The following is a 72,089-nucleotide window of genomic DNA, read 5'->3' on the forward strand; positions in this document are numbered from 1 at the left end:
GGGTCTGAGAACACTCCCTGCCCCGGGTCCAGCTCTGAACAACAGGGTCTGAGAACACTCACTGCCCCATGTCCAGCTCTGGACAGCAGTGTCTGAGAACACTCACTGCCCCATGTCCAGCTCTGGACAGCAGGGTCTGAGAACACTCACTGCCCCATGTCCAGCTCTGGACAGCAGGGTCTGAGAACACTCACCGCCCCGGTCCTGCTCTGGACAGCAGGGTCTGAGAACGCTCACTGCCCCGGGTCCAGCTCTGGACAGCAGGGTCTGAGAACACTCACCACCCCGGGTCCAGCTCTGGACAGCAGGGTCTGAGAACACTCACTGCCCCATGTCCTGCTCTGGATAGCAGCGTCTGAGAACACTCACCGCCCCATGTCCAGCTCTGGAAAGCAGGGTCTGAGAACACTCACCGCCCCATGTCCAGCTCTGGAAAGCAGGGTCTGAGAACATTCACCGCCCCATGTCCAGCTCTGGACAGCAGGTTCTGAGAACACTCACTGCCCCGGGCCCTGCTCTGGACAGCAGGGTCAGCGAATAATCACCGCCCGATGTCCAGCTCTGGACAGCAGGGTCTGAGAACAATCAATGCCCCATGTCCAGCTCTGGACAGCAGGGTCTGAGAACAATCAGCGCCTCATGTGCAGCTCTGGACAGCAGGGTCTGAGAACACTCACTGCCCCATGTCCAGCTCTGGACAGCAGCGTCTGAGAACACTCACTGCCCCATGTCCAGCTCTGGACAGCAGAGTCTGAGAACACTCACTACCCCATGTCCAGCTCTGGACAGCAGGGTCTGAGAACACTCACTGCCCCATGTCCAGCTCTGGACAGCAGGGTCTGAGAACACTCACCGCCCCATGTCCAGCTCTGGACAGCAGGGTCTGAGAACACTCACTGCCCCATGTCCAGCTCTGGACAGCAGGGTCTGAGAACGCTCACCGCCCCATGTCCAGCTCTGGACAGCAGGGTCTGAGAACACTCACCGCCCCATGTCCAGCTCTGGACAGCAGGGTCTGAGAACACTCACTACCCCATGTCCAGCTCTGGACAGCAGGGTCTGAGAACACTCACTGCCCCGGGTCCTGCTCTGGACAGCAGGGTCTGAGAACACTCACCGCCGCTCCATGTCCAGCTCTGGACAGCTGGGTCCGAGAACACTCACTGCCCCATGTCCTGCTCTCGACAGAAGGGTCTGAGAACACTCACCGCCCCATGTCCTGCTCTGGACAGCAGGGTCTGAGAACACTCACTGCCCCATGTCAAGCTCTGGACAGCAGGGTCTGAGAACACTCACTGCCCCATGTCCAGCTCTGGACAGCAGGGTCTGAGAACACTCACCGCCCCATGTCCAGCTCTGGACAGCAGGGTCTGAGAACACTCACCGCAACATGTCCAGCTCTGGACAGCAGGGTCTGAGAACACTCACTGCCCCATGTCCTGCTCTGGGCAGCAGGATCTGAGAACACTCACTGCCCCATGTTCAGCTCTGGACAGCAGGGTCTGAGAATACTCACTGCCCCGGGTCCAGCTCTGGACAGCAGGGTCTGAGAACACTCACTGCCCCATGTCCAGCTCTGGACAGCAGGGTCTGAGAACACTCACTGCCCCATGTCCAGCTCTGGACAGCAGGGTCTGAGAACGCTCACTGCTCCATTTCCAGCTCTGGACAGCAGGGTCTGAGAACACTCACCGCCCCATGTCCAGCTCTGGACAGCAGGGTCTGAGAACACTCACCGCCCCATGTCCAGCTCTGGACAGCAGGGTCTGAGAACACTCACTGCCCCATGTCCAGCTCTGGACAGCAGGGTCTGAGAACACTCACTGCCCCATGTCCAGCTCCGAACAGCAGGGTCTGAGAACACTCACTGCCCCATGTCCAGCTCTGGACAGCAGGGTCTGAGAACACTCACAGCCCCATGTCCAGCTCTGGACAGCAGCGCCTGAGAACACTCACCGCCCCGGGTCCTGCTCTGCACAGCAGGGTCTGAGAACACTCACCGCCCCATGTCCAGCTCTGGACAGCAGGGTCTGAGAACTCTCACAGCCCCGGGTCCAGCTCTGGACAGCGGGGTCTGAGAACACTCACCACCCCGGGTCCAGCTCTGGACAGCAGGGTCTGAGAACACTCACTGCCCCATGTCCAGCTCTGGAAAGCAGGGTCTGAGAATACTCACTGCCACGGGTCCAGCTCTGGACAGCAGGGTCTGATAATGCTCACTGCCCCGGGTCCAGCTCTGGACAGCAGGATCTGAGAACTCTCACCGCCCCATTTCCAGCTCTGGACAGCAGGGTCTGAGGACACTCACCGCCCCATGTCCAGCTCTGGACAGCAGGGTCTGAGAACACTCACTGCCCCGGGTCCAGCTCTGGACAGCAGGGTCTGAGAACACTCAACGCCCCATGTCCAGCTCTGCACAGCAGGGTCTGAGAACACTCACCGCCCCATGTCCAGCTCTGGACAGCAGGGTCTGAGAACAGTCACTCCCCCATGTCCAGCTCTGGACAGCAGGGTCTGAGAACACTCAATGCCCCATGTCCAGCTCTGGACAGCTGGGTCTGAGAACACTCACTGCCCCGGGTCCAGCTCTGGACAGCAGGGTCTGAGAACACTCAATGCCCCGGGTCCAGCTCTGGACAGCAGGGTCTGAGAACACTCACCGCCCCATGTCCAGCTCTGGACAGCAGGGTCTGAGAACACTCACCGCCCCATGTCCAGCTCTGCACAGCAGGGTCTACAAACACTCACCGCCCCATGTCCAGCTCTGGACAGCAGGGTCTGAGAACACTCACTGCCCCATGTCCAGCTCTGGACAGCAGGGTCTGAGAACACTCACTGCCCCATGTCCAGCTCTGGACAGCAGGGTCTGAGAACACTCACCGCCCCGGTCCTGCTCTGGACAGCAGGGTCTGAGAACGCTCACTGCCCCGGGTCCAGCTCTGGACAGCAGGGTCTGAGAACACTCACCACCCCGGGTCCAGCTCTGGACAGCAGGGTCTGAGAACACTCACTGCCCCGGGTCCAGCTCTGGACAGCAGGGTCTGAGAACAATCAACGCCCCATGTCCAGCTCTGGACAGCAGGGTCTGAGAACACTCACTGCCCCATGTCCTGCTCTGGATAGCAGGGTCTGAGAACACTCACCGCCCCATGTCCAGCTCTGGACAGCAGGGTCTGAGAACACTCACTGCCCCATGTCCTGCTCTGGATAGCAGCGTCTGAGAACACTCACGGCCCCATGTCCAGCTCTGGAAAGCAGGGTCTGAGAACATTCACCGCCCCATGTCCAGCTCTGGACAGCAGGTTCTGAGAACACTCACTGCCCCGGGCCCTGCTCTGGACAGCAGGGTCAGCGAATACTCACCGCCCGATGTCCAGCTCTGGACAGCAGGGTCTGAGAACAATCAATGCCCCATGTCCAGCTCTGGACAGCAGGGTCTGAGAACAATCAGCGCCTCATGTCCAGCTCTGGACAGCAGGGTCTGAGAACACTCACTGCCCCATGTCCAGCTCTGGACAGCAGGTTCTGAGAACACTCACAGCCCCATGTCCAGCTCTGGGCAGCAGGGTCTGAGAACACTCACTGCCCCGGGTCCAGCTCTGGACAGCAGGGTCTGAGAACACTCACTGCCCCATGTCCAGCTCTGGACAGCAGTGTCTGAGAATACTCACTGCCCCATGTCCTGCTCTGGACAGCAGCGTCTACGAACACTCACTACCCCATGTCCAGCTCTGGACAGCAGAGTCTGAGAACACTCACTACCCCATGTCCAGCTCTGGACAGCAGGGTCTGAGAACACTCACTGCCCCATGTCCAGCTCTGGACAGCAGGGTCTGAGAACACTCACCGCCCCATGTCCAGCTCTGGACAGCAGGGTCTGAGAACACTCACTGCCCCATGTCCAGCTCTGGACAGCAGGGTCTGAGAACGCTCACCGCCCCATGTCCAGCTCTGGACAGCAGGGTCTGAGAACACTCACCGCCCGATGTCCAGCTCTGGACAGCAGGGTCTGAGAACACTCACTACCCCATGTCCAGCTCTGGACAGCAGGGTCTGAGAACACTCACTGCCCCGGGTCCTGCTCTGGACAGCAGGGTCTGAGAACACTCACCGCCGCTCCATGTCCAGCTCTGGACAGCTGGGTCCGAGAACACTCACTGCCCCATGTCAAGCTCTGGACAGCAGGGTCTGAGAACACTCACTGCCCCATGTCCAGCTCTGGACAGCAGGGTCTGAGAACACTCACCGCCCCATGTCCAGCTCTGGACAGCAGGGTCTGAGAACACTCACCGCAACATGTCCAGCTCTGGACAGCAGGGTCTGAGAACACTCACTGCCCCATGTCCTGCTCTGGGCAGCAGGATCTGAGAACACTCACTGCCCCATGTCCAGCTCTGGACAGCAGGGTCTGAGAATACTCACTGCCCCGGGTCCAGCTCTGGACAGCAGGGTCTGAGAACACTCACTGCCCCATGTCCAGCTCTGGACAGCAGGGTCTGAGAACACTCACTGCCCCATGTCCAGCTCTGGACAGCAGGGTCTGAGAACGCTCACTGCTCCATTTCCAGCTCTGGACAGCAGGGTCTGAGAACACTCACCGCCCCATGTCCAGCTCTGGACAGCAGGGTCTGAGAACACTCACCGCCCCATGTCCAGCTCTGGACAGCAGGGTCTGAGAACACTCACTGCCCCATGTCCAGCTCTGGACAGCAGGGTCTGAGAACACTCACTGCCCCATGTCCAGCTCCGAACAGCAGGGTCTGAGAACACTCACTGCCCCATGTCCAGCTCTGGACAGCAGGGTCTGAGAACAGTCACAGCCCCATGTCCAGCTCTGGACAGCAGCGCCTGAGAACACTCACCGCCCCGGGTCCTGCTCTGCACAGCAGGGTCTGAGAACACTCACCGCCCCATGTCCAGCTCTGGACAGCAGGGTCTGAGAACTCTCACAGCCCCGGGTCCAGCTCTGGACAGCGGGGTCTGAGAACACTCACCACCCCGGGTCCAGCTCTGGACAGCAGGGTCTGAGAACACTCACTGCCCCGGGTCCAGCTCTGGACAGCAGGATCTGAGAACACTCACCGCCCCATGTCCAGCTCTGTACAGCAGGGTCTGAGAACACTCACCACCCCATCTCCAGCTCTGGACAGCATGGTCTGAGAACACTCACTGCCCCGTCTCCAGCTCTGGACAGCAGGGTCTGAGAACACTCACCGCCCCATGTCCAGCTCTGGACAGCAGGGTCTGAGAACACTCACTGCCCCATGTCCAGCTCTGGACAGCAGGGTCTGAGAATACTCCCTGCCACGGGTCCAGCTCTGGACAGCAGGGTCTGATAATGCTCACTGCCCCGGGTCCAGCTCTGGACAGCAGGATCTGAGAACACTCACCGCCCCATTTCCAGCTCTGGACAGCAGGGTCTGAGGACACTCACCGCCCCATGTCCAGCTCTGGACAGCAGGGTCTGAGAACACTCACTGCCCCGGGTCCAGCTCTGGACAGCAGGGTCTGAGAACACTCAATGCCCCGGGTCCAGCTCTGGACAGCAGGGTCTGAGAACACTCACTGCCCCGGGTCCTGCTCTGGACAGCAGGGTCTGAGAACACTCACCGCACCATGTCCAGCTCTGGACAGCAGGGTCTGAGAAAGCTCACTGCCCCGGGTCCAGCTCTGGACAGCAGGGTCTGAGAACACTCACCGCCCCATGTCTAGCTCTGGACAGCAGGGTCTGAGAACACTCACCACCCCGGGTCCAGCTCTGGACAGCAGGGTCTGAGATCACTCACTGACCCGGGTCCAGCTCTGGACAGCAGGGTCGGAGAACAATCAACGCCCCATGTATAGCTCTGGACAGCAGCGTCTGAGAACACTCACTGCCCCATGTCCTGCTCTGGATAGCAGGGTCTGAGAACACTCACCGCCCCATGTCCAGCTCTGGACAGCAGGGTCTGAGAACACTCACTGCCCCATGTCCTGCTGTGGATAGCAGGGTCTGAGAACACTCACCGCCCCATGTCCAGCTCTGGACAGCAGGGTCTGAGAACACTCACTGCCCCATGTCCAGCTCTGGACAGCAGGGTCTGAGAACACTCACTGCCCCGGGTCCAGCTCTGGACAGCAGGGTCTGAGAACACTCACTGCCCCATGTCCAGCTCTGGACAGCAGTGTCTGAGAATACTCACTGCCCCATGTCCTGCTCTGGACAGCAGGGTCTACGAACACTCACCGCCCCATGTCCAGGTCTGGACAGCAGGGTCTGAGAACATTCACTGCCCCATGTCCAGCTCTGGACAGCAGAGTCTGAGAACACTCACTGCCCCATGTCCAGCTCTGGACAGCAGGATCTGAGAACACTCACCGCCCCATGTCCAGTCATGGACAGCAGGGTCTGAGAACACTCACTGCCCCATGTCCAGCTCTGGACAGCAGGGTCTGAGAACACTCACTGCCCCATGTCCAGCTCTGGACAGCAGGGTCTGAGAACGCTCACTGCTCCATTTCCAGCTCTGGACAGCAGGGTCTGAGAACACTCACCGCCCCATGTCCAGCTCTGGACAGCAGGGTCTGAGAACACTCACCGCCCCATGTCCAGCTCTGGACAGCAGGGTCTGAGAACACTCACTGCCCCATGTCCAGCTCTGGACAGCAGGGTCTGAGAACACTCACTGCCCCATGTCCAGCTCCGAACAGCAGGGTCTGAGAACACTCACTGCCCCATGTCCAGCTCTGGACAGCAGGGTCTGAGAACACTCACAGCCCCATGTCCAGCTCTGGACAGCAGCGCCTGAGAACACTCACCGCCCCGGGTCCTGCTCTGCACAGCAGGGTCTGAGAACACTCACCGCCCCATGTCCAGCTCTGGACAGCAGGGTCTGAGAACTCTCACAGCCCCGGGTCCAGCTCTGGACAGCGGGGTCTGAGAACACTCACCACCCCGGGTCCAGCTCTGGACAGCAGGGTCTGAGAACACTCACTGCCCCGGGTCCAGCTCTGGACAGCAGGATCTGAGAACACTCACCGCCCCATGTCCAGCTCTGTACAGCAGGGTCTGAGAACACTCACCACCCCATCTCCAGCTCTGGACAGCATGGTCTGAGAACACTCACTGCCCCGTCTCCAGCTCTGGACAGCAGGGTCTGAGAACACTCACCGCCCCATGTCCAGCTCTGGACAGCAGGGTCTGAGAACACTCACTGCCCCATGTCCAGCTCTGGAAAGCAGGGTCTGAGAATACTCACTGCCACGGGTCCAGCTCTGGACAGCAGGGTCTGATAATGCTCACTGCCCCGGGTCCAGCTCTGGACAGCAGGATCTGAGAACTCTCACCGCCCCATTTCCAGCTCTGGACAGCAGGGTCTGAGGACACTCACCGCCCCATGTCCAGCTCTGGACAGCAGGGTCTGAGAAAACTCACTGACTCGGGTCCAGCTCTGGACAGCAGGGTCTGAGAACTCTCACTGCCCCGGGTCCAGCTCTGGACAGCAGGGTCTGAGAACACTCAACGCCCCATGTCCAGCTCTGCACAGCAGGGTCTGAGAACACTCACCGCCCCATGTCCAGCTCTGGACAGCAGGGTCTGAGAACAGTCACTCCCCCATGTCCAGCTCTGGACAGCAGGGTCTGAGAACACTCACTGCCCCGAGTCCAGCTCTGGACAGCAGGGTCTGAGAACACTCAATGCCCCGGGTCCAGCTCTGGACAGCAGGGTCTGAGAACACTCACCGCCCCATGTCCAGCTCTGGACAGCAGGGTCTGAGAACACTCACCGCCCCATGTCCAGCTCTGCACAGCAGGGTCTACAAACACTCACCGCCCCATGTCCAGCTCTGGACAGCAGGGTCTGAGAACACTCACTGCCCCATGTCCAGCTCTGGACAGCAGGGTCTGAGAACACTCACTGCCCCATGTCCAGCTCTGGACAGCAGGGTCTGAGAACACTCACCGCCCCGGTCCTGCTCTGGACAGCAGGGTCTGAGAACGCTCGCTGCCCCGGGTCCAGCTCTGGACAGCAGGGTCTGAGAACACTCACCACCCCGGGTCCAGCTCTGGACAGCAGGGTCTGAGAACACTCACTGCCCCGGGTCCAGCTCTGGACAGCAGGGTCTGAGAACAATCAACGCCCCATGTCCAGCTCTGGACAGCAGGGTCTGAGAACACTCACTGCCCCATGTCCTGCTCTGGATAGCAGGGTCTGAGAACACTCACCGCCCCATGTCCAGCTCTGGACAGCAGGGTCTGAGAACACTCACTGCCCCATGTCCTGCTCTGGATAGCAGCGTCTGAGAACACTCACCGCCCCATGTCCAGCTCTGGAAAGCAGGGTCTGAGAACATTCACCGCCCCATGTCCAGCTCTGGACAGCAGGTTCTGAGAACACTCACTGCCCCGGGCCCTGCTCTGGACAGCAGGGTCAGCGAATACTCACCGCCCGATGTCCAGCTCTGGACAGCAGGGTCTGAGAACAATCAATGCCCCATGTCCAGCTCTGGACAGCAGGGTCTGAGAACAATCAGCGCCTCATGTCCAGCTCTGGACAGCAGGGTCTGAGAACACTCACTGCCCCATGTCCAGCTCTGGACAGCAGGTTCTGAGAACACTCACAGCCCCATGTCCAGCTCTGGGCAGCAGGGTCTGAGAACACTCACTGCCCCGGGTCCAGCTCTGGACAGCAGGGTCTGAGAACACTCACTGCCCCATGTCCAGCTCTGGACAGCAGTGTCTGAGAATACTCACTGCCCCATGTCCTGCTCTGGACAGCAGCGTCTACGAACACTCAACGCCCCATGTCCAGGGCTGGACAGCAGGGTCTGAGAACACTCACTGCCCCATGTCCAGCTCTGGACAGCAGCGTCTGAGAACACTCACTGCCCCATGTCCAGCTCTGGACAGCAGAGTCTGAGAACACTCACTACCCCATGTCCAGCTCTGGACAGCAGGGTCTGAGAACACTCACTGCCCCATGTCCAGCTCTGGACAGCAGGGTCTGAGAACACTCACCGCCCCATGTCCAGCTCTGGACAGCAGGGTCTGAGAACACTCACCGCCCCATGTCCAGCTCTGGACAGCAGGGTCTGAGAACACTCACTACCCCATGTCCAGCTCTGGACAGCAGGGTCAGAGAACACTCACTGCCCCGGGTCCTGCTCTGGACAGCAGGGTCTGAGAACACTCACCGCCGCTCCATGTCCAGCTCTGGACAGCTGGGTCCGAGAACACTCACTGCCCCATGTCAAGCTCTGGACAGCAGGGTCTGAGAACACTCACTGCCCCATGTCCAGCTCTGGACAGCAGGGTCTGAGAACACTCACCGCCCCATGTCCAGCTCTGGACAGCAGGGTCTGAGAACACTCACCGCAACATGTCCAGCTCTGGACAGCAGGGTCTGAGAACACTCACTGCCCCATGTCCTGCTCTGGGCAGCAGGATCTGAGAACACTCACTGCCCCATGTCCAGCTCTGGACAGCAGGGTCTGAGAATACTCACTGCCCCGGGTCCAGCTCTGGACAGCAGGGTCTGAGAACACTCACCGCCCCATGTCCAGCTCTGGACAGCAGGGTCTGAGAACACTCACCGCCCCATGTCCAGCTCTGGACAGCAGGGTCTGAGAACACTCACTGCCCCATGTCCAGCTCTGGACAGCAGGGTCTGAGAACACTCACTGCCCCATGTCCAGCTCCGAACAGCAGGGTCTGAGAACACTCACTGCCCCATGTCCAGCTCTGGACAGCAGGGTCTGAGAACACTCACAGCCCCATGTCCAGCTCTGGACAGCAGCGCCTGAGAACACTCACCGCCCCGGGTCCTGCTCTGCACAGCAGGGTCTGAGAACACTCACCGCCCCATGTCCAGCTCTGGACAGCAGGGTCTGAGAACTCTCACAGCCCCGGGTCCAGCTCTGGACAGCGGGGTCTGAGAACACTCACCACCCCGGGTCCAGCTCTGGACAGCAGGGTCTGAGAACACTCACTGCCCCGGGTCCAGCTCTGGACAGCAGGATCTGAGAACACTCACCGCCCCATGTCCAGCTCTGTACAGCAGGGTCTGAGAACACTCACCACCCCATCTCCAGCTCTGGACAGCATGGTCTGAGAACACTCACTGCCCCGTCTCCAGCTCTGGACAGCAGGGTCTGAGAACACTCACCGCCCCATGTCCAGCTCTGGACAGCAGGGTCTGAGAACACGCACTGCCCCATGTCCAGCTCTGGACAGCAGGGTCTGAGAATACTCACTGCCACGGGTCCAGCTCTGGACAGCAGGGTCTGATAATGCTCACTGCCCCGGGTCCAGCTCTGGACAGCAGGATCTGAGAACACTCACCGCCCCATTTCCAGCTCTGGACAGCAGGGTCTGAGGACACTCACCGCCCCATGTCCAGCTCTGGACAGCAGGGTCTGAGAAAACTCACTGACTCGGGTCCAGCTCTGGACAGCAGGGTCTGAGAACACTCACTGCCCCGGGTCCAGCTCTGGACAGCAGGGTCTGAGAACACTCAACGCCCCATGTCCAGCTCTGCACAGCAGGGTCTGAGAACACTCACCGCCCCATGTCCAACTCTGGACAGCAGGGTCTGAGAACAGTCACTCCCCCATGTCCAGCTCTGGACAGCATCGTCTGAGAACACTCAATGCCCCATGTCCAGCTCTGGACAGCAGGGTCTGAGAACACTCACTGCCCCGGGTCCAGCTCTGGACAGCAGGGTCTGAGAACACTCAATGCCCCGGGTCCAGCTCTGGACAGCAGGGTCTGAGAACACTCAACGCCCCATGTCCAGCTCTGCACAGCAGGGTCTGAGAACACTCACCGCCCCGGGTCCTGCTCTGGACAGCAGGGTCTGAGAACACTCACCGCACCATGTCCAGCTCTGGACAGCAGGGTCTGAGAAAGCTCACTGCCCCGGGTCCAGCTCTGGACAGCAGGGTCTGAGAACACTCACCGCCCCATGTCTAGCTCTGGACAGCAGGGTCTGAGAACACTCACCACCCCGGGTCCAGCTCTGGACAGCAGGGTCTGAGAACACTCACTGACCCGGGTCCAGCTCTGGACAGCAGGGTCGGAGAACAATCAACGCCCCATGTATAGCTCTGGACAGCAGCGTCTGAGAACACTCACTGCCCCATGTCCTGCTCTGGATAGCAGGGTCTGAGAACACTCACCGCCCCATGTCCAGCTCTGGACAGCAGGGTCTGAGAACACTCACTGCCCCATGTCCTGCTGTGGATAGCAGGGTCTGAGAACACTCACCGCCCCATGTCCAGCTCTGGAAAGCAGGGTCTGAGAACATTCACCGCCCCATGTCCAGCTCTGGACAGCAGGGTCTGAGAACACTCACTGCCCCGGGCCCTGCTCTGGACAGCAGGGTCTGCGAATACTCACCGCCCGATGTCCAGCTCTGGACAGCAGGGTCTGAGAACAATCAACGCCCCATGTCCAGCTCAGGACAGCAGTGTCTGAGAACAATCAGCGCCCCATGTCCAGCTCTGAACAGCAGGGTCTGAGAACACTCACTGCCCCATGTCCAGCTCTGGACAGCAGGGTCTGAGAACACTCACTGCCCCATGTCCAGCTCTGGACAGCAGGGTCTGAGAACACTCACAGCCCCATGTCCAGCTCTGGACAGCAGGGTCTGAGAACACTCACTGCCCCGGGTCCAGCTCTGGACAGCAGGGTCTGAGAACACTCACTGCCCCATGTCCAGCTCTGGACAGCAGTGTCTGAGAATACTCACTGCCCCATGTCCTGCTCTGGACAGCAGGGTCTACGAACACTCACCACCCCATGTCCAGGTCTGGACAGCAGGGTCTGAGAACATTCACTGCCCCATGTCCAGCTCTGGACAGCAGAGTCTGAGAACACTCACTGCCCCATGTCCAGCTCTGGACAGCAGGATCTGAGAACACTCACCGCCCCATGTCCAGCTCTGGACAGCAGGGTCTGAGAACACTCACTGCCCCATGTCCAGCTCTGGACAGCAGGGTCTGAGAACACTCACCGCCCCATGTCCAGCTCTGGACAGCAGCGTCTGAGAACACTCACTGCCCCATGTCCAGCTCTGGACAGCAGAGTCTGAGAACACTCACTACCCCATGTCCAGCTCTGGACAGCAGGGTCTGAGAACACTCACTGCCCCATGTCCAGCTCTGGACAGCAGGGTCTGAGAACACTCACCGCCCCATGTCCAGCTCTGGACAGCAAGGTCTGAGAACACTCACTGCCCCATGTCCAGCTCTGGACAGCAGGGTCTGAGAACACTCACCGCCCCATGTCCAGCTCTGGACAGCAGGGTCTGAGAACACTCACCGCCCCATGTCCAGCTCTGGTCAGCAGGGTCTGAGAACACTCACAACCCCATGTCCAGCTCTGGACAGCAGGGTCTGAGAACACTCACTGCCCCGGGTCCTGCTCTGGACAGCAGGGTCTGAGAACACTCACCGCCGCTCCATGTCCAGCTCTGGACAGCTGGGTCTGAGAACACTCACTGCCCCATGTCCTGCTCTCGACAGAAGGGTCTGAGAACACTCACCGCCCCATGTCCTGCTCTGGACAGCAGGGTCTGAGAACACTCACTGCCCCATGTCAAGCTCTGGACAGCAGGGTCTGAGAACACTCACTGCCCCATGTCCAGCTCTGGACAGCAGGGTCTGAGAACACTCACCGCCCCATGTCCAGCTCTGGACAGCAGGGTCTGAGAACACTCACCGCAACATGTCCAGCTCTGGACAGCAGAGTCTGAGAACACTCACTGCCCCATGTCCTGCTCTGGACAGCAGGGTCTGAGAACACTCACTGCCCCATGTCCAGCTCTGGACAGCAGGGTCTGAGAAAACTCACTGCCCCGGGTCCAGCTCTGGACAGCAGGGTCTGAGAACACTCACTGCCCCATGTCCAGCTCTGGACAGCAGTGTCTGAGAACACTCACTTCCCCATGTCCAGCTCTGGACAGCAGGGTCTGAGAACGCTCACTGCTCCATTTCCAGCTCTGGACAGCAGGGTCTGAGAACGCTCACCGCCCCATGTCCAGCTCTGGACAGCAGGGTCTGAGAACACTCACTGCCCCATGTCCAGCTCTGGACAGCAGGGTCTGAGAACACTCACCACCCCGAGTCCTGCTCTGGACAGCAGGGTCTGACAACACTCACTTCCCCGGGTCCAGCTCTGGCCAGCAGGGTCTGAGAACACTCACCGCCCCATGTCCAGCTCTGGACAGCAGGGTCTGAGAACACTCACTGCCCCATGTCCAGCTCTGGACAGCAGGGTCTGAGAACACTCACTGCCCCATGTCCAGCTCTGGACAGCGGAGTCTGAGAACACTCACTACCACATGTCCAGCTCTGGACAGCAGGGTCTGAGAACACTCACTGCCCCATGTCCAACTCTGGACAGCAGGGTCTGAGAACACTCACCGCCGCATGTCCAGCTCTGGACATCAGGGTCTGAGAACACTCACTGCCCCGGGTCCTGCTCTGGACAGCAGGGTCTGAGAACACTCACCGCCGCTCCATGTCCAGCTCTGGACAGCTGGGTCTGAGAACACTCACTGCCCCATGTCCTGCTCTCAACAGTAGGGTCTGAGAACACTCACCGCCCCATGTCCAGCTCTGGACAGCAGGGTCTGAGAACACTCACTGCCCCATGTCAAGCTCTGGACAGCAGGGTCTGAGAACACTCACCGCCCCATGTCCAGCTCTGGACAGCAGGGTCCGAGAACACTCACCGCCCCATGTCCAGCTCTGGACAGCAGGGTCTACGAACACTCAATGCCCCATGTCCAGGTCTGGACAGCAGGGTCTGAGAACACTCACTGCCCCATGTCCAGCTCTGGACAGCAGCGTCTGAGAACACTCACTGCCCCATGTCCAGCTCTGGACAGCAGAGTCTGAGAACACTCACTACCTCATGTCCAGCTCTGGACAGCAGGGTCTGAGAACACTCACTGCCCCATGTCCAGCTCTGGACAGCAGGGTCTGAGAACACTCACCGCCCCATGTCCAGCTCTGGACAGCAGGGTCTGAGAACACTCACTGCCCCATGTCCAGCTCTGGACAGCAGGGTCTGAGAACACTCACCGCCCCATGTCCAGCTCTGGACAGCAGGGTCTGAGAATACTCACTGCCCCATGTCCTGCTCTGGACAGCAGGGTCTACGAACACTCACCGCCCCATGTCCAGGTCTGGACAGCAGGGTCTGAGAACATTCACTGCCCCATGTCCAGCTCTGGACAGCAGAGTCTGAGAACACTCACTGCCCCATGTCCAGCTCTGGACAGCAGAGTCTGAGAACACTCACTACCCCATGTCCAGCTCTGGACAGCAGGGTCTGAGAACACTCACTGCCCCATGTCCAGCTCTGGACAGCAGGATCTGAGAACACTCACCGCCCCATGTCCAGCTCTGGAAAGCAGGATCTGAGAACACTCACTGCCCCATGTCCAGCTCTGGACAGCAGGGTCTGAGAACGCTCACCGCCCCATGTCCAGCTCTGGACAGCAGGGTCTGAGAACACTCACTGCCCCATGTCCAGCTCTGGACAGCAGGGTCTGAGAACACTCACCACCCCGAGTCCTGCTCTGGACAGCAGGGTCTGAGAACACTCACTTCCCCGGGTCCAGCTCTGGACAGCAGGGTCGGAGAACACTCACCGTCCCATGTCCAGCTCTGGACAGCAGGGTCTGAGAACACTCACTGACCCATGTCCAGCTCTGGACAGCAGGGTCTGAGAACACTCACCGCTGCATGTCCAGCTCTGGACAGCAGGGTCTGAGAACACTCACTACCCCATGTCCAGCTCTGGACATCAGGGTCTGAGAACACTCACTGCCCCGGGTCCTGCTCTGGACAGCAGGGTCTGAGAACACTCACCGCCGCTCCATGTCCAGCTCTGGACAGCTGAGTCTGAGAACACTCACTGCCCCATGTCCTGCTCTCGACAGTAGGGTCTGAGAACACTCACCGCCCCATGTCCAGCTCTGGACAGCAGGGTCTGAGAACACTCACTGCCCCATGTCAAGCTCTGGACAGCAGGGTCTGAGAACACTCACCGCCCCATGTCCAGGTCTGGACAGCAGGGTCTGAGAACACTCACTGCCCCATGTCCAGCTCTGGACAGCAGCGTCTGAGAACACTCACTGCCCCATGTCCAGCTCTGGACAGCAGAGTCTGAGAACACTCACTACCCCATGTCCAGCTCTGGACAGCAGGGTCTGAGAACACTCACTGCCCCATGTCCAGCTCTGGACAGCAGTGTCTGAGAACACTCACCGCCCCATGTCCAGCTCTGGACAGCAGGGTCTGAGAACACTCACTGCCCCATGTCCAGCTCTGGACAGCAGGGTCTGAGAACACTCACCGCCCCATGTCCAGCTCTGGACAGCAGGGTCTGAGAACACTCACCGCCCCATGTCCAGCTCTGGACAGCAGGGTCTGAGAACACTCACAACCCCATGTCCAGCTCTGGACAGCAGGGTCTGAGAACACTCACTGCCCCGGGTCCTGCTCTGGACAGCAGGGTCTGAGAACACTCACCGCGGCTCCATGTCCAGCTCTGGACAGCTGGGTCTGAGAACACTCACTGCCCCATGTCCTGCTCTCGACAGAAGGGTCTGAGAACACTCACCGCCCCATGTCCTGCTCTGGACAGCAGGGTCTGAGAACACTCACTGCCCCATGTCAAGCTCTGGACAGCAGGGTCTGAGAACACTCACTGCCCCATGTCCAGCTCTGGACAGCAGGGTCTGAGAACACTCACCGCCCCATGTCCAGCTCTGGACAGCAGGGTCTGAGAACACTCACCGCAACATGTCCAGCTCTGGACAGCAGGGTCTGAGAACACTCACTGCCCCATGTCCTGCTCTGGACAGCAGGGTCTACGAACACTCACCGCCCCATGTCCAGGTCTGGACAGCAGGTTCTGAGAACATTCACTGCCCCATGTCCAGCTCTGGACAGCAGAGTCTGAGAACACTCACTGCCCCATGTCCAGCTCTGGACAGCAGGATCTGAGAACACTCACCGCCCCATGTCCAGCTCTGGACAGCAGGGTCTGAGAACACTCACTGCCCCATGTCCAGCTCTGGACAGCAGGGTCTGAGAACACTCACCGCCCCATGTCCAGCTCTGGACAGCAGCGTCTGAGAACACTCACTGCCCCATGTCCAGCTCTGGACAGCAGAGTCTGAGAACACTCACTACCCCATGTCCAGCTCTGGACAGCAGGGTCTGAGAACACTCACTGCCCCATGTCCAGCTCTGGACAGCAGGGTCTGAGAACACTCACCGCCCCATGTCCAGCTCTGGACAGCAGGGTCTGAGAACACTCACTGCCCCATGTCCAGCTCTGGACAGCAGGGTCTGAGAACACTCACCGCCCCATGTCCAGCTCTGGACAGCAGGGTCTGAGAACACTCACCGCCCCATGTCCAGCTCTGGACAGCAGGGTCTGAGAACACTCACAACCCCATGTCCAGCTCTGGACAGCAGGGTCTGAGAACACTCACTGCCCCGGGTCCTGCTCTGGACAGCAGGGTCTGAGAACACTCACCGCCGCTCCATGTCCAGCTCTGGACAGCTGGGTCTGAGAACACTCACTGCCCCATGTCCTGCTCTCAACAGAAGGGTCTGAGAACACTCACCGCCCCATGTCCTGCTCTGGACAGCAGGGTCTGAGAACACTCACTGCCCCATGTCAAGCTCTGGACAGCAGGGTCTGAGAACACTCACTGCCCCATGTCCAGCTCTGGACAGCAGGGTCTGAGAACACTCACCGCCACATGTCCAGCTCTGGACAGCAGGGTCTGAGAACACTCACCGCAACATGTCCAGCTCTGGACAGCAGAGTCTGAGAACACTCACTGCCCCATGTCCTGCTCTGGACAGCAGGGTCTGAGAACACTCACTGCCCCATGTCCAGCTCTGGACAGCAGGGTCTGAGAAAACTCACTGCCCCGGGTCCAGCTCTGGACAGCAGGGTCTGAGAACACTCACTGCCCCATGTCCAGCTCTGGACAGCAGTGTCTGAGAACACTCACTTCCCCATGTCCAGCTCTGGACAGCAGGGTCTGAGAACGCTCACTGCTCCATTTCCAGCTCTGGACAGCAGGGTCTGAGAACGCTCACCGCCCCATGTCCAGCTCTGGACAGCAGGGTCTGAGAACACTCACTGCCCCATGTCCAGCTCTGGACAGCAGGGTCTGAGAACACTCACCACCCCGAGTCCTGCTCTGGACAGCAGGGTCTGACAACACTCACTTCCCCGGGTCCAGCTCTGGCCAGCAGGGTCTGAGAACACTCACCGCCCCATGTCCAGCTCTGGACAGCAGGGTCTGAGAACACTCACTGCCCCATGTCCAGCTCTGGACAGCAGGGTCTGAGAACACTCACTGCCCCATGTCCAGCTCTGGACAGCGGAGTCTGAGAACACTCACTACCACATGTCCAGCTCTGGACAGCAGGGTCTGAGAACACTCACTGCCCCATGTCCAACTCTGGACAGCAGGGTCTGAGAACACTCACCGCCGCATGTCCAGCTCTGGACATCAGGGTCTGAGAACACTCACTGCCCCGGGTCCTGCTCTGGACAGCAGGGTCTGAGAACACTCACCGCCGCTCCATGTCCAGCTCTGGACAGCTGGGTCTGAGAACACTCACTGCCCCATGTCCTGCTCTCAACAGTAGGGTCTGAGAAAACTCACCGCCCCATGTCCAGCTCTGGACAGCAGGGTCTGAGAACACTCACTGCCCCATGTCAAGCTCTGGACAGCAGGGTCTGAGAACACTCACCGCCCCATGTCCAGCTCTGGACAGCAGGGTCCGAGAACACTCACCGCCCCATGTCCAGCTCTGGACAGCAGGGTCTACGAACACTCAACGCCCCATGTCCAGGTCTGGACAGCAGGGTCTGAGAACACTCACTGCCCCATGTCCAGCTCTGGACAGCAGCGTCTGAGAACACTCACTGCCCCATGTCCAGCTCTGGACAGCAGAGTCTGAGAACACTCACTACCTCATGTCCAGCTCTGGACAGCAGGGTCTGAGAACACTCACTGCCCCATGTCCAGCTCTGGACAGCAGGGTCTGAGAACACTCACCGCCCCATGTCCAGCTCTGGACAGCAGGGTCTGAGAACACTCACTGCCCCATGTCCAGCTCTGGACAGCAGGGTCTGAGAACACTCACCGCCCCATGTCCAGCTCTGGACAGCAGGGTCTGAGAATACTCACTGCCCCATGTCCTGCTCTGGACAGCAGGGTCTACGAACACTCACCGCCCCATGTCCAGGTCTGGACAGCAGGGTCTGAGAACATTCACTGCCCCATGTCCAGCTCTGGACAGCAGAGTCTGAGAACACTCACTGCCCCATGTCCAGCTCTGGACAGCAGAGTCTGAGAACACTCACTACCCCATGTCCAGCTCTGGACAGCAGGGTCTGAGAACACTCACTGCCCCATGTCCAGCTCTGGACAGCAGGATCTGAGAACACTCACCGCCCCATGTCCAGCTCTGGAAAGCAGGATCTGAGAACACTCACTGCCCCATGTCCAGCTCTGGACAGCAGGGTCTGAGAACGCTCACCGCCCCATGTCCAGCTCTGGACAGCAGGGTCTGAGAACACTCACTGCCCCATGTCCAGCTCTGGACAGCAGGGTCTGAGAACACTCACTGCCCCATGTCCAGCTCTGGACAGCAGGGTCTGAGAACACTCACCGCCCCATGTCCAGCTCTGGACAGCAGGGTCTGAGAACACTCACTGCCCCATGTCCAGCTCTGGACAGCAGGGTCTGAGAACACTCACCGCCCCATGTCCTGCTCTGGACAGCAGGGTCTGAGAACACTCACTGCCCCATGTCAAGCTCTGGACAGCAGGGTCTGAGAACACTCACTGCCCCATGTCCAGCTCTGGACAGCAGGGTCTGAGAACACTCACCGCCACATGTCCAGCTCTGGACAGCAGGGTCTGAGAACACTCACCGCAACATGTCCAGCTCTGGACAGCAGAGTCTGAGAACACTCACTGCCCCATGTCCTGCTCTGGACAGCAGGGTCTGAGAACACTCACTGCCCCATGTCCAGCTCTGGACAGCAGGGTCTGAGAAAACTCACTGCCCCGGGTCCAGCTCTGGACAGCAGGGTCTGAGAACACTCACTGCCCCATGTCCAGCTCTGGACAGCAGTGTCTGAGAACACTCACTTCCCCATGTCCAGCTCTGGACAGCAGGGTCTGAGAACGCTCACTGCTCCATTTCCAGCTCTGGACAGCAGGGTCTGAGAACGCTCACCGCCCCATGTCCAGCTCTGGACAGCAGGGTCTGAGAACACTCACTGCCCCATGTCCAGCTCTGGACAGCAGGGTCTGAGAACACTCACCACCCCGAGTCCTGCTCTGGACAGCAGGGTCTGACAACACTCACTTCCCCGGGTCCAGCTCTGGCCAGCAGGGTCTGAGAACACTCACCGCCCCATGTCCAGCTCTGGACAGCAGGGTCTGAGAACACTCACTGCCCCATGTCCAGCTCTGGACAGCAGGGTCTGAGAACACTCACTGCCCCATGTCCAGCTCTGGACAGCGGAGTCTGAGAACACTCACTACCACATGTCCAGCTCTGGACAGCAGGGTCTGAGAACACTCACTGCCCCATGTCCAACTCTGGACAGCAGGGTCTGAGAACACTCACCGCCGCATGTCCAGCTCTGGACATCAGGGTCTGAGAACACTCACTGCCCCGGGTCCTGCTCTGGACAGCAGGGTCTGAGAACACTCACCGCCGCTCCATGTCCAGCTCTGGACAGCTGGGTCTGAGAACACTCACTGCCCCATGTCCTGCTCTCAACAGTAGGGTCTGAGAACACTCACCGCCCCATGTCCAGCTCTGGACAGCAGGGTCTGAGAACACTCACTGCCCCATGTCAAGCTCTGGACAGCAGGGTCTGAGAACACTCACCGCCCCATGTCCAGCTCTGGACAGCAGGGTCCGAGAACACTCACCGCCCCATGTCCAGCTCTGGACAGCAGGGTCTACGAACACTCAACGCCCCATGTCCAGGTCTGGACAGCAGGGTCTGAGAACACTCACTGCCCCATGTCCAGCTCTGGACAGCAGCGTCTGAGAACACTCACTGCCCCATGTCCAGCTCTGGACAGCAGAGTCTGAGAACACTCACTACCTCATGTCCAGCTCTGGACAGCAGGGTCTGAGAACACTCACTGCCCCATGTCCAGCTCTGGACAGCAGGGTCTGAGAACACTCACCGCCCCATGTCCAGCTCTGGACAGCAGGGTCTGAGAACACTCACTGCCCCATGTCCAGCTCTGGACAGCAGTGTCTGAGAACACTCACCGCCCCATGTCCAGCTCTGGACAGCAGGGTCTGAGAATACTCACTGCCCCATGTCCTGCTCTGGACAGCAGGGTCTACGAACACTCACCGCCCCATGTCCAGGTCTGGACAGCAGGGTCTGAGAACATTCACTGCCCCATGTCCAGCTCTGGACAGCAGAGTCTGAGAACACTCACTGCCCCATGTCCAGCTCTGGACAGCAGAGTCTGAGAACACTCACTACCCCATGTCCAGCTCTGGACAGCAGGGTCTGAGAACACTCACTGCCCCATGTCCAGCTCTGGACAGCAGGATCTGAGAACACTCACCGCCCCATGTCCAGCTCTGGAAAGCAGGATCTGAGAACACTCACTGCCCCATGTCCAGCTCTGGACAGCAGGGTCTGAGAACGCTCACCGCCCCATGTCCAGCTCTGGACAGCAGGGTCTGAGAACACTCACTGCCCCATGTCCAGCTCTGGACAGCAGGGTCTGAGAACACTCACCACCCCGAGTCCTGCTCTGGACAGCAGGGTCTGAGAACACTCACTTCCCCGGGTCCAGCTCTGGACAGCAGGGTCGGAGAACACTCACCGCCCCATGTCCAGCTCTGGACAGCAGGGTCTGAGAACACTCACTGCCCCATGTCCAGCTCTGGACAGCAGGGTCTGAGAACACTCACTGCCCCATGTCCAGCTCTGGACAGCGGAGTCTGAGAACACTCACTACCACATGTCCAGCTCTGGACAGCAGGGTCTGAGCACACTCACTGCCCCATGTCCAACTCTGGACAGCAGGGTCTGAGAACACTCACCGCTGCATGTCCAGCTCTGGACAGCAGGGTCTGAGAACACTCACTACCCCATGTCCAGCTCTGGACATCAGGGTCTGAGAACACTCACTGCCCCGGGTCCTGCTCTGGACAGCAGGGTCTGAGAACACTCACCGCCGCTCCATGTCCAGCTCTGGACAGCTGAGTCTGAGAACACTCACTGCCCCATGTCCTGCTCTCGACAGTAGGGTCTGAGAACACTCACCGCCCCATGTCCAGCTCTGGACAGCAGGGTCTGAGAACACTCACTGCCCCATGTCAAGCTCTGGACAGCAGGGTCTGAGAACACTCACCGCCCCATGTCCAGCTCTGGACAGCAGCGTCTGAGAACACTCACTGCCCCATGTCCAGCTCTGGACAGCAGAGTCTGAGAACACTCACTACCCCATGTCCAGCTCTGGACAGCAGGGTCTGAGAACACTCACTGCCCCATGTCCAGCTCTGGACAGCAGGGTCTGAGAACACTCACCGCCCCATGTCCAGCTCTGGACAGCAGGGTCTGAGAACACTCACTGCCCCATGTCCAGCTCTGGACAGCAGGGTCTGAGAACACTCACCGCCCCATGTCCAGCTCTGGACAGCAGGGTCTGAGAACACTCACCGCCCCATGTCCAGCTCTGGACAGCAGGGTCTGAGAACACTCACAACCCCATGTCCAGCTCTGGACAGCAGGGTCTGAGAACATTCACTGCCCCGGGTCCTGCTCTGGACAGCAGGGTCTGAGAACACTCACCGCCGCTCCATGTCCAGCTCTGGACAGCTGGGTCTGAGAACACTCACTGCCCCATGTCCTGCTCTCGACAGAAGGGTCTGAGAACACTCACCGCCCCATGTCCTGCTCTGGACAGCAGGGTCTGAGAACACTCACTGCCCCATGTCAAGCTCTGGACAGCAGGGTCTGAGAACACTCACTGCCCCATGTCCAGCTCTGGACAGCAGGGTCTGAGAACACTCACCGCCACATGTCCAGCTCTGGACAGCAGGGTCTGAGAACACTCACCGCAACATGTCCAGCTCTGGACAGCAGAGTCTGAGAACACTCACTGCCCCATGTCCTGCTCTGGACAGCAGGGTCTGAGAACACTCACTGCCCCATGTCCAGCTCTGGACAGCAGGGTCTGAGAAAACTCACTGCCCCGGGTCCAGCTCTGGACAGCAGGGTCTGAGAACACTCACTGCCCCATGTCCAGCTCTGGACAGCAGTGTCTGAGAACACTCACTTCCCCATGTCCAGCTCTGGACAGCAGGGTCTGAGAACGCTCACTGCTCCATTTCTAGCTCTGGACAGCAGGGTCTGAGAACGCTCACCACCCCATGTCCAGCTCTGGACAGCAGGGTCTGAGAACACTCACTGCCCCATGTCCAGCTCTGGACAGCAGGGTCTGAGAACACTCACCACCCCGAGTCCTGCTCTGGACAGCAGGGTCTGACAACACTCACTTCCCCGGGTCCAGCTCTGGCCAGCAGGGTCTGAGAACACTCACCGCCCCATGTCCAGCTCTGGACAGCAGGGTCTGAGAACACTCACTGCCCCATGTCCAGCTCTGGACAGCAGGGTCTGAGAACACTCACTGCCCCATGTCCAGCTCTGGACAGCGGAGTCTGAGAACACTCACTACCACATGTCCAGCTCTGGACAGCAGGGTCTGAGAACACTCACTGCCCCATGTCCAACTCTGGACAGCAGGGTCTGAGAACACTCACCGCCGCATGTCCAGCTCTGGACATCAGGGTCTGAGAACACTCACTGCCCCGGGTCCTGCTCTGGACAGCAGGGTCTGAGAACACTCACCGCCGCTCCATGTCCAGCTCTGGACAGCTGGGTCTGAGAACACTCACTGCCCCATGTCCTGCTCTCAACAGTAGGGTCTGAGAACACTCACCGCCCCATGTCCAGCTCTGGACAGCAGGGTCTGAGAACACTCACTGCCCCATGTCAAGCTCTGGACAGCAGGGTCTGAGAACACTCACCGCCCCATGTCCAGCTCTGGACAGCAGGGTCCGAGAACACTCACCGCCCCATGTCCAGCTCTGGACAGCAGGGTCTACGAACACTCAACGCCCCATGTCCAGGTCTGGACAGCAGGGTCTGAGAACACTCACTGCCCCATGTCCAGCTCTGGACAGCAGCGTCTGAGAACACTCACTGCCCCATGTCCAGCTCTGGACAGCAGAGTCTGAGAACACTCACTACCTCATGTCCAGCTCTGGACAGCAGGGTCTGAGAACACTCACTGCCCCATGTCCAGCTCTGGACAGCAGGGTCTGAGAACACTCACCGCCCCATGTCCAGCTCTGGACAGCAGGGTCTGAGAACACTCACTGCCCCATGTCCAGCTCTGGACAGCAGGGTCTGAGAACACTCACCGCCCCATGTCCAGCTCTGGACAGCAGGGTCTGAGAATACTCACTGCCCCATGTCCTGCTCTGGACAGCAGGGTCTACGAACACTCACCGCCCCATGTCCAGGTCTGGACAGCAGGGTCTGAGAACATTCACTGCCCATGTCCAGCTCTGGACAGCAGAGTCTGAGAACACTCACTGCCCCATGTCCAGCTCTGGACAGCAGAGTCTGAGAACACTCACTACCCCATGTCCAGCTCTGGACAGCAGGGTCTGAGAACACTCACTGCCCCATGTCCAGCTCTGGACAGCAGGATCTGAGAACACTCACCGCCCCATGTCCAGCTCTGGAAAGCAGGATCTGAGAACACTCACTGCCCCATGTCCAGCTCTGGACAGCAGGGTCTGAGAACGCTCACCGCCCCATGTCCAGCTCTGGACAGCAGGGTCTGAGAACACTCACTGCCCCATGTCCAGCTCTGGACAGCAGGGTCTGAGAACACTCACCACCCCGAGTCCTGCTCTGGACAGCAGGGTCTGAGAACACTCACTTCCCCGGGTCCAGCTCTGGACAGCAGGGTCGGAGAACACTCACCGCCCCATGTCCAGCTCTGGACAGCAGGGTCTGAGAACACTCACTGCCCCATGTCCAGCTCTGGACAGCAGGGTCTGAGAACACTCACTGCCCCATGTCCAGCTCTGGACAGCGGAGTCTGAGAACACTCACTACCACATGTCCAGCTCTGGACAGCAGGGTCTGAGCACACTCACTGCGCCATGTCCAACTCTGGACAGCAGGGTCTGAGAACACTCACCGCTGCATGTCCAGCTCTGGACAGCAGGGTCTGAGAACACTCACTACCCCATGTCCAGCTCTGGACATCAGGGTCTGAGAACACTCACTGCCCCGGGTCCTGCTCTGGACAGCAGGGTCTGAGAACACTCACCGCCGCTCCATGTCCAGCTCTGGACAGCTGAGTCTGAGAACACTCACTGCCCCATGTCCTGCTCTCGACAGTAGGGTCTGAGAACACTCACCGCCCCATGTCCAGCTCTGGACAGCAGGGTCTGAGAACACTCACTGCCCCATGTCAAGCTCTGGACAGCAGGGTCTGAGAACACTCACCGCCCCATGTCCAGCTCTGGACAGCAGCGTCTGAGAACACTCACTGCCCCATGTCCAGCTCTGGACAGCAGAGTCTGAGAACACTCACTACCCCATGTCCAGCTCTGGACAGCAGGGTCTGAGAACACTCACTGCCCCATGTCCAGCTCTGGACAGCAGTGTCTGAGAACACTCACCGCCCCATGTCCAGCTCTGGACAGCAGGGTCTGAGAACACTCACTGCCCCATGTCCAGCTCTGGACAGCAGGGTCTGAGAACACTCACCGCCCCATGTCCAGCTCTGGACAGCAGGGTCTGAGAACACTCACCGCCCCATGTCCAGCTCTGGACAGCAGGTCTGAGAACACTCACAACCCCATGTCCAGCTCTGGACAGCAGGGTCTGAGACACTCACTGCCCCGGGTCCTGCTCTGGACAGCAGGGTCTGAGAACACTCACCGCGCTCCATGTCCAGCTCTGGACAGCTGGGTCTGAGACACTCACTGCCCCATGTCCTGCTCTCGACAGAAGGGTCTGAGAACACTCACCGCCCCATGTCCTGCTCTGGACAGCAGGGTCTGAGAACACTCACTGCCCATGTCAAGCTCTGGACAGCAGGGTCTGAGAACACTCACTGCCCATGTCCAGCTCTGGACAGCAGGGTCTGAGAACACTCACCGCCCCATGTCCAGCTCTGGACAGCAGGGTCTGAGAACACTCACCGCAACATGTCCAGCTCTGGACAGCAGGGTCTGAGAACACTCACTGCCCATGTCCTGCTCTGGACAGCAGGGTCTACGAACACTCACCGCCCCATGTCCAGGTCTGGACAGCAGGGTCTGAGAACATTCACTGCCCATGTCCAGCTCTGGACAGCAGAGTCTGAGAACACTCACTGCCCATGTCCTGCTCTGGACAGCAGGGTCTGAGAACACTCACTGCCCCATGTCCAGCTCTGGACAGCAGGGTCTGAGAAAACTCACTGCCCCGGGTCCAGCTCTGGACAGCAGGGTCTGAGAACACTCACTGCCCATGTCCAGCTCTGGACAGCAGTGTCTGAGAACACTCACTACCCCATGTCCAGCTCTGGACAGCAGGGTCTGAGAACGCTCACTGCTCCATTTCCAGCTCTGGACAGCAGGGTCTGAGAACGCTCACCGCCCATGTCCAGCTCTGGACAGCAGGGTCTGAGAACACTCACTGCCCCATGTCCAGCTCTGGACAGCAGGGTCTGAGAACACTCACCACCCCGAGTCCTGCTCTGGACAGCAGGTCTGACAACACTCACTTCCCCGGGTCCAGCTCTGGCCAGCAGGTCTGAGAACACTCACCGCCCCATGTCCAGCTCTGGACAGCAGGGTCTGAGAACACTCACTGCCCCATGTCCAGCTCTGGACAGCAGGGTCTGAGAACACTCACTGCCCCATGTCCAGCTCTGGACAGCGGAGTCTGAGAACACTCACTACCACATGTCCAGCTCTGGACAGCAGGGTCTGAGAACACTCACTGCCCCATGTCCAACTCTGGACAGCAGGGTCTGAGAACACTCACCGCCGCATGTCCAGCTCTGGACATCAGGGTCTGAGAACACTCACTGCCCCGGGTCCTGCTCTGGACAGCAGGGTCTGAGAACACTCACCGCCGCTCCATGTCCAGCTCTGGACAGCTGGGTCTGAGAACACTCACTGCCCCATGTCCTGCTCTCAACAGTAGGGTCTGAGAACACTCACCGCCCCATGTCCAGCTCTGGACAGCAGGGTCTGAGAACACTCACTGCCCCATGTCAAGCTCTGGGTCAAGCTCTGGACAGCAGGGTCTGAGAACACTCACCGCCCCATGTCCAGCTCTGGACAGCAGGGTCCGAGAACACTCACCGCCCCATGTCCAGCTCTGGACAGCAGGGTCTACGAACACTCAACGCCCCATGTCCAGGTCTGGACAGCAGGGTCTGAGAACACTCACTGCCCCATGTCCAGCTCTGGACAGCAGCGTCTGAGAACACTCACTGCCCCATGTCCAGCTCTGGACAGCAGAGTCTGAGAACACTCACTACCTCATGTCCAGCTCTGACAGCAGGGTCTGAGAACACTCACTGCCCCATGTCCAGCTCTGGACAGCAGGGTCTGAGAACACTCACCGCCCCATGTCCAGCTCTGGACAGCAGGGTCTGAGAACACTCACTGCCCATGTCCAGCTCTGGACAGCAGGGTCTGAGAACACTCACCGCCCCATGTCCAGCTCTGGACAGCAGGGTCTGAGAATACTCACTGCCCCATGTCCTGCTCTGGACAGCAGGGTCTACGGAACACTCACCGCCCCATTCAGGTCTGGACAGCAGGGTCTGAGAACATTCACTGCCCCAGTCCAGCTCTGGACAGCAGAGTCTGAGAACACTCACTGCCCCATGTCCAGCTCTGGACAGCAGAGTCTGAGAACACTCACTACCCCATGTCCAGCTCTGGACAGCAGGGTCTGAGAACACTCACTGCCCCATGTCCAGCTCTGGACAGCAGGATCTGAGAACACTCACCGCCCCATGTCCAGCTCTGGAAAGCAGGATCTGAGAACACTCACTGCCCCATGTCCAGCTCTGGACAGCAGGGTCTGAGATCGCTCACCGCCCATGTCCAGCTCTGGACAGCAGGGTCTGAGAACACTCACTGCCCCATGTCCAGCTCTGGACAGCAGGGTCTGAGAACACTCACCACCCCGAGTCCTGCTCTGGACAGCAGGGTCTGAGAACACTCACTTCCCCGGGTCCAGCTCTGGACAGCAGGGTCGAGAACACGCACCGCCCCATGTCCAGCTCTGGACAGCAGGTCTGAGAACACTCACTGCCCCATGCCCAGCTCTGGACAGCAGGGTCTGAGACACTCACTGCCCATGTCCAGCTCTGGACAGCGGAGTCTGAGAACACTCACTACCACATGTCCAGCTCTGGACAGCAGGGTCTGAGCACACTCACTGCCCCATGTCCAACTCTGGACAGCAGGGTCTGAGAACACTCACCGCTGCATGTCCAGCTCTGGACAGCAGGGTCGAGAACACTCACTACCCATGTCCAGCTCTGGACATCAGGGTCTGAGAACACTCACTGCCCCGGTCCTGCTCTGGACAGCAGGTCTGAGAACACTCAACCGCCGCTCCATGTCCAGCTCTGGACAGCTGAGTCTGAGAACACTCACTGCCCCATGTCTCTGCTCTCGACAGTAGGGTCTGAGAACACTCACCGCCCCATGTCCAGCTCTGGACAGCAGGGTCTGAGAACACTCACTGCCCATGTCAAGCTCTGGACAGCAGGGTCTGAGAACACTCACCGCCCAAGTTCCAGGTCTGGACAGCAGGGTCTGAGAACACTCACTGCCCCATGTCCAGCTCTGGACAGCAGCGTCTGAGAACCTCACTGCCCCATGTCCAGCTCTGGACAGCAGAGTCTGAGAACACTCACTACCCCATGTCCAGCTCTGGACAGCAGGTCTGAGAACACTCACCGCCCCATGTCCAGCTCTGGACAGCAGTGTCTGAGAACACTCGACTCAGCCCCATGTCCAGCTCTGGACAGCAGGGTCTGAGAACACTCACTGCCCCATGTCCAGCTCTGACAGCAGGGTCTAGAACACTCACCGCCCATGTCCAGCTCTGGACAGCAGGGTCTGAGAACACTCACCGCCCCATGTCCACTCTGGACAGCAGGGTCTGAGAACACTCACAACCCCATGTCCAGCTCTGACAGCAGGGTTCTGAGAACACTCACTGCCCCGGGTCCTGCCTGGACAGCAGGTCTGAGAACACTCACCGCGGCTCCATGTCCAGCTCTGGACAGCTGGGTCTGAGAACACTCACTGCCCCAGTCCTGCTCTCGACAGAAGGTCTGAGAACACTCACCGCCCATGTCCTGCTCCGGACAGCAGGGTCTGAGAACACTCACTGCCCAGAGAACACTCACTGCCCCATGTCAAGCTCTGGACAGCAGGGTCTGAGAACACTCACTGCCCCATGTCCAGCTCTGGACAGCAGGGTCTGAGAACACTCACCGCCCCATGTCCAGCTCTGGACAGCAGGGTCTGAGAACACTCACCGCAACATGTCCAGCTCTGGACAGCAGGGTCTGAGAACACTCACTGCCCCATGTCCTGCTCTGGACAGCAGGGTCTGAGAACACTCACTGCCCCATGTCCAGCTCTGGCCAGCAGGGTCTGAGAAAACTCACTGCCCCGGGTCCAGCTCTGGACAGCAGGGTCTGAGAACACTCACTGCCCCATGTCCAGCTCTGGACAGCAGTGTCTGAGAACACTCACTTCCCCATGTCCAGCTCTGGACAGAAGGGTCTGAGAACGCTCACTGCTCCATTTCCAGCTCTGGACAGCAGGGTCTGAGAACGCTCACCGCCCCATGTCCAGCTCTGGACAGCAGGGTCTGAGAACACCCACTGCCCCATGTCCAGCTCTGGACAGCAGGGTCTGAGAACACTCACCACCCCGAGTCCTGCTCTGGACAGCAGGGTCTGAGAACACTCACTTCCCCGGGTCCAGCTCTGGCCAGCAGGGTCTGAGAACACTCACCGCCCCATGTCCAGCTCTGGACAGCAAGGTCTGAGAACACTCACTGCCCCATGTCCAGCTCTGGACAGCAGGGTCTGAGAACACTCACTGCCCCATGTCCAGCTCTGGACAGCGGAGTCTGAGAACACTCACTACCACATGTCCAGCTCTGGACAGCAGGGTCTGAGAACACTCACTGCCCCATGTCCAACTCTGGACAGCAGGGTCTGAGAACACTCACCGCCGCATGTCCAGCTCTGGACATCAGGGTCTGAGAACACTCACTGCCCCGGGTCCTGCTCTGGACAGCAGGGTCTGAGAACACTCACCGCCGCTCCATGTCCAGCTCTGGACAGCTGGGTCTGAGAACACTCACTGCCCCATGTCCTGCTCTCAACAGTAGGGTCTGAGAACACTCACCGCCCCATGTCCAGCTCTGGACAGCAGGGTCTGAGAACACTCACTGCCCCATGTCAAGCTCTGGACAGCAGGGTCTGAGAACACTCACCGCCCCATGTCCAGGTCTGGACAGCAGGGTCTGAGAACACTCACTGCCCCATGTCCAGCTCTGGACAGCAGCGTCTGAGAACACTCACTGCCCCATGTCCAGCTCTGGACAGCAGAGTCTGAGAACACTCACTACCTCATGTCCAGCTCTGGACAGCAGGGTCTGAGAACACTCACTGCCCCATGTCCAGCTCTGGACAGCAGGGTCTGAGAACACTCACCGCCCCATGTCCAGCTCTGGACAGCAGGGTCTGAGAACACTCACTGCCCCATGTCCAGCTCTGGACAGCAGGGTCTGAGAACACTCACCGCCCCATGTCCAGCTCTGGACAGCAGGGTCTGAGAACACTCACCGCCCCATGTCCAGCTCTGGACAGCAGGGTCTGAGAACACTCACAACCCCATGTCCAGCTCTGGACAGCAGGGTCTGAGAACACTCACTGCCCCGGGTCCTGCTCTGGACAGCAGGGTCTGAGAACACTCACCGCCGCTCCATGTCCAGCTCTGGACAGCTGGGTCTGAGAACACTCACTGCCCCATGTCCTGCTCTCGACAGAAGGGTCTGAGAACACTCACCGCCCCATGTCCTGCTCTGGACAGCAGGGTCTGAGAACACTCACTGCCCCATGTCAAGCTCTGGACAGCAGGGTCTGAGAACACTCACTGCCCCATGTCCAGCTCTGGACAGCAGGGTCTGAGAACACTCACCGCCCCATGTCCAGCTCTGGACAGCAGGGTCTGAGAACACTCACCGCAACATGTCCAGCTCTGGACAGCAGGGTCTGAGAACACTCACTGCCCCATGTCCTGCTCTGGACAGCAGGGTCTGAGAACACTCACTGCCCCATGTCCAGCTCTGGACAGCAGGGTCTGAGAAAACTCACTTCCCCCTGTCCAGCTCTGGACAGCAGGGTCTGAGAACACTCACTGCCCCATGTCCAGCTCTGGTCAGCAGTGTCTGAGAACACTCACTTCCCCATGTTCAGCTCTGGACAGCAGGGTCTGAGAACGCTCACTGCTCCATTTCCAGCTCTGGACAGCAGGGTCTGAGAACGCTCACCGCCCCATGTCCAGCTCTGGACAGCAGGGTCTGAGAACACTCACTGCCCCATGTCCAGCTCTGGACAGCAGGGTCTGAGCACACTCACCACCCCGAGTCCTGCTCTGGACAGCAGGGTCTGAGAACACTCACTTCCCCGGGTCCAGCTCTGGACAGCAGGGTCTGAGAACACTCACCGCCCCATGTCCAGCTCTGGACAGCAGGGTCTGAGAACACTCACTGCCCCATGTCCATATCTGGACAGCAGGGTCTGAGAACACTCACCGCCCCATGTCCAGCTCTGGACAGCAGGGTCTGAGAACACTCACCGCCGCATGTCCAGCTCTGGACAGCAGGGTCTGAGAACACTCACTACCCCATGTCCAGCTCTGGACATCAGGGTCTGAGAACACTCACTGCCCCGGGTCCTGCTCTGGACAGCAGGGTCTGAGAACACTCACCGCCGCTCCATGTCCAGCTCTGGACAGCTGGGTCTGAGAACACTCACTGCCCCATGTCCAGCTCTGGACAGCAGGGTCTACGAACACTCAATGCCCCATGTCCAGGTCTGGACAGCAGGGTCTGAGAACACTCACTGCCCCATGTCCAGCTCTGGACAGCAGCGTCTGAGAACACTCACTGCCCCATGTCCAGCTCTGGACAGCAGAGTCTGAGAACACTCACTACCCCATGTCCAGCTCTGGACAGCAGGGTCTGAGAACACTCACTGCCCCATGTCCAGCTCTGGACAGCAGGGTCTGAGAACACTCACCGCCCCATGTCCAGCTCTGGACAGCAGGGTCTGAGAACACTCACTGCCCCATGTCCAGCTCTGGACAGCAGGGTCTGAGAACACTCACCGCCCCATGTCCAGCTCTGGACAGCAGGGTCTGAGAACACTCACCGCCCCATGTCCAGCTCTGGACAGCAGGGTCTACGAACACTCACAACCCCATGTCCAGCTCTGGACAGCAGGGTCTGAGAACACTCACTGCCCCGGGTCCTGCTCTGGACAGCAGGGTCTGAGAACACTCACCGCCGCTCCATGTCAAGCTCTGGACAGCTGGGTCTGAGAACACTCACTGCCCCATGTCCTGCTCTCGACAGAAGGGTCTGAGAACACTCACCGCCCCATGTCCTGCTCTGGACAGCAGGGTCTGAGAACACTCACTGCCCCATGTCAAGCTGTGGACAGCAGGGTCTGAGAACACTCACTGCCCCATGTCCAGCTCTGGACAGCAGGGTCTGAGAACACTCACCGCCCCATGTCCAGCTCTGGACAGCAGGGTCTGAGAACACTCACCGCAACATGTCCAGCTCTGGACAGCAGGGTCTGAGAACACTCACTGCCCCATGTCCTGCTCTGGACAGCAGGGTCTGAGAACACTCACTGCCCCATGTCCAGCTCTGGACAGCAGGGTCTGAGAATACTCACTGCCCCGGGTCCAGCTCCGGACAGCAGGGTCTGAGAACACTCACCGCCCCATGTCCAGCTCTGGACAGCAGGATCTACGAACACTCACCGCCCCATGTCCAGCTCTGGACAGCAGGGTCTGAGAACACTCACCGCCCCATGTCCAGCTCTGGACAGCAGGGTCTACGAACACTCACCGCCCCATGTCCAGCTCTGGACAGCAGGGTCTGAGAACACTCACTGCCCCATGTCCAGCTCTGGACAGCAGGGTCTGAGAACACTCACCACCCCGAGTCCTGCTCTGGACAGCAGGGTCTGAGAACACTCACCGCCCCATGTCCAGCTCTGGACAGCAGGGTCTACGAACACTCAATGCCCCATGTCCAGGTCTGGATAGCAGGGTCTGAGAACACTCACTGCCCCATGTCCAGCTCTGGATAGCAGCGTCTGAGAACACTCACTGCCCCATGTCCAGGTCTGGACAGCAGGGTCTGAGAACACTCACCGCCCCATGTCCAGCTCTGGACAGCAGGGTCTGAAAACACTCACAACCCCATGTCCAGCTCTGGACAGCAGGGTCTGAGAACACTCACTGCCCCGGGTCCTGCTCTGGACAGCAGGGTCTGAGAACACTCACCGCCGCTCCATGTCCAGCTCTGGACAGCTGGGTCTGAGAACACTCACTGCCCCATGTCCTGCTCTCGACAGAAGGGTCTGAGAACACTCACCGCCCCATGTCCTGCTCTGGACAGCAGGGTCTGAGAACACTCACTGCCCCATGTCAAGCTCTGGACAGCAGGGTCTGAGAACACTCACTGCCCCATGTCCAGCTCTGGACAGCAGGGTCTGAGAACACTCACCGCCCCATGTCCAGCTCTGGACAGCAGTGTCTGAGAACACTCACCGCAACATGTCCAGCTCTGGACAGCAGGGTCTGAGAACACTCACTGCCCCATGTCCTGCTCTGGACAGCAGGGTCTGAGAACACTCACTGCCCCATGTCCAGCTCTGGACAGCAGGGTCTGAGAAAACTCACTGCCCCGGGTCCAGCTCTGGACAGCAGGGTCTGAGAACACTCACTGCCCCATGTCCAGCTCTGGACAGCAGTGTCTGAGAACACTCACTTCCCCATGTCCAGCTCTGGACAGCAGGGTCTGAGAACGCTCACTGCTCCATTTCCAGCTCTGGACAGCAGGGTCTGAGAACGCTCACCGCCCCATGTCCAGCTCTGGACAGCAGGGTCTGAGAACACTCACTGCCCCATGTCCAGCTCTGGACAGCAGGGTCTGAGAACACTCACCACCCCGAGTCCTGCTCTGGACAGCAGGGTCTGAGAACACTCACTTCCCCGGGTCCAGCTCTGGACAGCAGGGTCTGAGAACACTCACCGCCCCATGTCCAGCTCTGGACAGCAGGGTCTGAGAACACTCACTGCCCCATGTCCAGCTCTGGACAGCAGGGTCTGAGAACACTCACTGCCCCATGTCCAGCTCTGGACAGCGGAGTCTGAGAACACTCACTACCACATGTCCAGCTCTGGACAGCAGGGTCTGAGAACACTCACTGCACCATGTCCAGCTCTGGACAGCAGGGTCTGAGAACACTCAACGCCGCATGTCCAGCTCTGGACAGCAGGGTCTGAGAACACTCACTACCCCATGTCCAGCTCTGGACATCAGGGTCTGAGAACACTCACTGCCCCGGGTCCTGCTCTGGACAGCAGGGTCTGAGAACACTCACCGCCGCTCCATGTCCAGCTCTGGACAGCTGGGTCTGAGAACACTCACTGCCCCATGTCCTGCTCTCGACAGTAGGGTCTGAGAACACTCACCGCCCCATGTCCAGCTCTGGACAGCAGGGTCTGAGAACACTCACTGCCCCATGTCAAGCTCTGGACAGCAGGGTCTGAGAACACTCACCGCCCCATGTCCAGCTCTGGACAGCAGGGTCTGAGAACACTCACCGCCCCATGTCCAGCTCTGGACAGCAGGGTCTACGAACACTCAACGCCCCATGTCCAGGTCTGGACAGCAGGGTCTGAGAACACTCACTGCCCCATGTCCAGCTCTGGACAGCAGCATCTGAGAACACTCACTGCCCCATGTCCAGCTCTGGACAGCAGAGTCTGAGAACACTCACTACCCCATGTCCAGCTCTGGACAGCAGGGTCTGAGAACACTCACCACCCCATGTCCAGCTCTGGACAGCAGGGTCTGAGGACACTCACCGCCCCATGTCCAGCTCTGGACAGCAGGGTCTGAGAAAACTCACTGACCCGGGTCCAGCTCTGGACAGCAGGGTCTGAGAACACTCACTGCCCCGGGTCCAGCTCTGGACAGCAGGGTCTGAGAACACTCAACGCCCCATGTCCAGCTCTGCACAGCAGGGTCTGAGAACACTCACCACCCCATGTCCAGCTCTGGACAGCAGGGTCTGAGAACTCTCACTGCCCCATGTCCAGCTCTGGACAGCAGGATCTGAGAACACTCACCGCCCCATGTCCAGCTCTGTACAGCAGGGTCTGAGAACACTCACCACCCCATCTCCAGCTCTGGACAGCAGGGTCTGAGAACACTCACTGCCCCATCTCCAGCTCTGGACAGCAGGGTCTGAGAACACTCACTGCCCCATGTCCAGCTCTGGACAGCAGGGTCTGAGAACACTCACTGCCCCATGTCCAGCTCTGGACAGCAGGGTCTGAGAACACTCAGTGCCCCATGTCCAGCTCTGGACAGCAGGGTCTGAGAACACTCACTTCCCCGGGTCCAGCTCTGGACAGCAGGGTCTGAGAACGCTCACCGCCCCATGTCCAGCTCTGGACAGCAGGGTCTGAGAACACTCACTGCCCCATGTCCAGCTCTGGACAGCAGGGTCTGAGAACACTCACCACCCCGAGTCCTGCTCTGGACAGCAGGGTCTGAGAACACTCACCGCCCCATGTCCAGCTCTGGACAGCAGGGTCTACGAACACTCAATGCCCCATGTCCAGGTCTGGATAGCAGGGTCTGAGAACACTCACTTCCCCATGTCCAGCTCTGGATAGCAGCGTCTGAGAACACTCACTGCCCCGGGTCCTGCTCTGGACAGCAGGGTCTGAGAACACTCACCGCCGCTCCATGTCCAGCTCTGGACAGCTGGGTCTGAGAACACTCACTGCCCCATGTCCTGCTCTCGACAGAAGGGTCTGAGAACACTCACCGCCCCATGTCCTGCTCTGGACAGCAGGGTCTGAGAACACTCACTGCCCCATGTCAAGCTCTGGACAGCAGGGTCTGAGAACACTCACTGCCCCATGTCCAGCTCTGGACAGCAGGGTCTGAGAACACTCACCACCCCATGTCCAGCTCTGGACAGCAGTGTCTGAGAACACTCACCGCAACATGTCCAGCTCTGGACAGCAGGGTCTGAGAACACTCACTGCCCCATGTCCTGCTCTGGACAGCAGGGTCTGAGAACACTCACTGCCCCATGTCCAGCTCTGGACAGCAGGGTCTGAGAAAACACACTGCCCCGGGTCCAGCTCTGGACAGCAGGGTCTGAGAACACTCACTGCCCCATGTCCAGCTCTGGACAGCAGTGTCTGAGAACACTCACTTCCCCATGTCCAGCTCTGGACAGCAGGGTCTGAGAACGCTCACTGCTCCATTTCCAGCTCTGGACAGCAGGGTCTGAGAACGCTCACCGCCCCATGTCCAGCTCTGGACAGCAGGGTCTGAGAACACTCACTGCCCCATGTCCAGCTCTGGACAGCAGGGTCTGAGAACACTCACCACCCCGAGTCCTGCTCTGGACAGCAGGGTCTGAGAACACTCACTTCCCCGGGTCCAACTCTGGACAGCAGGGTCTGAGAACACTCACCGCCCCATGTCCAGCTCTGGACAGCAGGGTCTGAGAACACTCACTGCCCCATGTCCAGCTCTGGACAGCAGGGTCTGAGAACACTCACTGCCCCATGTCCAGCTCTGGACAGCGGAGTCTGAGAACACTCACTGCCACATGTCCAGCTCTGGACAGCAGGGTCTGAGAACACTCACTGCCCCATGTCCAGCTCTGGACAGCAGGGTCTGAGAACACTCAACGCCGCATGTCCAGCTCTGGACAGCAGGGTCTGAGAACACTCACTACCCCATGTCCAGCTCTGGACATCAGGGTCTGAGAACACTCACTGCCCCGGGTCCTGCTCTGGACAGCAGGGTCTGAGAACACTCACCGCCGCTCCATGTCCAGCTCTGGACAGCTGGGTCTGAGAACACTCACTGCCCCATGTCCTGCTCTCGACAGTAGGGTCTGAGAACACTCACCGCCCCATGTCCAGCTCTGGACAGCAGGGTCTGAGAACACTCACTGCCCCATGTCAAGCTCTGGACAGCAGGGTCTGAGAACACTCACCGCCCCATGTCCAGCTCTGGACAGCAGGGTCTGAGAACACTCACCGCCCCATGTCCAGCTCTGGACAGCAGGGTCTACGAACACTCAACGCCCCATGTCCAGGTCTGGACAGCAGGGTCTGAGAACACTCACTGCCCCATGTCCAGCTCTGGACAGCAGCATCTGAGAACACTCACTGCCCCATGTCCAGCTCTGGACAGCAGAGTCTGAGAACACTCACTACCCCATGTCCAGCTCTGGACAGCAGGGTCTGAGAACACTCACCACCCCATGTCCAGCTCTGGACAGCAGGGTCTGAGGACACTCACCGCCCCATGTCCAGCTCTGGACAGCAGGGTCTGAGAAAACTCACTGACCCGGGTCCAGCTCTGGACAGCAGGGTCTGAGAACACTCACTGCCCCGGGTCCAGCTCTGGACAGCAGGGTCTGAGAACACTCAACGCCCCATGTCCAGCTCTGCACAGCAGGGTCTGAGAACACTCACCGCCCCATGTCCAGCTCTGGACAGCAGGGTCTGAGAACTCTCACTGCCCCATGTCCAGCTCTGGACAGCAGGATCTGAGAACACTCACCGCCCCATGTCCAGCTCTGGACAGCAGGGTCTGAGAACACTCACTGCCCCATGTCCAGCTCTGGACAGCAGGGTCTGAGAACGCTCACCGCCCCATGTCCAGCTCTGGACAGCAGGGTCTGAGAACACTCACTGCCCCATGTCAAGCTCTGGACAGCAGGGTCTGAGAACACTCACTGCCCCATGTCCAGCTCTGGACAGCAGGGTCTGAGAACACTCACCGCCCCATGTCCAGCTCTGGACAGCAGGGTCTGAGAACACTCACCGCCCCATGTCCAGCTCTGGACAGCAGGGTCTGAGAACACTCACCGCCCCATGTCCAGCTCTGGACAGCAGGGTCTGAGAACACTCACCGCAACATGTCCAGCTCTGGACAGCAGGGTCTGAGAAAACTCACTGCCCCATGTCCAGCTCTGGACAGCGGAGTCTGAGAACACTCACTACCACATGTCCAGCTCTGGACAGCAGGGTCTGAGAACACTCACTGCCCCATGTCCAGCTCTGGACAGCAGGATCTGAGAACACTCACCGCAACATGTCCAGCTCTGGACAGCAGGGTCTGAGAAAACTCACTGCCCCATGTCCAGCTCTGGACAGCAGGGTCTGAGAATACTCACTGCCCCGGGTCCAGCTCTGGACAGCAGGGTCTGAGAACACTCACTGCCCCATGTCCAGCTCTGGACAGCAGTGTCTGAGAACACTCACTTCCCCATGTCCAGCTCTGGACAGCAGGGTCTGAGAACGCTCACTGCTCCATTTCCAGCTCTGGACAGCAGGGTCTGAGAACACTCACCGCCCCATGTCCAGCTCTGGACAGAAGGGTCTGAGAAAACTCACTGCCCCATGTCCAGCTCTGGACAGCAGCGTCTGAGAACACTCACTGCCCCATGTCCAGCTCTGCATGGCAGAGTCTGAGAACACTCACTACCCCATGTCCAGCTCTGGACAGCAGGGTCTGAGAACACTCACCGCCCCATGTCCAGCTCTGGACAGCAGCGCCTGAGAACACTCACCGCCCCGGGTCCTGCTCTGCACAGCAGGGTCTGAGAACACTCACCGCCCCATGTCCAGCTCTGGACAGCAGGGTCTGAGAACGCTCACAGCCCCTGGTCCAGCTCTGGACAGCAGGGTCTGAGAACACTCACTGCCCCGGGTCCAGCTCTGGACAGCAGGATCTGAGAACACTCACCGCCCCATGTCCAGCTCTGTACAGCAGGGTCTGAGAACACTCACCACCCCATCTCCAGCTCTGGACAGCAGGGTCTGAGAACACTCACTGCCCCATCTCCAGCTCTGGACAGCAGGGTCTGAGAACACTCACTGCCCCATGTCCAGCTCTGGACAGCAGGGTCTGAGAACACTCACTGCCCCATGTCCAGCTCTGGACAGCAGGGTCTGAGAACACTCAGTGCCCCATGTCCAGCTCTGGACAGCAGGGTCTGAGAACACTCACCACCCCGAGTCCTGCTCTGGACAGCAGGGTCTGAGAACACTCACTTCCCCGGGTCCAGCTCTGGACAGCAGGGTCTGAGAACGCTCACCGCCCCATGTCCAGCTCTGGACAGCAGGGTCTGAGAACACTCACTACCACATGTCCAGCTCTGGACAGCAGGGTCTGAGAACACTCACTGCCCCATGTCCAGCTCTGGACAGCAGGGTCTGAGAACACTCACCGCCGCATGTCCAGCTCTGGACAGCAGGGTCTGAGAACACTCACTACCCCATGTCCAGCTCTGGACAGCAGGGTCTGAGAACGCTCACTGCTCCATTTCCAGCTCTGGACAGCAGGGTCTGAGAACGCTCACCGCCCCATGTCCAGCTCTGGACAGCAGGGTCTGAGAACACTCACTGCCCCATGTCCAGCTCTGGACAGCAGGGTCTGAGAACACTCACCACCCCGAGTCCTGCTCTGGACAGCAGGGTCTGAGAACACTCACTTCCCCGGGTCCAGCTCTGGACAGCAGGGTCTGAGAACACTCACCGCCCCATGTCCAGCTCTGGACAGCAGGGTCTGAGAACACTCACTGCCCCATGTCCAGCTCTGGACAGCAGGGTCTGAGAACACTCACTGCCCCATGTCCAGCTCTGGACAGCGGAGTCTGAGAACACTCACTACCACATGTCCAGCTCTGGACAGCAGGGTCTGAGAACACTCACTGCCCCATGTCCAGCTCTGGACAGCAGGGTCTGAGAACACTCAACGCCGCATGTCCAGCTCTGGACAGCAGGGTCTGAGAACACTCACTACCCCATGTCCAGCTCTGGACATCAGGGTCTGAGAACACTCACTGCCCCGGGTCCTGCTCTGGACAGCAGGGTCTGAGAACACTCACCGCCGCTCCATGTCCAGCTCTGGACAGCTGGGTCTGAGAACACTCACTGCCCCATGTCCTGCTCTCGACAGTAGGGTCTGAGAACACTCACCGCCCCATGTCCAGCTCTGGACAGCAGGGTCTGAGAACACTCACTGCCCCATGTCAAGCTCTGGACAGCAGGGTCTGAGAACACTCACCGCCCCATGTCCAGCTCTGGACAGCAGGGTCTGAGAACACTCACCGCCCCATGTCCAGCTCTGGACAGCAGGGTCTACGAACACTCAACGCCCCATGTCCAGGTCTGGACAGCAGGGTCTGAGAACACTCACTGCCCCATGTCCAGCTCTGGACAGCAGCATCTGAGAACACTCACTGCCCCATGTCCAGCTCTGGACAGCAGAGTCTGAGAACACTCACTACCCCATGTCCAGCTCTGGACAGCAGGGTCTGAGAACACTCACCACCCCATGTCCAGCTCTGGACAGCAGGGTCTGAGGACACTCACCGCCCCATGTCCAGCTCTGGACAGCAGGGTCTGAGAAAACTCACTGACCCGGGTCCAGCTCTGGACAGCAGGGTCTGAGAACACTCACTGCCCCGGGTCCAGCTCTGGACAGCAGGGTCTGAGAACACTCAACGCCCCATGTCCAGCTCTGCACAGCAGGGTCTGAGAACACTCACCACCCCATGTCCAGCTCTGGACAGCAGGGTCTGAGAACTCTCACTGCCCCATGTCCAGCTCTGGACAGCAGGATCTGAGAACACTCACCGCCCCATGTCCAGCTCTGGACAGCAGGGTCTGAGAACACTCACTGCCCCATGTCCAGCTCTGGACAGCAGGGTCTGAGAACGCTCACCGCCCCATGTCCAGCTCTGGACAGCAGGGTCTGAGAACACTCACTGCCCCATGTCAAGCTCTGGACAGCAGGGTCTGAGAACACTCACTGCCCCATGTCCAGCTCTGGACAGCAGGGTCTGAGAACACTCACCGCAACATGTCCAGCTCTGGACAGCAGGGTCTGAGAAAACTCACTGCCCCATGTCCAGCTCTGGACAGCAGGGTCTGAGAATACTCACTGCCCCGGGTCCAGCTCTGGACAGCAGGGTCTGAGAACACTCACTGCCCCATGTCCAGCTCTGGACAGCAGTGTCTGAGAACACTCACTTCCCCATGTCCAGCTCTGGACAGCAGGGTCTGAGAACGCTCACTGCTCCATTTCCAGCTCTGGACAGCAGGGTCTGAGAACACTCACCGCCCCATGTCCAGCTCTGGACAGCAGCGCCTGAGAACACTCACCGCCCCGGGTCCTGCTCTGCACAGCAGGGTCTGAGAACACTCACCGCCCCATGTCCAGCTCTGGACAGCAGGGTCTGAGAACGCTCACAGCCCCTGGTCCAGCTCTGGACAGCAGGGTCTGAGAACACTCACTGCCCCGGGTCCAGCTCTGGACAGCAGGATCTGAGAACACTCACCGCCCCATGTCCAGCTCTGTACAGCAGGGTCTGAGAACACTCACCACCCCATCTCCAGCTCTGGACAGCAGGGTCTGAGAACACTCACTGCCCCATCTCCAGCTCTGGACAGCAGGGTCTGAGAACACTCACTGCCCCATGTCCAGCTCTGGACAGCAGGGTCTGAGAACACTCACTGCCCCATGTCCAGCTCTGGACAGCAGGGTCTGAGAACACTCAGTGCCCCATGTCCAGCTCTGGACAGCAGGGTCTGAGAACACTCACTTCCCCGGGTCCAGCTCTGGACAGCAGGGTCTGAGAACGCTCACCGCCCCATGTCCAGCTCTGGACAGCAGGGTCTGAGAACACTCACTGCCCCATGTCCAGCTCTGGACAGCAGGGTCTGAGAACACTCACCACCCCGAGTCCTGCTCTGGACAGCAGGGTCTGAGAACACTCACCGCCCCATGTCCAGCTCTGGACAGCAGGGTCTACGAACACTCAATGCCCCATGTCCAGGTCTGGATAGCAGGGTCTGAGAACACTCACTGCCCCATGTCCAGCTCTGGATAGCAGCGTCTGAGAACACTCACTGCCCCATGTCCAGGTCTGGACAGCAGGGTCTGAGAACACTCACCGCCCCATGTCCAGCTCTGGACAGCAGGGTCTGAAAACACTCACAACCCCATGTCCAGCTCTGGACAGCAGGGTCTGAGAACACTCACTGCCCCGGGTCCTGCTCTGGACAGCAGGGTCTGAGAACACTCACCGCCGCTCCATGTCCAGCTCTGGACAGCTGGGTCTGAGAACACTCACTGCCCCATGTCCTGCTCTCGACAGAAGGGTCTGAGAACACTCACCGCCCCATGTCCTGCTCTGGACAGCAGGGTCTGAGAACACTCACTGCCCCATGTCAAGCTCTGGACAGCAGGGTCTGAGAACACTCACTGCCCCATGTCCAGCTCTGGACAGCAGGGTCTGAGAACACTCACCACCCCATGTCCAGCTCTGGACAGCAGTGTCTGAGAACACTCACCGCAACATGTCCAGCTCTGGACAGCAGGGTCTGAGAACACTCACTGCCCCATGTCCTGCTCTGGACAGCAGGGTCTGAGAACACTCACTGCCCCATGTCCAGCTCTGGACAGCAGGGTCTGAGAAAACGCACTGCCCCGGGTCCAGCTCTGGACAGCAGGGTCTGAGAACACTCACTGCCCCATGTCCAGCTCTGGACAGCAGTGTCTGAGAACACTCACTTCCCCATGTCCAGCTCTGGACAGCAGGGTCTGAGAACGCTCACTGCTCCATTTCCAGCTCTGGACAGCAGGGTCTGAGAACGCTCACCGCCCCATGTCCAGCTCTGGACAGCAGGGTCTGAGAACACTCACTGCCCCATGTCCAGCTCTGGACAGCAGGGTCTGAGAACACTCACCACCCCGAGTCCTGCTCTGGACAGCAGGGTCTGAGAACACTCACTTCCCCGGGTCCAGCTCTGGACAGCAGGGTCTGAGAACACTCACCGCCCCATGTCCAGCTCTGGACAGCAGGGTCTGAGAACACTCACTGCCCCATGTCCAGCTCTGGACAGCAGGGTCTGAGAACACTCACTGCCCCATGTCCAGCTCTGGACAGCGGAGTCTGAGAACACTCACTACCACATGTCCAGCTCTGGACAGCAGGGTCTGAGAACACTCACTGCCCCATGTCCAGCTCTGGACAGCAGGGTCTGAGAACACTCAACGCCGCATGTCCAGCTCTGGACAGCAGGGTCTGAGAACACTCACTACCCCATGTCCAGCTCTGGACATCAGGTTCTGAGAACACTCACTGCCCCGGGTCCTGCTCTGGACAGCAGGGTCTGAGAACACTCACCGCCGCTCCATGTCCAGCTCTGGACAGCTGGGTCTGAGAACACTCACTGCCCCATGTCCTGCTCTCGACAGTAGGGTCTGAGAACACTCACCGCCCCATGTCCAGCTCTGGACAGCAGGGTCTGAGAACACTCACTGCCCCATGTCAAGCTCTGGACAGCAGGGTCTGAGAACACTCACCGCCCCATGTCCAGCTCTGGACAGCAGGGTCTGAGAACACTCACCGCCCCATGTCCAGCTCTGGACAGCAGGGTCTACGAACACTCAACGCCCCATGTCCAGGTCTGGACAGCAGGGTCTGAGAACACTCACTGCCCCATGTCCAGCTCTGGACAGCAGCATCTGAGAACACTCACTGCCCCATGTCCAGCTCTGGACAGCAGAGTCTGAGAACACTCACTACCCCATGTCCAGCTCTGGACAGCAGGGTCTGAGAACACTCACCACCCCATGTCCAGCTCTGGACAGCAGGGTCTGAGGACACTCACCGCCCCATGTCCAGCTCTGGACAGCAGGGTCTGAGAAAACTCACTGACCCGGGTCCAGCTCTGGACAGCAGGGTCTGAGAACACTCACTGCCCCGGGTCCAGCTCTGGACAGCAGGGTCTGAGAACACACAACGCCCCATGTCCAGCTCTGCACAGCAGGGTCTGAGAACACTCACCGCCCCATGTCCAGCTCTGGACAGCAGGGTCTGAGAACTCTCACTGCCCCATGTCCAGCTCTGGACAGCAGGATCTGAGAACACTCACCGCCCCATGTCCAGGTCTGGACAGCAGGGTCTGAGAACACTCACCGCCCCATGTCCAGCTCTGGACAGCAGGGTCTGAAAACACTCACAACCCCATGTCCAGCTCTGGACAGCAGGGTCTGAGAACACTCACTGCCCCGGGTCCTGCTCTGGACAGCAGGGTCTGAGAACACTCACCGCCGCTCCATGTCCAGCTCTGGACAGCTGGGTCTGAGAACACTCACTGCCCCATGTCCTGCTCTCGACAGAAGGGTCTGAGAACACTCACCGCCCCATGTCCTGCTCTGGACAGCAGGGTCTGAGAACACTCACTGCCCCATGTCAAGCTCTGGACAGCAGGGTCTGAGAACACTCACTGCCCCATGTCCAGCTCTGGACAGCAGGGTCTGAGAACACTCACCACCCCATGTCCAGCTCTGGACAGCAGTGTCTGAGAACACTCACCGCAACATGTCCAGCTCTGGACAGCAGGGTCTGAGAACACTCACTGCCCCATGTCCTGCTCTGGACAGCAGGGTCTGAGAACACTCACTGCCCCATGTCCAGCTCTGGACAGCAGGGTCTGAGAAAACTCACTGCCCCGGGTCCAGCTCTGGACAGCAGGGTCTGAGAACACTCACTGCCCCATGTCCAGCTCTGGACAGCAGTGTCTGAGAACACTCACTTCCCCATGTCCAGCTCTGGACAGCAGGGTCTGAGAACGCTCACTGCTCCATTTCCAGCTCTGGACAGCAGGGTCTGAGAACGCTCACCGCCCCATGTCCAGCTCTGGACAGCAGGGTCTGAGAACACTCACTGCCCCATGTCCAGCTCTGGACAGCAGGGTCTGAGAACACTCACCACCCCGAGTCCTGCTCTGGACAGCAGGGTCTGAGAACACTCACTTCCCCGGGTCCAGCTCTGGACAGCAGGGTCTGAGAACACTCACCGCCCCATGTCCAGCTCTGGACAGCAGGGTCTGAGAACACTCACTGCCCCATGTCCAGCTCTGGACAGCAGGGTCTGAGAACACTCACTGCCCCATGTCCAGCTCTGGACAGCGGAGTCTGAGAACACTCACTACCACATGTCCAGCTCTGGACAGCAGGGTCTGAGAACACTCACTGCCCCATGTCCAGCTCTGGACAGCAGGGTCTGAGAACACTCAACGCCGCATGTCCAGCTCTGGACAGCAGGGTCTGAGAACACTCACTACCCCATGTCCAGCTCTGGACATCAGGGTCTGAGAACACTCACTGCCCCGGGTCCTGCTCTGGACAGCAGGGTCTGAGAACACTCACCGCCGCTCCATGTCCAGCTCTGGACAGCTGGGTCTGAGAACACTCACTGCCCCATGTCCTGCTCTCGACAGTAGGGTCTGAGAACACTCACCGCCCCATGTCCAGCTCTGGACAGCAGGGTCTGAGAACACTCACTGCCCCATGTCAAGCTCTGGACAGCAGGGTCTGAGAACACTCACCGCCCCATGTCCAGCTCTGGACAGCAGGGTCTGAGAACACTCACCGCCCCATGTCCAGCTCTGGACAGCAGGGTCTACGAACACTCAACGCCCCATGTCCAGGTCTGGACAGCAGGGTCTGAGAACACTCACTGCCCCATGTCCAGCTCTGGACAGCAGCATCTGAGAACACTCACTGCCCCATGTCCAGCTCTGGACAGCAGAGTCTGAGAACACTCACTACCCCATGTCCAGCTCTGGACAGCAGGGTCTGAGAACACTCACCACCCCATGTCCAGCTCTGGACAGCAGGGTCTGAGGACACTCACCGCCCCATGTCCAGCTCTGGACAGCAGGGTCTGAGAAAACTCACTGACCCGGGTCCAGCTCTGGACAGCAGGGTCTGAGAACACTCACTGCCCCGGGTCCAGCTCTGGACAGCAGGGTCTGAGAACACACAACGCCCCATGTCCAGCTCTGCACAGCAGGGTCTGAGAACACTCACCGCCCCATGTCCAGCTCTGGACAGCAGGGTCTGAGAACTCTCACTGCCCCATGTCCAGCTCTGGACAGCAGGATCTGAGAACACTCACCGCCCCATGTCCAGCTCTGGACAGCAGGGTCTGAGAACACTCACTGCCCCATGTCCAGCTCTGGACAGCAGGGTCTGAGAACGCTCACCGCCCCATGTCCAGCTCTCGACAGAAGGGTCTGAGAACACTCACCGCCCCATGTCCTGCTCTGGACAGCAGGGTCTGAGAACACTCACTGCCCCATGTCAAGCTCTGGACAGCAGGGTCTGAGAACACTCACTGCCCCATGTCCAGCTCTGGACAGCAGGGTCTGAGAACACTCACCACCCCATGTCCAGCTCTGGACAGCAGTGTCTGAGAACACTCACCGCAACATGTCCAGCTCTGGACAGCAGGGTCTGAGAACACTCACTGCCCCATGTCCTGCTCTGGACAGCAGGGTCTGAGAACACTCACTGCCCCATGTCCAGCTCTGGACAGCAGGGTCTGAGAAAACTCACTGCCCCGGGTCCAGCTCTGGACAGCAGGGTCTGAGAACACTCACTGCCCCATGTCCAGCTCTGGACAGCAGTGTCTGAGAACACTCACTTCCCCATGTCCAGCTCTGGACAGCAGGGTCTGAGAACGCTCACTGCTCCATTTCCAGCTCTGGACAGCAGGGTCTGAGAACGCTCACCGCCCCATGTCCAGCTCTGGACAGCAGGGTCTGAGAACACTCACTGCCCCATGTCCAGCTCTGGACAGCAGGGTCTGAGAACACTCACCACCCCGAGTCCTGCTCTGGACAGCAGGGTCTGAGAACACTCACTTCCCCGGGTCCAGCTCTGGACAGCAGGGTCTGAGAACACTCACCGCCCCATGTCCAGCTCTGGACAGCAGGGTCTGAGAACACTCACTGCCCCATGTCCAGCTCTGGACAGCAGGGTCTGAGAACACTCACTGCCCCATGTCCAGCTCTGGACAGCGGAGTCTGAGAACACTCACTACCACATGTCCAGCTCTGGACAGCAGGGTCTGAGAACACTCACTGCCCCATGTCCAGCTCTGGACAGCAGGGTCTGAGAACACTCAACGCCGCATGTCCAGCTCTGGACAGCAGGGTCTGAGAACACTCACTACCCCATGTCCAGCTCTGGACATCAGGGTCTGAGAACACTCACTGCCCCGGGTCCTGCTCTGGACAGCAGGGTCTGAGAACACTCACCGCCGCTCCATGTCCAGCTCTGGACAGCTGGGTCTGAGAACACTCACTGCCCCATGTCCTGCTCTCGACAGTAGGGTCTGAGAACACTCACCGCCCCATGTCCAGCTCTGGACAGCAGGGTCTGAGAACACTCACTGCCCCATGTCAAGCTCTGGACAGCAGGGTCTGAGAACACTCACCGCCCCATGTCCAGCTCTGGACAGCAGGGTCTGAGAACACTCACCGCCCCATGTCCAGCTCTGGACAGCAGGGTCTACGAACACTCAACGCCCCATGTCCAGGTCTGGACAGCAGGGTCTGAGAACACTCACTGCCCCATGTCCAGCTCTGGACAGCAGCATCTGAGAACACTCACTGCCCCATGTCCAGCTCTGGACAGCAGAGTCTGAGAACACTCACTACCCCATGTCCAGCTCTGGACAGCAGGGTCTGAGAACACTCACCACCCCATGTCCAGCTCTGGACAGCAGGGTCTGAGGACACTCACCGCCCCATGTCCAGCTCTGGACAGCAGGGTCTGAGAAAACTCACTGACCCGGGTCCAGCTCTGGACAGCAGGGTCTGAGAACACTCACTGCCCCGGGTCCAGCTCTGGACAGCAGGGTCTGAGAACACACAACGCCCCATGTCCAGCTCTGCACAGCAGGGTCTGAGAACACTCACCGCCCCATGTCCAGCTCTGGACAGCAGGGTCTGAGAACTCTCACTGCCCCATGTCCAGCTCTGGACAGCAGGATCTGAGAACACTCACCGCCCCATGTCCAGGTCTGGACAGCAGGGTCTGAGAACACTCACCGCCCCATGTCCAGCTCTGGACAGCAGGGTCTGAAAACACTCACAACCCCATGTCCAGCTCTGGACAGCAGGGTCTGAGAACACTCACTGCCCCGGGTCCTGCTCTGGACAGCAGGGTCTGAGAACACTCACCGCCGCTCCATGTCCAGCTCTGGACAGCTGGGTCTGAGAACACTCACTGCCCCATGTCCTGCTCTCGACAGAAGGGTCTGAGAACACTCACCGCCCCATGTCCTGCTCTGGACAGCAGGGTCTGAGAACACTCACTGCCCCATGTCAAGCTCTGGACAGCAGGGTCTGAGAACACTCACTGCCCCATGTCCAGCTCTGGACAGCAGGGTCTGAGAACACTCACCACCCCATGTCCAGCTCTGGACAGCAGTGTCTGAGAACACTCACCGCAACATGTCCAGCTCTGGACAGCAGGGTCTGAGAACACTCACTGCCCCATGTCCTGCTCTGGACAGCAGGGTCTGAGAACACTCACTGCCCCATGTCCAGCTCTGGACAGCAGGGTCTGAGAAAACTCACTGCCCCGGGTCCAGCTCTGGACAGCAGGGTCTGAGAACACTCACTGCCCCATGTCCAGCTCTGGACAGCAGTGTCTGAGAACACTCACTTCCCCATGTCCAGCTCTGGACAGCAGGGTCTGAGAACGCTCACTGCTCCATTTCCAGCTCTGGACAGCAGGGTCTGAGAACGCTCACCGCCCCATGTCCAGCTCTGGACAGCAGGGTCTGAGAACACTCACTGCCCCATGTCCAGCTCTGGACAGCAGGGTCTGAGAACACTCACCACCCCGAGTCCTGCTCTGGACAGCAGGGTCTGAGAACACTCACTTCCCCGGGTCCAGCTCTGGACAGCAGGGTCTGAGAACACTCACCGCCCCATGTCCAGCTCTGGACAGCAGGGTCTGAGAACACTCACTGCCCCATGTCCAGCTCTGGACAGCAGGGTCTGAGAACACTCACTGCCCCATGTCCAGCTCTGGACAGCGGAGTCTGAGAACACTCACTACCACATGTCCAGCTCTGGACAGCAGGGTCTGAGAACACTCACTGCCCCATGTCCAGCTCTGGACAGCAGGGTCTGAGAACACTCAACGCCGCATGTCCAGCTCTGGACAGCAGGGTCTGAGAACACTCACTACCCCATGTCCAGCTCTGGACATCAGGGTCTGAGAACACTCACTGCCCCGGGTCCTGCTCTGGACAGCAGGGTCTGAGAACACTCACCGCCGCTCCATGTCCAGCTCTGGACAGCTGGGTCTGAGAACACTCACTGCCCCATGTCCTGCTCTCGACAGTAGGGTCTGAGAACACTCACCGCCCCATGTCCAGCTCTGGACAGCAGGGTCTGAGAACACTCACTGCCCCATGTCAAGCTCTGGACAGCAGGGTCTGAGAACACTCACCGCCCCATGTCCAGCTCTGGACAGCAGGGTCTGAGAACACTCACCGCCCCATGTCCAGCTCTGGACAGCAGGGTCTACGAACACTCAACGCCCCATGTCCAGGTCTGGACAGCAGGGTCTGAGAACACTCACTGCCCCATGTCCAGCTCTGGACAGCAGCATCTGAGAACACTCACTGCCCCATGTCCAGCTCTGGACAGCAGAGTCTGAGAACACTCACTACCCCATGTCCAGCTCTGGACAGCAGGGTCTGAGAACACTCACCACCCCATGTCCAGCTCTGGACAGCAGGGTCTGAGGACACTCACCGCCCCATGTCCAGCTCTGGACAGCAGGGTCTGAGAAAACTCACTGACCCGGGTCCAGCTCTGGACAGCAGGGTCTGAGAACACTCACTGCCCCGGGTCCAGCTCTGGACAGCAGGGTCTGAGAACACACAACGCCCCATGTCCAGCTCTGCACAGCAGGGTCTGAGAACACTCACCGCCCCATGTCCAGCTCTGGACAGCAGGGTCTGAGAACTCTCACTGCCCCATGTCCAGCTCTGGACAGCAGGATCTGAGAACACTCACCGCCCCATGTCCAGCTCTGGACAGCAGGGTCTGAGAACACTCACTGCCCCATGTCCAGCTCTGGACAGCAGGGTCTGAGAACGCTCACCGCCCCATGTCCAGCTCTGGACAGCAGGGTCTGAGAACACTCACCGCAACATGTCCAGCTCTGGACAGCAGGGTCTGAGAAAACTCACTGCCCCATGTCCAGCTCTGGACAGCAGGGTCTGAGAATACTCACTGCCCCGGGTCCAGCTCTGGACAGCAGGGTCTGAGAACACTCACTGCCCCATGTCCAGCTCTGGACAGCAGTGTCTGAGAACACTCACTTCCCCATGTCCAGCTCTGGACAGCAGGGTCTGAGAACGCTCACTGCTCCATTTCCAGCTCTGGACAGCAGGGTCTGAGAACACTCACCGCCCCATGTCCAGCTCTGGACAGAAGGGTCTGAGAACACTCACTGCCCCATGTCCAGCTCTGGACAGCAGCGTCTGAGAACACTCACTGCCCCATGTCCAGCTCTGGATGGCAGAGTCTGAGAACACTCACTACCCCATGTCCAGCTCTGGACAGCAGGGTCTGAGAACACTCACCGCCCCGGGTCCTGCTCTGCACAGCAGGGTCTGAGAACACTCACCGCCCCATGTCCAGCTCTGGACAGCAGGGTCTGAGAACGCTCACAGCCCCTGGTCCAGCTCTGGACAGCAGGGTCTGAGAACACTCACTGCCCCGGGTCCAGCTCTGGACAGCAGGATCTGAGAACACTCACCGCCCCATGTCCAGCTCTGTACAGCAGGGTCTGAGAACACTCACCACCCCATCTCCAGCTCTGGACAGCAGGGTCTGAGAACACTCACTGCCCCATCTCCAGCTCTGGACAGCAGGGTCTGAGAACACTCACTGCCCCATGTCCAGCTCTGGACAGCAGGGTCTGAGAACACTCACTGCCCCATGTCCAGCTCTGGACAGCAGGGTCTGAGAACACTCAGTGCCCCATGTCCAGCTCTGGACAGCAGGGTCTGAGAACACTCACCACCCCGAGTCCTGCTCTGGACAGCAGGGTCTGAGAACACTCACTTCCCCGGGTCCAGCTCTGGACAGCAGGGTCTGAGAACGCTCACCGCCCCATGTCCAGCTCTGGACAGCAGGGTCTGAGAACACTCACTGCCCCATGTCCAGCTCTGGACAGCAGGGTCTGAGAAAACTCACTGCCCCATGTCCAGCTCTGGACAGCGGAGTCTGAGAACACTCACTACCACATGTCCAGCTCTGGACAGCAGGGTCTGAGAACACTCACTGCCCCATGTCCAGCTCTGGACAGCAGGGTCTGAGAACACTCACCGCCGCATGTCCAGCTCTGGACAGCAGGGTCTGAGAACACTCACTACCCCATGTCCAGCTCTGGACATCAGGGTCTGAGAACACTCACTGCCCCGGGTCCTGCTCTGGACAGCAGGGTCTGAGAACACTCACCGCCGCTCCATGTCCAGCTCTGGACAGCTGGGTCTGAGAACACTCACTGCCCCATGTCCTGCTCTCGACAGTGGGGTCTGAGAACACTCACCGCCCCATGTCCAGCTCTGGACAGCAGGGTCTGAGAACACTCACTGCCCCATGTCAAGCTCTGGACAGCAGGGTCTGAGAACACTCACCGCCCCATGTCCAGCTCTGGACAGCAGGGTCTGAGAACACTCACCGCCCCATGTCCAGCTCTGGACAGCAGGGTCTACGAACACTCAACGCCCCATGTCCAGGTCTGGACAGCAGGGTCTGAGAACACTCACTGCCCCATGTCCAGCTCTGGACAGCAGCGTCTGAGAACACTCACTGCCCCATGTCCAGCTCTGGATGGCAGAGTCTGAGAACACTCACTACCCCATGTCCAGCTCTGGACAGCAGGGTCTGAGAACACTCACTGCCCCATGTCCAGCTCTGGACAGCAGGGTCTGAGAACACTCACTGCCCCATGTCCAGCTCTGGACAGCAGGGTCTGAGAACACTCACTGCCCCATGTCCAGCTCTGGACAGCAGGGTCTGAGAACACTCACCGCCCCATGTCCAGCTCTGGGCAGCAGGGTCTGAGAACACTCACCGCCCCATGTCCAGCTCTGGACAGCAGGGTCTGAGAACACTCACAACCCCATGTCCAGCTCTGGACAGCAGGGTCTGAGAACACTCACTGCCCCGGGTCCTGCTCTGGACAGCAGGGTCTGAGAACACTCACCGCCGCTCCATGTCCAGCTCTGGACAGCTGGGTCTGAGAACACTCACTGCCCCATGTCCTGCTCTCAACAGAAGGGTCTGAGAACACTCACCGCGCCATGTCCTGCTCTGGACAGCAGGGTCTGAGAACACTCACTGCCCCATGTCAAGCTCTGGACAGCAGGTTCTGAGAACACTCACTGCCCCATGTCCAGCTCTGGACAGCAGGGTCTGAGAACACTCACCACCCCATGTCCAGCCCTGGACAGCAGGGTCGGAGAACACTCACCGCAACATGTCCAGCTCTGGACAGCAGGGTCTGAGAACACTCACTGCCCCATGTCCAGCTCTGGACAGCAGGGTCTGAGAACACTCACTGCCCCATGTCCAGCTCTGGACAGCAGTGTCTGAGAACACTCACTTCCCCATGTCCAGCTCTGGACAGCAGGGTCTGAGAACGCTCACTGCTCCATTTCCAGCTCTGGACAGCAGGGTCTGAGAAAGCTCACCATCCCATGTCCAGCTCTGGACAGCAGGGTCTGAGAACGCTCACTGCCCCGGGTCCAGCTCTGGACAGCAGAGTCTGAGAACACACACCACCCCGGGTCCAGCTCTGGACAGCAGGGTCTGAGAACACTCACTGCCCCGGGTCCAGCTCTGGACAGCAGGGTCAGAGAACACTCACCGCCCCATGTCCAGCTCTGGACAGCAGGGTCTGAGAACACTCACCACCCCATGTCCAGCTCTGGACAGCAGGGTCTGAGAACACTCACTGCCCCGTCTCCAGCTCTGGACAGCAGGGTCTGAGAACACTCACCGCCCCATGTCCAGCTCTGGACAGCAGGGTCTGAGAACACTCACTGCCCCATGTCCAGCTCTGGACAGCAGGGTCTGAGAATACTCACTGCCACGGGTCCAGCTCTGGACAGCAGGGTCTGAGAACGCTCACTGCCCCGGGTCCAGCTCTGGACAACAGCGTCTGAGAACACTCACCGCCCCATGTCCAGCTCTGGACAGCAGGGTCTGAGGACACTCACCGCCCCATGTCCAGCTCTGGACAGCAGGGTCTGAGAAAACTCACTGACCCGGGTCCAGCTCTGGAGTGCAGGGTCTGAGAACACTCACTGCCCTGGGTCCAGCTCTGGACAGCAGGGTCTGAGAACACTCACCGCCCCATGTCCAGCTCTGGACAGCAGGGTCTGAGAACACTCACCGCCCCATGTCCAGCTCTGGACAGCAGGGTCTGATAACACTCACTGCCCCGGGTCCTGCTCTGGACAGCAGGGACTGAGAACACTCACTGCCCCATGTCCAGCTCTGGACAACAGGGTCTGAGAACACTCACTGCCCCATGTCCAGCTCTGGACAGCAGGGTCTGAGAACACTCACTGCCCCGGGTCCAGCTCTGGACAGCAGGGTCTGAGAGCACTCACTGCCCCATGTCCAGCTCTGGACAGCAGGGTCTACGAACACTCACTGCCCCATGTCCAGCTCTGGACAGCAGGGTCTGAGAACACTCACCGCCCCATGTCCTGCTCTGGACAGCAGGGTCTGAGAACGCTCACTGCCCCATGTCCAGCTCTGGACAGCAGGGTCTGAGAACACTCACTGCCCCATGTCCAGCTCTGGACAGCAGGGTCTGAGAACACTCACTGCCCCATGTCCAGCTCTGGACAACAGGGTCTGAGAACGCTCACTGCCCCTTTTCCAGCTCTGGACAGCAGGGTCTGAGAACACTCACCACCCCATGTCCAGCTCTGGACAGCAGGGTCTGAGAACACTGACCGCCCCATGTCCAGCTCTGGAAAGCAGGATCTACGAACACTCACCGCCCCATGTCCAGCTCTTGACAGCAGGGTCTGAGAACACTCACTGCCCCATGTCCAGCTCTGGACAGCAGGGTCTGAGAACACTCACTGCCCCATGTCCAGCTCTGGACAGCAGCGTCTGAGAACACTCACCGCCCCGGGTCCTGCTCTGGACAGCAGGGTCTGAGAACATTCACCGCCCCATGTCGAGCTCTGGACAGCAGGGTCTGAGAACGCTCACTGCCCCGGGTCCAGCTCTGGACAGCAGAGTCTGAGAACACACACCACCCCGGGTCCAGCTCTGGACAGCAGGGTCTGAGAACACTCACTGCCCCGGGTCCAGCTCTGGACAGCAGGGTCAGAGAACACTCACCGCCCCATGTCCAGCTCTGGACAGCAGGGTCTGAGAACACTCACCACCCCATGTCCAGCTCTGGACAGCAGGGTCTGAGAACACTCACTGCCCCGTCTCCAGCTCTGGACAGCAGGGTCTGAGAACACTCACCGCCCCATGTCCAGCTCTGGCCAGCAGGGTCTGAGAACACTCACTGCCCCATGTCCAGCTCTGGACAGCAGGGTCTGAGAATACTCACTGCCACGGGTCCAGCTCTGGACAGCAGGGTCTGAGAACGCTCACTGCCCCGGGTCCAGCTCTGGACAACAGCGTCTGAGAACACTCACCGCCCCATGTCCAGCTCTGGACAGCAGGGTCTGAGGACAATCACCGCCCCATGTCCAGCTCTGGACAGCAGGGTCTGAGAAAACTCACTGACCCGGGTCCAGCTCTGGAGTGCAGGGTCTGAGAACACTCACTGCCCTGGGTCCAGCTCTGGACAGCAGGGTCTGAGAACACTCACCGCCCCATGTCCAGCTCTGGACAGCAGGGTCTGAGAACACTCACCGCCCCATGTCCAGCTCTGGACAGCAGGGTCTGAGAACACTCACTGCCCCGGGTCCTGCTCTGGACAGCAGGGACTGAGAACACTCACTGCCCCATGTCCAGCTCTGGACAACAGGGTCTGAGAACACTCACTGCCCCATGTCCAGCTCTGGACAGCAGGGTCTGAGAACACTCACCGCCCCATGTCCAGCTCTGGACAGCAGGGTCTGAGAACGCTCACTGCCCCATGTCCAGCTCTGGACAGCAGGGTCTGAGAACACTCACTGCCCCATGTCCAGCTCTGGACAGCAGGGTCTGAGAACGCTCACTGCCCCATGTCCAGCTCTCGACAGCAGGGTCTGAGAACACTCACTGCCCTGGGTCCAGCTCTGGACAGCAGGGTCTGAGAACTCTCACCGCCCCATGTCCAGCTCTGGACAGCAGGGTCTGAGAACACTCACTGCCCCATGTCCTGCTCTGGATAGCAGGGTCTGAGAACACTCACTGCCCCATGTCCTGCTCTGGCTAGCAGGGTCTGAGAACACTCATGGCCCCATGTCCAGCTCTGGAAAGCAGGGTCTGAGAACATTCACCGCCCCATGTCCAGCTCTGGACAGCAGGGTCTGAGAACACTCACTGCCCCGGGCCCTGCTCTGGACAGCAGGGTCTGAGAATACGCACCGCCCCACGTCCAGCTCTGGACAGCAGGGTCTGAGAACAATCAACGCCCCATGTCCAGCTCTGGACAGCAGGGTCTGAGAACACTCACCGCCCCATGTCCAGCTCTGGACAGCAGGGTCTGAGAACACTCACCGCCCCGGGTCCTGCTCTAGACAGCAGGGTCTGTGAACACTCACCGCCCCATGTCCAGCTCTGGACAGCAGGGTCTGAGAACGCTCACTGACCCGGGTCCAGCTCTGGACAGCAGGGTCTGAGAACACTCACCACCCCGGGTCCAGCTCTGGACAGCAGGGTCTGAGAACAATCACTGCCCCGGGTCCAGCTCTGGACAGCAGGGTCTGAGAACAATCGACGCCCCATGTCCAGCTCTGGACTGCAGGGTCTGAGAACACTCACCGCCCCATGTCCAGCTCTGGACAGCAGGGTCTGAGAACGCTCACTGCCCCGGGTCCAGCTCTGGACAGCAGGGTCTGAGAACACTCACCACCCCGGGTCCAGCTCTGGACAGCAGGGTCTGAGAACAATCACTGCCCCGGGTCCAGCTCTGGACAGCAGGGTCTGAGAACAATCGACGCCCCATGTCCAGCTCTGGACAGCAGGGTCTGAGAACACTCACCGCCCCATGTCCAGCTCTGGACAGCAGGGTCTGAGAACACTCACTGCCCCATGTCCTGCTCTGGAAAGAAGAGTCTGAGAACATTCACCGCCCCATGTCCAGCTCTGGACAGCAGGGTCTGAGAACACTCACTGCCCCGGGTCCAGCTCTGGACAGCAGGGTCAGAGAACACTCACCGCCCCATGTCCAGCTCTGGACAGCAGGGTCTGAGAACACTCACCACCCCATGTCCAGCTCTGGACAGCAGGGTCTGAGAACACTCACTGCCCCGTCTCCAGCTCTGGACAGCAGGGTCTGAGAACACTCACCGCCCCATGTCCAGCTCTGGCCAGCAGGGTCTGAGAACACTCACTGCCCCATGTCCAGCTCTGGACAGCAGGGTCTGAGAATACTCACTGCCACGGGTCCAGCTCTGGACAGCAGGGTCTGAGAACGCTCACTGCCCCGGGTCCAGCTCTGGACAACAGCGTCTGAGAACACTCACCGCCCCATGTCCAGCTCTGGACAGCAGGGTCTGAGGACAATCACCGCCCCATGTCCAGCTCTGGACAGCAGGGTCTGAGAAAACTCACTGACCCGGGTCCAGCTCTGGAGTGCAGGGTCTGAGAACACTCACTGCCCTGGGTCCAGCTCTGGACAGCAGGGTCTGAGAACACTCACCGCCCCATGTCCAGCTCTGGACAGCAGGGTCTGAGAACACTCACCGCCCCATGTCCAGCTCTGGACAGCAGGGTCTGAGAACACTCACTGCCCCGGGTCCTGCTCTGGACAGCAGGGACTGAGAACACTCACTGCCCCATGTCCAGCTCTGGACAACAGGGTCTGAGAACACTCACTGCCCCATGTCCAGCTCTGGACAGCAGGGTCTGAGAACACTCACTGCCCCGGGTCCAGCTCTGGACAGCAGGGTCTGAGAGCACTCACTGCCCCATGTCCAGCTCTGGACAGCAGGGTCTACGAACACTCACTGCCCCATGTCCAGCTCTGGACAGCAGTGTCTGAGAACACTCACCGCCCCATGTCCAGCTCTGGACAGCAGGGTCTGAGAACGCTCACTGCCCCATGTCCAGCTCTGGACAGCAGGGTCTGAGAACACTCACTGCCCCATGTCCAGCTCTGGACAGCAGGGTCTGAGAACGCTCACTGCCCCATGTCCAGCTCTCGACAGCAGGGTCTGAGAACACTCACTGCCCTGGGTCCAGCTCTGGACAGCAGGGTCTGAGAACTCTCACCGCCCCATGTCCAGCTCTGGACAGCAGGGTCTGAGAACACTCACTGCCCCATGTCCTGCTCTGGATAGCAGGGTCTGAGAACACTCACTGCCCCATGTCCTGCTCTGGCTAGCAGGGTCTGAGAACACTCATGGCCCCATGTCCAGCTCTGGAAAGCAGGGTCTGAGAACATTCACCGCCCCATGTCCAGCTCTGGACAGCAGGGTCTGAGAACACTCACTGCCCCGGGCCCTGCTCTGGACAGCAGGGTCTGAGAATACGCACCGCCCCACGTCCAGCTCTGGACAGCAGGGTCTGAGAACAATCAACGCCCCATCTCCAGCTCTGGACAGCAGGGTCTGAGAACACTCACCGCCCCATGTCCAGCTCTGGACAGCAGGGTCTGAGAACACTCACCGCCCCGGGTCCTGCTCTAGACAGCAGGGTCTGTGAACACTCACCGCCCCATGTCCAGCTCTGGACAGCAGGGTCTGAGAACGCTCACTGCCCCGGGTCCAGCTCTGGACAGCAGGGTCTGAGAACACTCACCACCCCGGGTCCAGCTCTGGACAGCAGGGTCTGAGAACAATCACTGCCCCGGGTCCAGCTCTGGACAGCAGGGTCTGAGAACAATCGACGCCCCATGTCCAGCTCTGGACTGCAGGGTCTGAGAACACTCACCGCCCCATGTCCAGCTCTGGACAGCAGGGTCTGAGAACGCTCACTGCCCCGGGTCCAGCTCTGGACAGCAGGGTCTGAGAACACTCACCACCCCGGGTCCAGCTCTGGACAGCAGGGTCTGAGAACAATCACTGCCCCGGGTCCAGCTCTGGACAGCAGGGTCTGAGAACAATCGACGCCCCATGTCCAGCTCTGGACAGCAGGGTCTGAGAACACTCACCGCCCCATGTCCAGCTCTGGACAGCAGGGTCTGAGAACACTCACTGCCCCATGTCCTGCTCTGGAAAGAAGAGTCTGAGAACATTCACCGCCCCATGTCCAGCTCTGGACAGCAGGGTCTGAGAACACTCACTGCCCCGGGCCCTGCTCTGGACAGCAGGGTCTGAGAATACTCACCGCCCCATGTCCAGCTCTGGACAGCAGGGTCTGAGAACAATCAACGCCCCATGTCCAGCTCTGGACAGAAGGGTCTGAGAAAACTCACTGCCCCATGTCCAGCTCTGGACAGCAGGGTCTGAGAATACTCACTGCCCCGGGTCCAGCTCTGGACGGCAGGGTCTGAGAACACACTCTGCCCCATGTCCAGCTCGGGACAGCAGGGTCTGAGAACACTCACTGCCCCATGTCCAGCTCTGGACAACAGGGTCTGAGAACGCTCACTGCCCCATTTCCAGCTCTGGACAGCAGGGTCTGAGAACACTCACCACCACATGTCCAGCTCTGGACAGCAGGGTCTGAGAACACTGACCGCCCCATGTCCAGCTCTGGACAGCAGGATCTACGAACACTCACCGCCCCATGTCCAGCTCTTGACAGCAGGGTCTGAGAACACTCACTGCCCCATGTCCAGCTCTGGACAGCAGGGTCTGAGAACACTCACTGCCCCATGTCCAGCTCTGGACAGCAGCGTCTGAGAACGCTCACTGCCCCATGTCCAGCTCTCGACAGCAGGGTCTGAGAACACTCACTGCCCTGGGTCCAGCTCTGGACAGCAGGGTCTGAGAACTCTCACCGCCCCATGTCCAGCTCTGGACAGCAGGGTCTGAGAACACTCACTGCCCCATGTCCTGCTCTGGATAGCAGGGTCTGAGAACACTCACTGCCCCATGTCCTGCTCTGGCTAGCAGGGTCTGAGAACACTCATGGCCCCATGTCCAGCTCTGGAAAGCAGGGTCTGAGAACATTCACCGCCCCATGTCCAGCTCTGGACAGCAGGGTCTGAGAACACTCACTGCCCCGGGCCCTGCTCTGGACAGCAGGGTCTGAGAATACGCACCGCCCCACGTCCAGCTCTGGACAGCAGGGTCTGAGAACAATCAACGCCCCATGTCCAGCTCTGGACAGCAGGGTCTGAGAACACTCACCGCCCCATGTCCAGCTCTGGACAGCAGGGTCTGAGAACACTCACCGCCCCGGGTCCTGCTCTAGACAGCAGGGTCTGTGAACACTCACCGCCCCATGTCCAGCTCTGGACAGCAGGGTCTGAGAACGCTCACTGCCCCGGGTCCAGCTCTGGACAGCAGGGTCTGAGAACACTCACCACCCCGGGTCCAGCTCTGGACAGCAGGGTCTGAGAACAATCACTGCCCCGGGCCCTGCTCTGGACAGCAGGGTCTGAGAATACTCACCGCCCCATGTCCAGCTCTGGACAGCAGGGTCTGAGAACAATCAACGCCCCATGTCCAGCTCTGGACAGAAGGGTCTGTGAAAACTCACTGCCCCATGTCCAGCTCTGGACAGCAGGGTCTGAGAATACTCACTGCCCCGGGTCCAGCTCTGGACGGCAGGGTCTGAGAACACTCACTGCCCCATGTCCAGCTCTGGACAGCAGGGTCTGAGAACACTCACTGCCCCATGTCCAGCTCTGGACAACAGGGTCTGAGAACGCTCACTGCCCCATTTCCAGCTCTGGACAGCAGGGTCTGAGAACACTCACCACCCCATGTCCAGCTCTGGACAGCAGGGTCTGAGAACACTGACCGCCCCATGTCCAGCTCTGGACAGCAGGATCTACGAACACTCACCGCCCCATGTCCAGCTCTTGACAGCAGGGTCTGAGAACACTCACTGCCCCATGTCCAGCTCTGGACAGCAGGGTCTGAGAACACTCACTGCCCCATGTCCAGCTCTGGACAGCAGCGTCTGAGAACACTCACCGCCCCGGGTCCTGCTCTGGACAGCAGGGTCTGAGAACATTCACCGCCCCATGTCGAGCTCTGGACAGCAGGGTCTGAGAACGCTCACTGCCCCGGGTCCAGCTCTGGACAGCAGAGTCTGAGAACACACACCACCCCGTGTCCAGCTCTGGACAGCAGGGTCTGAGAACACTCACTGCCCCGGGTCCAGCTCTGGACAGCAGGGTCAGAGAACACTCACCGCCCCATGTCCAGCTCTGGACAGCAGGGTCTGAGAACACTCACCACCCCATGTCCAGCTCTGGACAGCAGGGTCTGAGAACACTCACTGCCCCGTCTCCAGCTCTGGACAGCAGGGTCTGAGAACACTCACCGCCCCATGTCCAGCTCTGGACAGCAGGGTCTGAGAACACTCACTGCCCCATGTCCAGCTCTGGACAGCAGGGTCTGAGAATACTCACTGCCACGGGTCCAGCTCTGGACAGCAGGGTCTGAGAACACTCACTGCCCCATGTCCAGCTCTGGACAGCAGGGTCTGAGAATACTCATTGCCACGGGTCCAGCTCTGGACAGCAGGGTCTGAGAACGCTCACTGCCCCGGGTCCAGCTCTGGACAACAGCGTCTGAGAACACTCACCGCCCCATGTCCAGCTCTGGACAGCAGGGTCTGAGGACACTCACCGCCCCATGTCCAGCTCTGGACAGCAGGGTCTGAGAAAACTCACTGACCCGGGTCCAGCTCTGGAGTGCAGGGTCTGAGAACACTCACTGCCCTGGGTCCAGCTCTGGACAGCAGGGTCTGAGAACACTCACCGCCCCATGTCCAGCTCTGGACAGCAGGGTCTGAGAACACTCACCGCCCCATGTCCAGCTCTGGACAGCAGGGTCTGAGAACACTCACTGCCCCGGGTCCTGCTCTGGACAGCAGGGACTGAGAACACTCACTGCCCCATGTCCAGCTCTGGACAACAGGGTCTGAGAACACTCACTGCCCCATGTCCAGCTCTGGACAGCAGGGTCTGAGAACACTCACTGCCCCGGGTCCAGCTCTGGACAGCAGGGTCTGAGAGCACTCACTGCCCCATGTCCAGCTCTGGACAGCAGGGTCTACGAACACTCACTGCCCCATGTCCAGCTCTGGACAGCAGGGTCTGAGAACACTCACCGCCCCATGTCCAGCTCTGGACAGCAGGGTCTGAGAACGCTCACTGCCCCATGTCCAGCTCTGGACAGCAGGGTCTGAGAACACTCACTGCCCCATGTCCAGCTCTGGACAGCAGGGTCTGAGAACGCTCACTGCCCCATGTCCAGCTCTCGACAGCAGGGTCTGAGAACACACACTGCCCTGGGTCCAGCTCTGGACAGCAGGGTCTGAGAACTCTCACCGCCCCATGTCCAGCTCTGGACAGCAGGGTCTGAGAACACTCACTGCCCCATGTCCTGCTCTGGATAGCAGGGTCTGAGAACACTCACTGCCCCATGTCCTGCTCTGGCTAGCAGGGTCTGAGAACACTCATGGCCCCATGTCCAGCTCTGGAAAGCAGGTTCTGAGAACATTCACCGCCCCATGTCCAGCTCTGGACAGCAGGGTCTGAGAACACTCACTGCCCCGGGCCCTGCTCTGGACAGCAGGGTCTGAGAATACTCACCGCCCCATGTCCAGCTCTGGACAGCAGGGTCTGAGAACAATCAACGCCCCATGTCCAGCTCTGGACAGAAGGGTCTGAGAAAACTCACTGCCCCATGTCCAGCTCTGGACAGCAGGGTCTGAGAATACTCACTGCCCCGGGTCCAGCTCTGGACGGCAGGGTCTGAGAACACTCACTGCCCCATGTCCAGCTCTGGACAGCAGGGTCTGAGAACACTCACTGCCCCATGTCCAGCTCTGGACAACAGGGTCTGAGAACGCTCACTGCCCCATGTCCAGCTCTGGACAGCAGGGTCTGAGAACACTCACCGCCCCATGTCCAGCTCTGGACAGCAGGGTCTGAGAACACTCACCGCCCCGGGTCCTGCTCTAGACAGCAGGGTCTGTGAACACTCACCGCCCCATGTCCAGCTCTGGACAGCAGGGTCTGAGAACGCTCACTGCCCCGGGTCCAGCTCTGGACAGCAGGGTCTGAGAACACTCACCACCCCGGGTCCAGCTCTGGACAGCAGGGTCTGAGAACAATCACTGCCCCGGGTCCAGCTCTGGACAGCAGGGTCTGAGAACAATCGACGCCCCATGTCCAGCTCTGGACTGCAGGGTCTGAGAACACTCACCGCCCCATGTCCAGCTCTGGACAGCAGGGTCTGAGAACACTCACCGCCCCATGTCCAGCTCTGGACAGCAGGGTCTGAGAACACTCACTGCCCCATGTCCAGCTCTGGACAGCAGGGTCTGAGAACACTCACTGCCCCATGTCCTGCTCTGGAAAGAAGAGTCTGAGAACATTCACCGCCCCATGTCCAGCTCTGGACAGCAGGGTCTGAGAACACTCACTGCCCCGGGCCCTGCTCTGGACAGCAGGGTCTGAGAATACTCACCGCCCCATGTCCAGCTCTGGACAGCAGGGTCTGAGAACAATCAACGCCCCATGTCCAGCTCTGGACAGAAGGGTCTGAGAAAACTCACTGCCCCATGTCCAGCTCTGGACAGCAGGGTCTGAGAATACTCACTGCCCCGGGTCCAGCTCTGGACGGCAGGGTCTGAGAACACTCACTGCCCCATGTCCAGCTCTGGACAGCAGGGTCTGAGAACACTCACTGCCCCATGTCCAGCTCTGGACAACAGGGTCTGAGAACGCTCACTGCCCCATTTCCAGCTCTGGACAGCAGGGTCTGAGAACACTCACCACCCCATGTCCAGCTCTGGACAGCAGGGTCTGAGAACACTACCGCCCCATGTCCAGCTCTGGACAGCAGGATCTACGAACACTCACCGCCCCATGTCCAGCTCTTGACAGCAGGGTCTGAGAACACTCACTGCCCCATGTCCAGCTCTGGACAGCAGGGTCTGAGAACGCTCATTGCCCCATGTCCAGCTCTGGACAGCAGGGTCTGAGAATACTCACTGCCACGGGTCCAGCTCTGGACAGCAGGGTCTGAGAACGCTCACTGCCCCGGGTCCAGCTCTGGACAACAGCGTCTGAGAACACTCACCGCCCCATGTCCAGCTCTGGACAGCAGGGTCTGAGGACACTCACCGCCCCATGTCCAGCTCTGGACAGCAGGGTCTGAGAAAACTCACTGACCCGGGTCCAGCTCTGGAGTGCAGGGTCTGAGAACACTCACTGCCCTGGGTCCAGCTCTGGACAGCAGGGTCTGAGAACACTCACCGCCCCATGTCCAGCTCTGGACAGCAGGGTCTGAGAACACTCACCGCCCCATGTCCAGCTCTGGACAGCAGGGTCTGAGAACACTCACTGCCCCGGGTCCTGCTCTGGACAGCAGGGACTGAGAACACTCACTGCCCCATGTCCAGCTCTGGACAACAGGGTCTGAGAACACTCACTGCCCCATGTCCAGCTCTGGACAGCAGGGTCTGAGAGCACTCACTGCCCCATGTCCGGCTCTGGACAGCAGGGTCTGAGAACGCTCACTGCCCCATGTCCAGCTCTGGACAGCAGGGTCTGAGAACACTCACTGCCCCATGTCCAGCTCTGGACAGCAGGGTCTGAGAACGCTCACTGCCCCATGTCCAGCTCTCGACAGCAGGGTCTGAGAACACTCACTGCCCTGGGTCCAGCTCTGGACAGCAGGGTCTGAGAACTCTCACCGCCCCATGTCCAGCTCTGGACAGCAGGGTCTGAGAACACTCACTGCCCCATGTCCTGCTCTGGAGAGCAGGGTCTGAGAACACTCACTGCCCCATGTCCTGCTCTGGCTAGCAGGGTCTGAGAACACTCATGGCCCCATGTCCAGCTCTGGAAAGCAGGGTCTGAGAACATTCACCGCCCCATGTCCAGCTCTGGACAGCAGGGTCTGAGAACACTCACTGCCCCGGGCCCTGCTCTGGACAGCAGGGTCTGAGAATACGCACCGCCCCATGTCCAGCTCTGGACAGCAGGGTCTGAGAACAATCAACGCCCCATGTCCAGCTCTGGACAGCAGGGTCTGAGAACAATCAACACCCCATGTCCAGCTCTGGACAGCAGGGTCTGAGAACACTCACCGCCCCATGTCCAGCTCTGGACAGCAGGGTCTGAGAACACTCACCGCCCCATGTCCAGCTCTGGACAGCAGGGTCTGAGAACGCTCACTGCCCCGGGTCCAGCTCTGGACAGCAGGGTCTGAGAACACTCACCACCCCGGGTCCAGCTCTGGACAGCAGGGTCTGAGAACAATCACTGCCCCGGGTCCAGCTCTGGACAGCAGGGTCTGAGAACAATCGACGCCCCATGTCCAGCTCTGGACTGCAGGGTCTGAGAACACTCACCGCCCCATGTCCAGCTCTGGACAGCAGGGTCTGAGAACGCTCACTGCCCCGGGTCCAGCTCTGGACAGCAGGGTCTGAGAACACTCACCACCCCGGGTCCAGCTCTGGACAGCAGGGTCTGAGAACAATCACTGCCCCGGGTCCAGCTCTGGACAGCAGGGTCTGAGAACAATCGACGCCCCATGTCCAGCTCTGGACAGCAGGGTCTGAGAACACTCACCGCCCCATGTCCAGCTCTGGACAGCAGGGTCTGAGAACACTCACTGCCCCATGTCCTGCTCTGGAAAGAAGAGTCTGAGAACATTCACCGCCCCATGTCCAGCTCTGGACAGCAGGGTCTGAGAACACTCACTGCCCCGGGCCCTGCTCTGGACAGCAGGGTCTGAGAATACTCACCGCCCCATGTCCAGCTCTGGACAGCAGGGTCTGAGAACAATCAACGCCCCATGTCCAGCTCTGGACAGAAGGGTCTGAGAAAACTCACTGCCCCATGTCCAGCTCTGGACAGCAGGGTCTGAGAATACTCACTGCCCCGGGTCCAGCTCTGGACAGCAGGGTCTGAGAACACTACCGCCCCATGTCCAGCTCTGGACAGCAGGATCTACGAACACTCACCGCCCCATGTCCAGCTCTTGACAGCAGGGTCTGAGAACACTCACTGCCCCATGTCCAGCTCTGGACAGCAGGGTCTGAGAACACTCACTGCCCCATGTCCAGCTCTGGACAGCAGCGTCTGAGAACACTCACCGCCCCGGGTCCTGCTCTGGACAGCAGGGTCTGAGAACATTCACCGCCCCATGTCGAGCTCTGGACAGCAGGGTCTGAGAACGCTCACTGCCCCGGGTCCAGCTCTGGACAGCAGAGTCTGAGAACACACACCACCCCGGGTCCAGCTCTGGACAGCAGGGTCTGAGAACACTCACTGCCCCGGGTCCAGCTCTGGACAGCAGGGTCAGAGAACACTCACCGCCCCATGTCCAGCTCTGGAGAGCAGGGTCTGAGAACACTCACCACCCCATGTCCAGCTCTGGACAGCAGGGTCTGAGAACACTCACTGCCCCGTCTCCAGCTCTGGACAGCAGGGTCTGAGAACACTCACCGCCCCATGTCCAGCTCTGGACAGCAGGGTCTGAGAACACTCACTGCCCCATGTCCAGCTCTGGACAGCAGGGTCTGAGAATACTCACTGCCACGGGTCCAGCTCTGGACAGCAGGGTCTGAGAACGCTCACTGCCCCGGGTCCAGCTCTGGACAATAGCGTCTGAGAACACTCACCGCCCCATGTCCAGCTCTGGACAGCAGGGTCTGAGAAAACTCACTGACCCGGGTCCAGCTCTGGAGTGCAGGGTCTGAGAACACTCACTGCCCTGGGTCCAGCTCTGGACAGCAGGGTCTGAGAACACTCACCGCCCCATGTCCAGCTCTGGACAGCAGGGTCTGAGAACACTCACCGCCCCATGTCCAGCTCTGGACAGCAGGGTATGAGAACACTCACTGCCCCGGGTCCTGCTCTGGACAGCAGGGTCTGAGAACATTCACCGCCCCATGTCGAGCTCTGGACAGCAGGGTCTGAGAACACTCACTGCCCCGTCTCCAGCTCTGGACAGCAGGGTCTGAGAACACTCACCGCCCCATGTCCAGCTCTGGACAGCAGGGTCTGAGAACACTCACTGCCCCATGTCCAGCTCTGGACAGCAGGGTCTGAGAATACTCACTGCCACGGGTCCAGCTCTGGACAGCAGGGTCTGAGAACGCTCACTGCCCCGGGTCCAGCTCTGGACAACAGCGTCTGAGAACACTCACCGCCCCATGTCCAGCTCTGGACAGCAGGGTCTGAGGACACTCACCGCCCCATGTCCAGCTCTGGACAGCAGGGTCTGAGAAAACTCACTGACCCGGGTCCAGCTCTGGAGTGCAGGGTCTGAGAACACTCACTGCCCTGGGTCCAGCTCTGGACAGCAGGGTCTGAGAACACTCACCGCCCCATGTCCAGCTCTGGACAGCAGGGTCTGAGAACACTCACCGCCCCATGTCCAGCTCTGGACAGCAGGGTCTGAGAACACTCACTGCCCCGGGTCCTGCTCTGGACAGCAGGGTCTGAGAACATTCACCGCCCCATGTCGAGCTCTGGACAGCAGGGTCTGAGAACGCTCACTGCCCCGGGTCCAGCTCTGGACAGCAGAGTCTGAGAACACACACCACCCCGGGTCCAGCTCTGGACAGCAGGGTCTGAGAACACTCACTGCCCCGGGTCCAGCTCTGGACAGCAGGGTCAGAGAACACTCACCGCCCCATGTCCAGCTCTGGACAGCAGGGTCTGAGAACACTCACCACCCCATGTCCAGCTCTGGACAGCAGGGTCTGAGAACACTCACTGCCCCGTCTCCAGCTCTGGACAGCAGGGTCTGAGAACACTCACCGCCCCATGTCCAGCTCTGGACAGCAGGGTCTGAGAACACTCACTGCCCCATGTCCAGCTCTGGACAGCAGGGTCTGAGAATACTCACTGCCACGGGTCCAGCTCTGGACAGCAGGGTCTGAGAACGCTCACTGCCCCGGGACCAGCTCTGGACAACAGCGTCTGAGAACACTCACCGCCCCATGTCCAGCTCTGGACAGCAGGGTCTGAGGACACTCACCGCCCCATGTCCAGCTCTGGACAGCAGGGTCTGAGAAAACACACTGACCCGGGTCCAGCTCTGGAGTGCAGGGTCTGAGAACACTCACTGCCCTGGGTCCAGCTCTGGACAGCAGGGTCTGAGAACACTCACCGCCCCATGTCCAGCTCTGGACAGCAGGGTCTGAGAACACTCACCGCCCCATGTCCAGCTCTGGACAGCAGGGTCTGAGAACACTCACTGCCCCGGGTCCTGCTCTGGACAGCAGGGACTGAGAACACTCACTGCCCCATGTCCAGCTCTGGACAACAGGGTCTGAGAACACTCACTGCCCCATGTCCAGCTCTGGACAGCAGGGTCTGAGAACACTCACTGCCCCGGGTCCAGCTCTGGACAGCAGGGTCTGAGAGCACTCACTGCCCCATGTCCAGCTCTGGACAGCAGGGTCTACGAACACTCACTGCCCCATGTCCAGCTCTGGACAGCAGGGTCTGAGAACACTCACCGCCCCATGTCCAGCTCTGGACAGCAGGGTCTGAGAACGCTCACTGCCCCATGTCCAGCTCTGGACAGCAGGGTCTGAGAACACTCACTGCCCCATGTCCAGCTCTGGACAGCAGGGTCTGAGAACATTCACTGCCCCATGTCCAGCTCTCGACAGCAAGGTCTGAGAACACTCACTGCCCTGGGTCCAGCTCTGGACAGCAGGGTCTGAGAACTCTCACCGCCCCATGTCCAGCTCTGGACAGCAGGGTCTGAGAACACTCACTGCCCCATGTCCTGCTCTGGATAGCAGGGTCTGAGAACACTCACTGCCCCATGTCCTGCTCTGGCTAGCAGGGTCTGAGAACACTCATGGCCCCATGTCCAGCTCTGGAAAGCAGGGTCTGAGAACATTCACCGCCCCATGTCCAGCTCTGGACAGCAGGGTCTGAGAACACTCACTGCCCCGGGCCCTGCTCTGGACAGCAGGGTCTGAGAATACGCACCGCCCCATGTTCAGCTCTGGACAGCAGGGTCTGAGAACAATCAACGCCCCATGTCCAGCTCTGGACAGCAGGGTCTGAGAACACTCACCGCCCCATGTCCAGCTCTGGACAGCAGGGTCTGAGAACACTCACCGCCCCGGGTCCTGCTCTAGACAGCAGGGTCTGTGAACACTCACCGCCCCATGTCCAGCTCTGGACAGCAGGGTCTGAGAACGCTCACTGCCCCGGGTCGAGCTCTGGACAGCAGGGTCTGAGAACACTCACCACCCCGGGTCCAGCTCTGGACAGCAGGGTCTGAGAACAATCACTGCCCCGGGTCCAGCTCTGGACAGCAGGGTCTGAGAACAATCGACGCCCCATGTCCAGCTCTGGACTGCAGGGTCTCAGAACACTCACCGCCCCATGTCCAGCTCTGGACAGCAGGGTCTGAGAACGCTCACTGCCCCGGGTCCAGCTCTGGACAGCAGGGTCTGAGAACACTCACCACCCCGGGTCCAGCTCTGGACAGCAGGGTCTGAGAACAATCACTGCCCCGGGTCCAGCTCTGGACAGCAGGGTCTGAGAACAATCGACGCCCCATGTCCAGCTCTGGACAGCAGGGTCTGAGAACACTCACTGCCCCATGTCCAGCTCTGGACAGCAGGGTCTGAGAACACTCACTGCCCCATGTCCTGCTCTGGAAAGAAGAGTCTGAGAACATTCACCGCCCCATGTCCAGCTCTGGACAGCAGGGTCTGAGAACACTCACTGCCCCGGGCCCTGCTCTGGACAGCAGGGTCTGAGAATACTCACCGCCCCATGTCCAGCTCTGGACAGCAGGGTCTGAGAACAATCAACGCCCCATGTCCAGCTCTGGACAGAAGGGTCTGAGAAAACTCACTGCCCCATGTCCAGCTCTGGACAGCAGGGTCTGAGAATACTCACTGCCCCGGGTCCAGCTCTGGACGGCAGGGTCTGAGAACACTCACTGCCCCATGTCCAGCTCTGGACAGCAGGGTCTGAGAACACTCACTGCCCCATGTCCAGCTCTGGACAACAGGGTCTGAGAACGCTCACTGCCCCATTTCCAGCTCTGGACAGCAGGGTCTGAGAACACTCACCACCCCATGTCCAGCTCTGGACAGCAGGGTCTGAGAACACTGACCGCCCCATGTCCAGCTCTGGACAGCAGGATCTACGAACACTCACCGCCCCATGTCCAGCTCTGGACAGCAGGGTCTGAGAACACTCACTGCCCCATGTCCAGCTCTGGACAGCAGCGTCTGAGAACACTCACCGCCCCGGGTCCTGCTCTGGACAGCAGGGTCTGAGAACATTCACCGCCCCATGTCGAGCTCTGGACAGCAGGGTCTGAGAATGCTCACTGCCCCGGGTCCAGCTCTGGACAGCAGAGTCTGAGAACACACACCACCCCGGGTCCAGCTCTGGACAGCAGGGTCTGAGAACACTCACTGCCCCGGGTCCAGCTCTGGACACCAGGGTCAGAGAACACTCACCGCCCCATGTCCAGCTCTGGACAGCAGGGTCTGAGAACACTCACCACCCCATGTCCAGCTCTGGACAGCAGGGTCTGAGAACACTCACTGCCCCGTCTCCAGCTCTGGACAGCAGGGTCTGAGAACACTCACCGCCCCATGTCCAGCTCTGGACAGCAGGGTCTGAGAACACTCACTGCCCCATGTCCAGCTCTGGACAGCAGGGTCTGAGAATACTCACTGCCACGGGTCCAGCTCTGGACAGCAGGGTCTGAGAACGCTCACTGCCCCGGGTCCAGCTCTGGACAACAGCGTCTGAGAACACTCACCGCCCCATGTCCAGCTCTGGACAGCAGGGTCTGAGGACACTCACCGCCCCATGTCCAGCTCTGGACAGCAGGGTCTGAGAAAACTCACTGACCCGGGTCCAGCTCTGGAGTGCAGGGTCTGAGAACACTCACTGCCCTGGGTCCAGCTCTGGACAGCAGGGTCTGAGAACACTCACCGCCCCATGTCCAGCTCTGGACAGCAGGGTCTGAGAACACTCACTGCCCCGGGTCCTGCTCTGGACAGCAGGGACTGAGAACACTCACTGCCCCATGTCCAGCTCTGGACAACAGGGTCTGAGAACACTCACTGCCCCATGTCCAGCTCTGGACAACAGGGTCTGAGAACACTCACTGCCCCATGTCCAGCTCTGGACAGCAGGGTCTGAGAACACTCACTGCCCCGGGTCCAGCTCTGGACAGCAGGGTCTGAGAGCACTCACTGCCCCATGTCCAGCTCTGGACAGCAGGGTCTACGAACACTCACTGCCCCATGTCCAGCTCTGGACAGCAGGGTCTGAGAACACTCACCGCCCCATGTCCAGCTCTGGACAGCAGGGTCTGAGAACGCTCACTGCCCCATGACCAGCTCTGGACAGCAGGGTCTGAGAACACTCACTGCCCCATGTCCAGCTCTGGACAGCAGGGTCTGAGAACACTCACTGCCCCATGTCCAGCTCTGGACAACAGGGTCTGAGAACGCTCACTGCCCCATTTCCAGCTCTGGACAGCAGGGTCTGAGAACACTCACCACCCCATGTCCAGCTCTGGACAGCAGGGTCTGAGAACACTGACCGCCCCATGTCCAGCTCTGGACAGCAGGATCTACGAACACTCACCGCCCCATGTCCAGCTCTTGACAGCAGGGTCTGAGAACACTCACTGCCCCATGTCCAGCTCTGGACAGCAGGGTCTGAGAACACTCACTGCCCCATGTCCAGCTCTGGACAGCAGCGTCTGAGAACACTCACCGCCCCGGGTCCTGCTCTGGACAGCAGGGTCTGAGAACATTCACCGCCCCATGTCGAGCTCTGGACAGCAGGGTCTGAGAACGCTCACTGCCCCGGGTCCAGCTCTGGACAGCAGAGTCTCAGAACACACACCACCCCGGGTCCAGCTCTGGACAGCAGGGTCTGAGAACACTCACTGCCCCGGGTCCAGCTCTGGACAGCAGGGTCAGAGAACACTCACCGCCCCATGTCCAGCTCTGGACAGCAGGGTCTGAGAACACTCACCACCCCATGTCCAGCTCTGGACAGCAGGGTCTGAGAACACTCACTGCCCCGTCTCCAGCTCTGGACAGCAGGGTCTGAGAACACTCACCGCCCCATGTCCAGCTCTGGACAGCAGGGTCTGAGAACACTCACTGCCCCATGTCCAGCTCTGGACAGCAGGGTCTGAGAATACTCACTGCCACGGGTCCAGCTCTGGACAGCAGGGTCTGAGAACGCTCACTGCCCCGGGTCCAGCTCTGGACAACAGCGTCTGAGAACACTCACCGCCCCATGTCCAGCTCTGGACAGCAGGGTCTGAGGACACTCACCGCCCCATGTCCAGCTCTGGACAGCAGGGTCTGAGAAAACTCACTGACCCGGGTCCAGCTCTGGAGTGCAGGGTCTGAGAACACTCACTGCCCTGGGTCCAGCTCTGGACAGCAGGGTCTGAGAACACTCACCGCCCCATGTCCAGCTCTGGACAGCAGGGTCTGAGAACACTCACCGCCCCATGTCCAGCTCTGGACAGCAGGGTCTGAGAACACTCACTGCCCCGGGTCCTGCTCTGGACAGCAGGGACTGAGAACACTCACTGCCCCATGTCCAGCTCTGGACAACAGGGTCTGAGAACACTCACTGCCCCATGTCCAGCTCTGGACATCAGGGTCTGAGAACACTCACTGCCCCGGGTCCTGCTCTGGACAGCAGGGTCTGAGAACACGCACCGCCGCTCCATGTCCAGCTCTGGCAGCTGGGTCTGAGAACACTCACTGCCCCATGTCCTGCTCTCGACAGTAGGGTCTGAGAACACTCAGCGCCCCATGTCCTGCTCTGGACAGCGGGGTCTGAGAACACTCACTGCCCCATGTCAAGCTCTGGACAGCAGGGTCTGAGAACACTCACTGCCCCATGTCCAGCTCTGGACAGCAGGGTCTGAGAACACTCACCGCCCCATGTCCAGCTCTGGACAGCAGGGTCTGAGAACACTCACCGCATCATGTCCAGCTCTGGACAGCAGGGTCTGAGAACACTCACTGCCCCATGTCCTGCTCTTGACAGCAGGGTCTGAGAACACTCACCGCCCCATGTCCAGCTCTGGACAGCAGGGTCTGAGAACACTCACCGCCCCATGTCCAGCTCTGGACAGCAGGATCTACGAACACTCACCGCCCCATGTCCAGCTCTGGACAGCAGGGTCTGAGAACACTCACTGCCCCATGTCCAGCTCTGGACAGCAGGGTCTGAGAACACTCACCGCCCCATGTCCAGCTCTGGACAGCAGCGCCTGAGAACACTCACCGCCCCGGGTCCTGCTCTGAACAGCAGGGTCTGAGAACACTCACCGCCCCATGTCCAGCTCTCGACAGCAGGGTCAGAGAACGCTCACAGCCCCGGGTCCAGCTCTGGACAGCAGGGTCTGGGAACACTCACCACCCCATGTCCAGCTCTGGACAGCAGGGT

This window comes from Somniosus microcephalus, chromosome 6 (genome assembly GCF_052327205.1).
Source record: "Somniosus microcephalus isolate GS21.2 chromosome 6, FLI_Smic_1.0, whole genome shotgun sequence".
NCBI classification, from domain to species: domain Eukaryota; kingdom Metazoa; phylum Chordata; class Chondrichthyes; order Squaliformes; family Somniosidae; genus Somniosus; species Somniosus microcephalus.